The sequence below is a fragment of the Haemaphysalis longicornis genome, unplaced genomic scaffold (genome assembly GCF_048455015.1).
Source record: "Haemaphysalis longicornis isolate Haplotype H1 unplaced genomic scaffold, Haemaphysalis longicornis Haplotype H1 scaffold_101, whole genome shotgun sequence".
In the NCBI taxonomy this organism is placed as follows: domain Eukaryota; kingdom Metazoa; phylum Arthropoda; class Arachnida; order Ixodida; family Ixodidae; genus Haemaphysalis; species Haemaphysalis longicornis.
In genome coordinates, this window is record NW_027526205.1 from 676,026 (window position 1) to 747,821 (window position 71,796).

At 46.8% G+C, this 71,796-nt stretch overlaps 1 long non-coding RNA gene across 1 annotated transcript; it reads left to right on the forward strand.

Annotated features, from left to right (window-relative positions):
• Nucleotides 1–16,460: 16,460 nt before the first annotated feature.
• On the forward strand, nt 16,461–54,483 carry LOC144160510 (uncharacterized). The gene is made up of 5 exons (XR_013320377.1): nt 16,461–16,596; nt 43,065–43,085; nt 43,156–43,287; nt 52,514–52,611; nt 54,334–54,483. It is a non-coding gene; the product is annotated as an uncharacterized LOC144160510 (long non-coding RNA).
• Nucleotides 54,484–71,796: the final 17,313 nt, after the last annotated feature.

Here is a 71,796-nt window from a genome sequence, read left to right on the forward strand (position 1 = left end):
GAATCTACCTCAGTGTGATAGTGTGAGGATGCAGTTTTGTTACAGCTTCGGGTAGATCACGATGCAGTTGTTCAGGAATTGTACCCATGTTTAAAAAACGCGGACAGTTTTCCCCTAATCAGTGCATATGGTGTACCCTGAGGGGATGAGAGATGCTGAAGAGGTCCTCAATACTGATTAATGTTGGGAGGGTTTCCAGAGCCTCTGTCGGAGGGGGATTAGTGAAAGGACCAAGGGTGTCTTTGACTACCTCGCTTCAAGGCGACAGCCAGCATTTCTGTCTATAACGAGCGAATGTAACAGAATACGACGTCTTTGCTTGCTCTGAAACTAAATAATAGATGGGAGTGTCCTGAACGCGGTAAATGTTTCTGCTTGAAAAACCGCACTAGGAGTTAGTTCCTCCCCTTGCCGTCCCCGGTGGAAATGGGTTATGCGCGTGTGGTCGTCACATATCAGGCCCTCACACATTTATTTACAGTTAACGCAGCACACACCATTGCACTACCGCACGCATAAGCGTAGCCAGCAAAAAATACGGTTTTCAAAACGACCCCTATGGAGGTTTACATTGTTTTTACCCGATTTTACTTTCTCTCTTCCTCTTCACTCGCTTCCACAAGCTACGCAGCCACGTGTGTAGGCCGCAGATGCGTATCTCTGGGTGTGTACCAGGCGTGCTGGGCCGTGTTTCAAATTATCTGTACAAAAATACTCGCGTACAACATAACAGGATTTTAAATACGCTAGTCTCTCTTTGGCTCCTGCTTGGACATGGACTGCCTTGCGAAGGATATATCGGATTGGCTTCCCGTTGCCCTCGTGACTTTGTTCCTACGACAGTTAGCTGATATGGCGCCCATTAGTTGTTGTCAATCGCATATGTGTTCGGATGTATTGTTAAAGCGACAGACAACCGATTTTTGTCGAGTATATATTCTCTATCCAAAATGAAAGGGCACCACTTAAAACACCATAACGAGAAACGACTTTGCTGATAACGGCCTAGAATTTTTTAAATCGAAATTTTCAGATCTACGCGCCCTATGTGTCCTTTCAAAAATAATGTTGGCAACCATAACATACAGTAGCGCGGCAACACACTTTTGTCTGTATCCGAAATGAAAAAATGACATTTGAAAACTTCTCCCCAGCGAAAAAAGTGTGAATTGAAGGCTTTCTTATTCCTTTGTGTGTTTTTTGTAATTCAAAAGTCTGTTTTGCACGAAGGCATCATCTGTTGGGATAGACTTTAAGTAGAATCTGGCTTCACGTTGTGGAGGTCGGAAGTTCGATTCTCCCCGGGCGCAGTCTTTTTTTTAAGCTGCCGTTGGCGTATTTGGAAACTGAAATCAGATATTTTGGCAAAACAAACGCCCCTGACTCAGGCCGAATCGTCAAAGCTCCTTCACTGGGTCTGTTTACTGAAAGCTGCTGTTGATTCTGGGCACGGAGGTTCAGTTAGCCATGCTGAGAACAACCCAGCGACGGCGGGTGTCATGTTTTAAAAATTTTCAGAATAATGTTTAAAAATACATATTCAATTTAAAATTATGCAAATACTTGGTTAAAATGTTTTCAATAAGCAAATAAACGTTTCAGCAGTAACAGTAGCTGCTCGGTTTGCAGGTCACGTGACTGGGACACATATTGTAGTGTCAATTTTCGACACTACGAACCACCACCTTCGGATTTCCAAAAGCTTTCTGCCAAATTCAAATCATTTCTGCCAATTTGTTTATACATTGCTTGTGGTTACCGGGCTATATAAAACGCTGGCTTTCATATGAGCTAGAGAACCTACACGCGACAACCATCGATTGTCCGTCCCTTTAAAGGTTTTATTTTGGGAAATCTACAGCTGAGGTCTATGTTCTCTTATTTCTGCTTGCGTAAGGGCAGTTCTGCTTTGACGTGTACGTCATCTATTGGGTTTTGTTCAGAAGCTTCGAAAATTATATCTGGAAACGATGAGACGCATTCAGCACCCACCAGTGCTGAGGCATCCCAGAACCAGCTTCTTTTCAGAGAAAAGCTCAGAATAAACCATTTCTATCGCTAGAAGATATTTTTGCCCATAGTAGGAGCTGTAATTAAGAAGCTGTAGAGTATGGGATGCCATGAGGCGTACTCTCTGCTTAAGACTGCTGTGGTGCTCTTAAGTTAAAAACGCAGCACTCACCCACAGTTTAGCAGGGGCAACAAGGTCGCAGTGTGATACTGACGCTAACGTGAACAAGAAGTGTACCTAATGTTTTACCTTTACTTCTGACTGCTTTTCGGTCACCTGTATAGGTTTCGTTCTCTCTTCCAGGATCATTTGCTTGTATATCAATCCAGACAGATCTTTTACATGTATTGTTTCGGGAGACATGATTAAAGGGAAGTAATTTCCTGAATAGGTCGTGCCACCTTCAAAAGACAGCAATGGCTTTTACAACAATAAAAAATTAGTCCAACGTATTTGCCATGACAAGAGATCTTGTAAACCATAAAAGTCTTTTCGCGTACAGTACACATTTCTAAAATAGCATTCACGTGCATTACGTAATTGCACACACGAAAACATTCCCAAATATCCCTAAACAATGATATGCAGTAAAAGTAGAAAACATAAAACATACGCGCGTGCGCTTTCAAAAATAACAATGTTCTTCTCGTTTCCAAGAAGAAAAACTGAAAAAGAACTGAACAATAATAATTTACCCGCAAGACTCCAGTAAAAAGTAATAGCAATGTTTTTTTGGAGGGGTTTCTTTCATAAATTGTAAGGTAGCATTTTGTCATTCTAAAGGTAAATAAAATTACTCCGATGCTCATATGAGACGTACAGTATTTTTGAAGCTGATAGGTAAGCGCCCCATGTCCTCACTGGAGATTTTGCTACCGCTTTAGGTGATATTTGATTGTGAATTGGCATTGGTACAACTTGTACTAGCGCCAAATTTTCACAGCCGACGTATACTCCTGTTTTTGCTTAGTCCTAGTATTTTTTGTTTTCCACAATAGGGCATGCAAATTTTATTAGAAGTCCCTATTTTCCGCAGAAGCCTTTTCTGTACCGCCAAGGTAGGTTTATATTTCTGAATTGGATATTGGATGTAGTAGAAACTTGTAATTCGAACCCCAAGGGGAAGCCACGTAAGTTGGAATTATTGAAAGTTGAAAATAACGAAAGTGATGAAGCACAGTAATTCGCAGAGAAGACGTCTTGCAAAACGCGTGCCTTGCGACGCAACCTCCTGTGTAGGCAAAGGAGTGCATATCTTCGGTAGTGTGCTCGGCACCAAGCCGCCTGCGCGTTGAGACGTAGTTCGAGATATCCTTGAAGGACCTCCTCGCGGCCCAAATAGCGCGCGTTTCTATAATTTATTTGCATGGAGCTCTGCCGGACGGAACTATACTGTTTCAATTACTGATAATTTTGAAATATTGAAGTTCCAATTAACGAGCTTTTATTAATTAAGTTCCGATTGCAGTTAAGTTCCTATTCCAATTAATCTATATTTCCTGTGGCTGATATGAAATAGGTGAAACAGCAACGATATTGCGCGGCTACATGGTAGTTTTGGTAAGCTAAGCATCAAAATCTCGATGTTTTGTCAGACGTGTTCGTGGTTTCGATAGAGAGCTCTTCCCCAAGGTCATACAGCGAACTCACAGGCAATTTGTCATGAAGAAAATACGGCCAGTCCAGCGGCCCTTGAAGCGAAAAGAGTGACATGTGCGAGCAGCCATACAATGGTTGCTAAATGGAAACAAGGGGGCATTTCATTGCCTTTTTCACCGTTCTATGCCTTTTCCAAACTTCGAACAATGCAACCAGTCAGCACTGACACTCTGATAGGAACACAAGGATGGCTTCGTCAAATGCTGTTATGAATAAAACTAAGACTCCTTTACGCTGGCACACATGGAGGACTGCAGTGATGTATTGGTTTGAATATTTCACAACACATACCTCCCGCTTGGAGAGGCTATGAAGTGGGCGTCATCCTTGGTTCCCCCGCTTTCACGCTAGTACTGACGCAGGTACATTTTCTGTACTCGCATCAAGTAACTGAGCATAAGAAAACCGAGGAATTGGGGCAGAGCCCATTAGTACTTATTCCCAACATGCAACGCGTTTTACGAAACGCCGTCCGAGGAAAATTTACGCACGCTTGTCTGCTGTGGCTGTCGTAGCTTGGCCGGTAACGCGGTAACCGGTACAAGGCAGCGTTCCTTTAATTCAAAATAGATGTGTGTTGATGTTTGTGAAATCAAATAAAAACACGTGTTAACAACAATATTTTTAATCAAGAAAGGGAAAAAGAGCTAGCATCCGAGCCTAGCTTTGTGGGGGTAATCCGCATTCGACAGTAACGAAAAGTGCAAATAGATGGCGCACGTGCAGTGGAACGCGGGAAAATCGAATGCACTTGAACAAAGCTCCAATGTGTTTATTGTGGGAGAAGCCAGGCGTGAGGGCAAGAGCGTGAGATTTGTGCGGCACACCGGGGAGACGCATTTACGTGGCAGGGGCAACAAAAAAAAAACAGATGCGCGGTCAGTTTTTAAAGCGAGGATTTATGTCTCACTGACGAATATATCGCGTCAAAAACGCACTACAGGAAAGCCATTTTGTTACGGTGATTAGGATCTTGAGAGAAGTGAAAGAAAGAAAAAAACGCTTGCTGTGGTTGGAGGTGAGTCCCTCGGGTAATGAAGCCCAAGCCTATCCGATTGCGCCGTTTCCCCATGGTTCGGGCAATTCAGATTTTCAGACTTGGGGCTCGAACGAATAGATGAAGAAAGACCAATTACGTACCCCGACGTGTAACTGCGACGACACTTGACCGCGAAGCAGTCTTCGTGTAAATAAAATGGGAAATAATCAAAATCAAAGCCGCTGCGAGCAGAAGTACAAACTGCCTGTCAGGCAAACCAAAACAAATTGACGACACCAGGTGACAAGCAAGGGGATCTCTCACCAGAAAGCTTCGCGCTCAAGCACCGTCATCTCTAGACAGAACTGCGCATAACTGTTTTAGTGCTTTCCGTTTTACACATTTTATTCATCGTTTACATTGGTAATTGGAGAAGCATTTGGCGCGTTTTTATCAACGTTGCGTTTGGGAGCTCCTCCTTATGCTTCCTGCCTTGAGAGATTAAAGGGATCCTAAATAGGGTTGCGGAAGCTGTAAGGCATGGAGCATTCGCCCATTTCTCGCGCCTCAAAGCGCTGTGGACGACGCTACGAGATCATAAGCTCGAAGAAAAACAATCTAGAGACACTTTTTCGGCACCCTTGCGCTCCGAGGTACGCGCAGCTGACCCACAATCGCCTCCAGTATTTTTTTCAATGCCAAACGCATCGCCACCTTTACAATGGGAGTAACGGGGACGCCTGTATAGCCGCGTATCGTATGGTGGGGCCCCAGTCTTAACCGGGATTCCCGGTCATGTGTCAGATGGTATCTGAATGCGAGAGAGGCTTGTGCCTGGTTTCCGAGGCAACCGATGCTCGAGACAACCGAAGTAGCGGCGCTCTGGCCAGCGATGGAAAACTTGGCGCCGCGGCTGAGAACTTTTATGCCTATGTTGCCGCTCTCAACCACAAGTCGCCCCTAGAGTAATCGGTCACGTGACTAAGGCACTGGGAAGGCTAGCTATCAATGGGGAGAGTAGCAGGAGTAGAAGAAATTGTTTGACTGGCTGCTCGGGGCTGATGCATTTGGTAATGATAAAATACAGGAGGCGATGGCCCGGCTTTTCGATTTTAGCAGCACGCTCACATGCTTTGCCTACTACTAGCTGCGTGGCAGTGCTTTTCTCGTCGGCCGTGCTTGCGATGACACCGGAGTTAAAGCATAGTGGAAACAAGCATTTGAAGGCCAGATAGAGGGCCCAAGCACAGCATGCTCGCTTATGACAATAAATGAAACTTTGCACCTACGCATAGCGGCCGGCTCGACTTTCTTGCATTGCTCCGCTGGCGCTGCGACCATGTTGCCTGCGAGGTCGGGTCGCGAAGAAAAGGCTCAACATCGCCGCAGTTATTCGGTTACCGCTTACTGAAGACGCGCCGAAGACGATGCCCCGCAGAATGTTTGATCACACTATTATCCCCTTTCACACCTTCGTAAACTGATTTTCAAGCATAGTCCTGATGTTGCAGGAAGTTACGAGTTTTAGGTGCTGCGCTGCGTCCCGATTCGTGCTCGGGGTTTCTCCACCGTGCAGGCAGATGCTTACCGCGGTCGCCAGCGTAGCGTTCGTGCCTGCAGCAGAGCTCCGCGCTTTTCGGCGTTATTCATATATTGTAAACGACGCGCTATATCAGCAACCTCAGCTGAGCTTGTATGACGGATGGCGATGATCGACATTCTTCCCTACAAAATTGCGCCGTGATGGAGTGTCGCTCTCGTAGACTCCGTTCACACCACCGAAACCACCAGCGAGTTCCCCCAGAGCTGGAAACGCTGATTGGACACGCAGCCCGCCAATAGCAGTGCTGCAGCCTTTAGAACCAGCTGTGTCATAGATGTTACGCCACAGGAAAGAAGCTACGTCATTGCTCCATTGAATTGCGAGGGGTATTGACATGTAAACAAGGTAAGAAAAGAACACTTATCCATAGCGATAGTGCGCTTGTAATCGTGAACTACTATGGGCCCCTTTAAAAGCGCCCACTACGTATAAATGAAAAAATATTAAAGTGGTATGCCCCTCAATGCAATTTCAACCACGCCTCGAACCTTGCACGTTTTACTTGCGATGGCGGAGCACTGCTGTACACTTCATCGCTTCTAGCTTGCCGCGCAAAACAAAATAACTCAACGTTTTGGGGCACTTACCGGGCTATTACCCATTGTCAACATGCGAAAGCAACGAAGAGCGACGCTATAAAAATCCCCTATAAAAACATTTTTATTCATGAACTTGCAGAAATAAAGGGCAATCGCACATTTTCGATACTTTTGCTTCATTTCCAAGCCAGACTGTGACGCATAGATTGCCTAGCAGGCTACGGTAAACATGATCCAATAGGAAAACCTTACAACGCCCCAAATTAAGGGTAATCGGACATTTTCAATACGTTTGTTTTATTTCAAGGCCTGACCGCGCCGCAGCGATTCATGCACGCTACTGTAAACAGGTTTCTAATATCAACACATTACAACGCTCCCAAAGTAAGCGAAATCACCGGTAAAATATAAAAATAGGACGGGAGGGGAAAACCACAGAAGAGGGAACACGCTGCGCGCTTTTAGTCGACAGAGTCAACAAGTTTCTTTTCGAAACTGGGTCACAGCGTTCTACTCAGGTTCACGCTTTAAAAAAAGAAGCCTCAATACAAACTCCTTTGGTAGTTTTGTAAATAAATACTCTAATTTTTAAGACAAAAGTGTTTTATGGTGCGGTACAGAAAGACCTCACCGAGGTGAACGCCGTCACGGATATGACATCACCAGAACAAGTTCCACTGACGCGGCGGCGCTAGGTTTTCAGCCCACGATCACTCTCGCAGCCACGGAAGGTGTGAAACGCTCTGCCCACTGGGCTCTGAACTTTTTCTTTTATGGCCACTTTTTGCATGCTCACAGCACGAACGTCAATGTGCACTACAAACCGACACACGTACAGCCTAAGTTGTGGCGGGCCTAGTGGAGAACAACAAAAATGGTCGGGCGAGCACCCTCGATGAGCTCGACGCCTGCCACCGACTGTTCTGTCTAAACATACGGAGGATTCTCCAAATCTTGGTCACACTTGCCGTAACGACGGCTACCAATGAGCACTCATGCTCAACTGTGAGACGACTGGAGACATACCAGCGTGCCATGTCTCAAGGAAGGATTGAGGGACTTGCCTTTTTCGACTCGCACGGAGGAGTACCAGTTGAGGTTGAGGAAGTGATTCGCCGTTTCGTGCTATCTTCACGGCGACGCCTTTATTTCTTGTGTGAATTAACCTCGAAATAGGTAAAAACTGTAAACCGATAAATTTTATGCCCACCTTCATTCTTTCGCTCCACATTAAATTTGAATTATTTGTATTTTTTTCATGTTGCAGCTTATTCTTCCCCGAAATATCTGCGTTCATACAATTTAGGTTTTAACCTGTGATGCTGAATGTTGCTTATGTTATGTTGGAGTCAGAGACCTGTTTTATAGTGTCCACGATTACGCTTTTGTGTATACTGCCAATTATCAATCAGTACTGCGCTGTAATTTGTTATGTGCAGCTGCTTGATCTCTCTTGTTCTGTTTACAAAGAGTGTTGTTTGCTATCACGCTCTAATTCAGTATTGTTACTGTTGTATCTTATATTTTGTTATGTCTGCTGAATGAAACTTTTCGAAAAAGTTGTATTATAATGTCCCAAATATTTCTCCATGGTATGCATATGCAATGTAAGCCATGCGATGTATTGTATATTGGGCATCAGTCAAGTCTTTCCAACGTGTAAACCAGGAAAATATCTATATCGTCCTCTAATAAATAAACTGCATTGAATTGAATTATATAGCTCGTATGGACATAATGCCCAAGAAACACTTTACTATTGTGCGCAGTTTTATTTCTTCACATTATTTTTTCATTTATTTATTTCCCCAAATAAATGCTTAGTTTAGTGTTTCATTCTTCGGGATGTGTCCTCCCATCTGTTGCGCAACGCGTTATTTTGCATTTGGCTTTCTCTCTAGTGAAATTATGGTGCCTACTATCGGCTACTATATTGTAATAACTCATGCTTCATTGTACACAAAGTGGCTCGCACTATTCTTTAATACAAAACAAATTCGGTCAATTTTTTTCTACCGTCGTGTCCAATTAAGATGGGTAGTGAATGCTGCCAAACGATAACCAGCCTTCAAGGTTGCTGTCATTGTCGTTCGCAAAAGATGGGCGTCAGGATGCAAAGGGCAGCAACCCAAGATTTTCAGGGGCTGGAGAGGCTAAGGGGGGTGGGGGGTGGGCGGGGACAGTGGAATTGATGAAGATATTGACCCTGTCAATATCAACATCTTTAACAAAAGACTATTATTCCTCTTCTGTCACAAGCAATGCGTTGAAGCTACGCCACTTTTAAGTCTGCTTCCACTATGATAAGAAAATTTCAATTACCCTGCCGGAACACAAAAATAAAGACAGCAACCGCAGGGTTATTTAGAGGGCGGCTACTATACCCTGAGAAGTGTGTCTTTAATATTCGCGTTAACAAGTGTTCGTGGGCTATATTTTTTTCCCTTTTATTAGTGGGTCCCCCCAAAGCGAAATCCTGTGTACCCCACTGAGCAGACGTATACGCGTTTTTAACTTTCGATTCCATGCACCATTTCTATTTCTCACTTGTATAAACGTTCGGCCTGTTTTTTCCCCCTTACATCTCACAGAACACCTCCGTATTCTGCTTCCTTATATATCCTAAAAATAATTTGCCTACTCAAACAAAAAAAATAAACCGGGATGTTTCCTGAATGTAGCGTAATCGACGCCTCGAACCACACGTCGTATTGAAGGTGACAAAACTCTGGTGAACATGCTATCGCCAATCAAAACAGCTCTGTGATGACTGGCACTTACGGCGCTATCAACCGTTGTCAACATCAGGAAGCAGCAAAGCGCTATTCCCTGAGTAATACCAACCGAACCGTTTTTATTGATCAACATGGGTTATAAAATGGTAATCGTACATTTTCAAAGCGTCTGCTTTGTTTTAAGGGAGACAGCGATAAAAAGATTGCCTTGTACTCTATGGCGAAACCGGGTTTTATTAAACAATGATTGCAATGCCCCAAGTGAAGGAAAATTGCAAATAACATATATAAACATATCGCGTTAGGGGCCAACCAATGAAGTTCATTAATGGGGCACGCGGGTGGCCGGATTTCTCGACAGCGATGTTTTTATGCGAACCTTGGCCACCGGATTTTATCCTATTTCGGAACTTCAAACAAAAGAGGCTTCACAACAAACTCCTTCAGTGTTTGTGTCTATAAATACGCTTGTTATTTCTGTGCCCTTTGTTTAGTTGGACTCATACTCGTCAGCGTGTCCTCGGCGACAATCTCCGATCCCTTTTTTGTGAACCTCTTTCCATTACGTTATACCTGAACGAAGACCACATGTTTTTGAGCACAGTGTTTTCTTATGCAGCTTGAATAAAAATATTTCCTGTTTCCGAAGCACGTTTACCGAAGCGTCACCAATCAGATAGTGCAAAAGAGCAATTTGTTCCGAAAGAGAACTGCAAGTGAAGCGCAAAAAATACCCATATGCTCTTGCGTTGTAAAATGCAGCCGTTAAGTCCGCTGACCAATGCAAGTGACGCTCCTGGCTATCTCATTTGTCAGCTTTCCGACTTCCCACGGCTGATTCCTGCTTTTCATGAATTTTTATACAACTGTAGTGGCTGATCTCACGGCTCCGTCCTGGCACCGCACTCTTTTCGTCAAGCTGATTGGTACACATAACAGATACATGTGCTCAATCCGGCTGCTTCATACTGCGGCTAAAGGCATATTTTAAGTGCGAATGCACTTCTTAAGCGAGCCTGAAGCGTCCGCCGCCGTCCGCATAGCAACAGCTGCGGGTGCGCGCGCTCCTCGTCTTCCTTGGCAACGGGGGGAGATGGGCGCGCGCTGCCTGGCCGCTGACATGGCACATACCCACGTGGTGGATTGGCCAGGAATCTCCTCGTCTTTCTTGGCAACGGGGGGAGATGGGCGCGCGCTGCCTGGCCGCTGACATGGCACATACCCACGTGGGGGATTGGCCAAGAATCGGGCGTGAGAAGGGCTAATGCACCCGCTTAAAGGAGTACTGACACGAAATTTCACAGCTGAGATCCGCTCTAGCAATCAAGTACAACGACAACACAAATAGGTGTCTGTGAATAAATGCATCTTTCTTTCTTTGTAGTTGTGTGTGTGTGTGTGATCTCTCTTTCGCGAACATTACCGAACCGCGCAAATTTAACTCCTGCATTCGCACTTTCACATTCTTCCCATCGGGGAAATGCGGGGAATTTTTTTTATGTAAGAAAAGAGGTGAACTCTAAGTTTGGCAAAACATACCTATCTAGGCTAATATGGCTGCCTGTGTAATGGAGGCAAAAAGCGAGAGGGGCTGTGTGCCCAGATTTTGGCGCACTGAAACGGTTCACATTATTCCGGATCCCACCATTACGGCGCAACTTATTGCTCATGTGTAGCTACGCCACGCTAAACTCCACATTCAATCAATCAATCAATCAATCAATCAATCAATCAATCAATCAATCAATCAATCAATCAATCAATCAATCAATCAATCAATCAATCAATCCACAAATCAATCAATCAATCAGTCAATCAATCAAAAATGCACCCCAGATGCCCTAGACATTAGGCTACCATGTGCCTTTGTTTGGCAAGGACCGAACAAAAACAAAATGACAACATGGTTGAATACAGATTCGTTACAGGGGTGCAAGCTCGCTCATTCCGTTCATTGGCATGTCTAGGCGGGTCAAAACGAATCATGCTTGTTTTCTTCACCAGTTTGCACAACAGTACTTTCTTTCAGTGTATCCCTTTTTTCTTCTACAGAAGGAGTTCCTCTTCCGTTGTTCGGCTGGTGGCTAATGCCAAAGTCTGTGCAATTCTTAAACATGGACACCGGTGAGCCGAGTCACCCACCCCAACAGTTCCTGGTCGCCGCGCGCTGATGGCATAACGTTTCCGCTCTTATGTAGACCGTTTATCCCTGTAAACGGTCTACATAACAGCGTACTCGTTATTTTAGGCCCACCTAAACCAGAAAGCGTTGGCGCTGCGGCTGCCATAATGACCTTTAGCGCACGTGAGTTTGCAGTTTCTGCCGTAGAGTACCTTGGTCCGCTGAGAAGCGCATCGTTCGTAAAATATGAAAATAGCCATAATTTATTACTCCCGATGCAGTCACCGCTCATGTAGGTCACCGCCATGTGGAACAGAACGTTCGCAGAAGCGCTTCAATCTAAGAAAACGTGTGAATGCCCTGGCGCGCCGTCACCACTATAGCGTAAATTAATCGCTCACTCCTAACAGTGCCGATTACCTCCATTTACCAGGCGTTTTGTTCCAAGTACAAATGAGATGAGGTATGAAAGCGCCGCGAAAAAAAACCTGTGCATTTAATGGTCACAACTGTGTCTCAGACCCTATTATCTGTGTATGCACCCTCTGCCAGCGCCAAGCAGTTTGCCAAAGGCACCCTCAAGGACCGCATCACCAGTGAAATCGTGATCGATATATTTTGTTCCGCAAGTCTAGTTAGCACTGAATCGTTTTGTGCGTTACATTTTCAGCGTAGACTTCCGCAGCGCTACAACTTAAGCCTGACACAAAATGGAAGTTCGCCGCTTAGCTCTCAGTAGTTTAATCCTACTTATGGTTCCAATCGGTAGCATGCATGAACTAGAAGTAACTAAAATTTGCTGCAGCAAATCTGACACAAATCACAGTATAAAAACACAATGAAAAATTATAACTAAAGGGCGGCCGAAAATTGTCATGTCCAATATGTCACCAAATAAGTTTTGTAATGCATAATATAAAAAAATGATGGTTGATTCCCCTTCGTAGGAGTCGGTAGCACAACAAAGTGAAATGGGCAGCGAAGACCGCAGCGAAATGAGCTTTTGCGGGTCGGTGGCTGTCTTGTGTGTGTGCTCGGTGAGTGACGTCCTGCTGGTGGGTCGCTTTGGAATAGGTGTACTCGGTTCATTTCTGTGACGGACATGACGTCAGTGGTATCTTGGGATATCCCGGCATAAAATGCTTTCGCGTTAAAATACAAAAGCCGAAAACGAACAACGCAAAGTATAACGTACAATCTTCAGTACTAAAGGTTGCTTCCCCGCAGGAACACGCTCTGTGCAGGGGTGCACCCTTTACAGACCACTTGCTTCGTTGTACTTGCGTCTTTTCCGTGACGGATATGACGTCAGTCAAATCTTTTTGCATCCAGGCATAAAACACTTTCGTGTTAAACATACAAAATTTCACGGCTACAGTACTCTTTGCCTGCCCGAAAAAAATTTTCGTGTGCTGATAAAGCTTACTCGTTCGATTTCGGCGTTTATAAACTTCGCAGTACTGCTAAGTAGTACTCGCGATTTGCGCTCGAGTGCATTTTCCGTTAAATGCAACTCATATGATGTTTGTGTCCACTGCATGCGCTACACGACAGTTCCAACATCTGTGTTTACACAGCCGCAAGTCAGCGCGAAGGGAAGAAGCAGCAACTGATAACGCGTTATATGCTGACAGTCATAACAATTATATCCTGATCACTTCAGCCGGCCATTAACGTTGAGCGCTGCAGCTTTTCTATCAGACGCCGAAACATGAAGCGGTCAAGGAGAAACACGCAGCATCCACCTTCGTGTGGGTTCATTTCATTTCACGACACTCCGTCCACAGCCAACCATTTCAGCGTGCACTTCAGGCTTCAGACAATTATAAGTGCATGCAGAATTCGGTCATGTTAAGTAAAGTTAAAGCCGTTAGGCTTTACTGCTGTAAGAAAGTACGTACAAATAAACAACTAAAGCCATCGGGAACTTTATGTTGTGCGAAACGCGTGAAGAGAAAACTAGTTGACGTGCGGTAATCAAAACAGTGCTGAGACGACATTTATGTGCTATTTTTTATGTTGAAGTAATATCCGAAAGTTGGCACACGCTCGCTAGTCGGACGCTAAGAAACCAATTCATAGCAATTCTCGAAAAGGCCTGTCAAATTCGCCCATCAAGCAGCGCCGGGGCTCGGCAATTCCCCTTGGCACCGGCGAAGGCAACGGTGGGAAACGCGCTGTGGGAGGCCAGGCATCGCAAATGACGTCACCCGGCCAACATGGTCGTGCCTAGGGCGCCGTGTTGAAACCTTTTAAAATCGGGTACTGCTTAAGTGCGATGACGTAAACTGCCACTATAAGCCTCATCACCGGAGCCTGCTGTTCGTCGGCGTGGTGCGAAGTGGGCCGTACTGTGGGTATTTCGAAAGGGACGCGAGTCATTTCTGTGATTATATAGTTCTAATCTGGTTATAAATAATGCAGCGACGACGAATGAACGACGTGAGAACATCCAGGCGATGTCACGCATTAGGCACAATCTCCTTTCAAAACGCGCGCCCACGCTGACACCTGAGGCTGTCGCTTCGTCAGATAGATACACTGCATCTGCTATTGCCGTTCTTCTCTGTACCCACGTATATAGTTTGATGTGCCACACTCGGCGCTCGCAATGTGCTATCGCATATTTCCCCAGACACGGACCGCAGCTTCATTGGCTTGAGATATTCGGATGTGGCCAATGATTTCATGTGCTCGACCTAAAAAGTGTTCCTATCAAAGTGAGTGACAGCGCCATCTTTAAAGGATGGTCCAAAAGCATGTTTGTTTCATTATCCCAGAAATAATTTCTCCTTGTTTGCAGGCATAAACTCTATCATGTTCTGCAACAAGTTTATAATACGCAATATAATGGACCAATTCTCCAAAATCGTCTATCGGTTCTCCTAACCACGCTGAAGTATTGCGTGTTAAACGAAAAGAGCTATGCTTATACTTTTTGGAGCAGGAGTTGAATGCTCAAAGACAGAAAAAAAAACGTTTGCTCTTCTTTTGTGCCTTCCTTTCTTCTTCATCACTTGGTTCGTTCACAATGTCGTTTGCGAGAGAGTATGACGTGAGTCGCACGCTCTTTTAAGCAAAAATCTCGCGTACACTCTTATAAACTCAGTTGGGTCACCTTCTCAAAGACCACACGTTATGAACAATGAGTCCAAAGGACGCACAAAATTTAATGAACATGTAGAACTAGTGTATGAATACAACAAAAAATGTACTGGTGATGCAGCAAATCCCAATGCGCGACGTCGTGTTCACGCTGCGTCATATTCCCTTGCACAGTTTTTTCCAAATCGCCGGCTCGACCTGCCTTTAACGAACTCTTAACCGTGTCATGCTGTGGGTTGTAAAATAAGGAATTGGTGGTAGAATGCGGCCTACAAAAATTTCGTGTAATATGTAAAATTATCACGTGTACATGTGTAGCTTCCGCAACACAGAACAAACAATTTGCAATTATTATCTTTCCAAAAACAAGCACCTGACATGCTTTCATTATAATGAGCAACCTGAGTTGAAGCACACAAAGAGAACGTGTGAAAGGCTTCCGTGAAGGAGATTGTGGACTGTGTACTTACGTCGTGGTCATGTAATTTTTTGTTTGGTATAATGCACAATAGCTTACGAGACACAGGAGTTGGTGGCATGTCCGTGGCATTGTGCAAAAAAGCTATTTTTAGATTCCCCTTCAAACTAGTTCGAATTTCTCCGCTGGGAGGGGGACCTTCACTGCAGAATGCTTTCCATTTCAGTAATTTTGCGGACAGCGAGGGCATGGCAGAAGCGTTCTTCTTCCCTTATTGCTTGTAACACTGTTATCCCCTTGCCTTTCACGAGTACACTCCTGGCATCCACCTATTCTACCTAAAATTTCTTTCCTTGTCCTTACCCGCTACACCATCTATCCCCGCGGGATGTTCGTAATTTGTGGGGAACGAGTACGTGGTCTCTGAGCTATCCATGGGTAACGTGAATGACTGGTGACATACGGGTCAGCAGCATGGTACCTTCATTAGTCGCCAACTAAAGGTAAACAGTGACATACTAATTGCCAGTAAGCTAGTGAACCATTCACGAACAGACCCACAAACCACGCGCTTGACTGATTTATGCGAGCCAGCCAGACAGATCAAATGGCACAGGGAAAATAGAATTTTTGTGTTTATCTGTACAGCAAAGACTGTCGCCGTTTATAAAAAAGCGAACCAGAGCACCGTTACAAGAGCAGCGCCTCTGCTGGCGAGTCCGGTGTTGTCACATGACAGAGGCTGCTATAGGCCACGTCTCCACTGGGTTGATGTTGCTGCGGGGATGAGCAGAAAGCTCCGGTCGGCTTTGTCCGATTGGTTGTCTATTTTCCTGGGCCTCCTTGGGTCCGAGGAAGATTCGTGTACTTGACGCATGTGGAAATGAACACGCAAGAGTGGTATCACACAGGCTGAGTTGGTCGTAGGAGACAAACGACCCCTCGTCGCATCTTTCCGTTTATGCTTCCCATCACCATCAAGAAAAACGAACCGTGTCAGTCCTGAAATAATTTCTGGCACATCAAGCGCACAAAGCATGTTTTAGCGTGCGCTCGCATTCTTTAAAAAAAACGCATGCTCCATTTTCTTCAGTGCATTGATAGCAACACGCGACACCAAAAATAGGCAGGAGGGCACGCTTTAGTCCGGTTGACATTGTTTTTCAGCTATGACAAGATTATTAAAAAGAAAAAAAAGTTTTGAAAGCCTGGAAACGATTTGAACCATTGTGCACGACAACCCATCTGCAATTTTGGCATTTGCCGAAGCGGTTAGACAAGGAGGGCTGAATAAAAACAGATCCCACGACAATCATTGCCTCTCTATGAGAAGGGCTTGCGTCGCACTTTACCTGGGCAAGATGAAAAACCTGGTTTTTTTGGCGGCTCTGCTCGTCTTGCTAGTCGTTGTGTATGTTCCCAATGGTAAGCGCTTGGCAGAAGTACCTTATTGTGTATGCTCAATAGATAAACGTACCATTATAGGCCCGCCACTTGTGTTGCTTTGAGCTTGCCTGATAATATTTGCCATTTATATCTTTTTACCCTGCGAATTTCTGTTGGGGGAAATGGGCAGAAATCAACAATAATAATATTGTAATTAGGCAGAATAGCAAGGTTATAGGCTCCAATCAACATTTCGCACCTACTCGTACTAATAACTTGGCAGCCGATGCAGCGAGCGAGCAGTACGGGAGCTTATTGTTCTGATTGATCCACAGGTTGACAATATGTCATTTGTTTCCTTTGGTTCCACGCTGCCTTTGCTGCCACAGTGTTATTAAATTGCTGTCTGCATTGCTGCATTCTGTATCACTGCGTTAACCTTGAATGCGGCTGCGAGATCGAAAACCTTATACTGGAATTGCGGAAGGAGATAAGGAAAATAAAAAGCACGGTGAAATTTTTAAACAAGAAGTAGGATAAGGTCAAGAAGAAACGTCTTGATATAAAAACGGAAATTGTTGCTCTGAAAGCCTTCCAAGAAAAAAATGGCACAAGAAGCCGAATGCTTGAGACGCAAGGTACGCGAATGCAGCATGCGTCTTACCGTTGAAGAACGATATTCTGGGTTGAAAATTTTGAATTCAAACGAATTGCACATGAGACATATGAAAACCTTGTGGACGTGCTTGCCAAAATCGGGGCTGATCATGAGGAAACCATCACTGTTGACGATATAAGGGTTTGTCACGGAGTCCTAAATTGGAAAACTCTTCTAACGCAAATGAGGGTGATGCTTTGGAAGAGAACATTGTAACAGTTTGCAATAACCCGATCAAAAGGATTCCGTTATGTCGAAACCACGGAAAATAGGGTTGGTTGAGAACATAGAGCGACCCGACACAGCAAACTACCGTTCCGAAACCGTGGTTGTGACTTTTTTCTTCTTCGTTACTGACCCGTGAATACCGCGTTAGCAACGCCCTACCCACATCATCTTTCTCGCGCGACGCATGCCCTTTCGAGGATTTAACAGGGTTCTCAAGAGATGAACAGGGGTACGCGGTAAAGCGACCTATGTCAATGAACATCTTTGCCCACAACTCAAAAACTGCTCGGCATGACTATTCACGGAAGCGGGAACTGAAGTGACGCTACGCATGGACAGTCTGTGTTAAAGTGAATGTCTGGCACATAAGAGTTGGCCGATTCGGTATTTATTTATTTATTTGGTTACCCCCCGGGCCCAAAGGGTGTTACAGGGGTGTGTGGGTCACATCTTGTGTAACAGAAAAAGAAAAGCAGCTGCACAAACAGAAGCTGAAAACAACGACGTAAAGATAAGCAATCACCACAATAAATTGCTTGCAGCAGATCGAAAAGCCGTGTCATCTGTTATCGCAGCTACAGACGAAAGAAGGCGGTTCCAACTAACGCAAGAGCTGGTGATAAACGAATCGTGGAAATGCTTTCTATGGCAGAAACTGACCTTAACTTCGTACAGATGATCAAAGCGTGCCGGAATGCAAGAAGGAGAAGATAGTGGCTGTTGTTTTAGAGTAGCATTTTTGTGGTACATTTTGTAAAAAACACAACCAAAATAATTTCCTCTGATGGTCGAGCAGCGGTAAAGAAAGGCCTAATTTTATGGCCGTAACGCTTTATCTGGGGTGGTAATTAGAAAGAATGAAGCGCGACGCACAATTTTGGACTTTCTCTGTTTTTGCAATGAGTGATTCGTGACCGGGATCCCAAAGAGAAGCCGCATACTCTAATGGTGAACGAATGAGTCGTTTGTAAAGAAGAAACTTTAGGAAATCATGAGCCTTATAAAAATTTCCCCGAAGGTAGCCCAACATACGGTTATCATTATTGACTACATAATAAATGTAACGTTTCCCCGACCGGTGAGATGATAAGTGTACACCAGGGTGTTTATAAGATTGGACTGTTTCGAGAGTGACGTCGTTAAGAATGTAGTTAGGTGCTGCAGAGTTAGTCAAGAAATGCGCATGCATGGGCATTTAATAATATCAAGATTCGTTTTCTACAACATACATCATACCTCAACTTGCTTAATATCGGATTGTAAAGTGTTAATATCGGATGTACTAGTTATTTCCCGATAAATTACACAGTCTTCAGCAAAAAGGCAGACTAATGAACGGATGTTAGCTGGCAAGTAATTGATGTAGAGCAACAAAAGTAAGGACCCCAACACAGAACCTCCGGGAACACCTGAACGAACGGCAGATAAACAAGAATCAAAGTTATTTACAGTAACAAATTGTGAACGGTTAGTTAGGAAGCAGCGTAGCCATGCAGGCATGTTAGTATCCAAATAAACATTGTTAAGTATAAACAATAGTTCATGTGACGTAGTGTCGAAAGCCTTTGCAAAATCAAGAAGCATGCAGTCCGTAATCTACCCGCGATCTAGAACTAAGTCATGAGTAAAACAAAAAGCTGCGTTTCACATGGGAATGATTTTGTGAACCCGTCCTGTTAGTCACTCAAAAATGAATTGTCTTCCAACAAGTTTGCAACGCACGATTAGAGGACGTGTTTCATGAGTTTGCATGAAACGGAACTTAATGATAATGGGCGAAAATTGTGCGGGGAATGTTTAACCCCAGACTTGTGCAAGGAAACCGCCCTCCCAATCTTCCAATCATCCGCAATTAAGCAAGTTTCAAGTGATTGCGTGAACAATTTTGTCAAAAATATAGAAAAATACAATTTTATGTTGATAAAAAATTTGGAATTGATGTTGTCTACTCCACATGACGACGTAACTTTTTTGTTTTTCAATTAAACCTAAAATGTCGGAGTTGTCGAATATAACTGGCTTCATAGAAAGTACCTCAAAAGGTTGAAATGCCGGATAAACGGTGACAGTAGTAACTCCATCTAGGATTTTAAGAGTAATCGTTAAGTTATCCTTATTTTGGTTACTGGTATTACAGATTTCCTTGAAATTATTTAGTAACATACATGGTAGCATTGTATTAAAAATAATTTTGAGCCTCGTTCAGTGCAACTTTGTACTGGGCGGCGGCTAACGATTGTGATTCAAAATTCGATAATCTTGCGGATCGGAATAAACGTTTCTTTTTGTTGCGCAATCTTTCAATGATCGGTTATACCATGGCGCCTGCCTTCCAGTTGTGCTCGCTTTAATTGCCACGAAGTCACCTAATAGAGCGGCGACCTTTCTTTTAAACAAATTCCAATTCTCATTAACCGATATGTCATCAAAGCCGAGTAAAAAGCTTTCGAGAAATGAAGCAAGCTCACAATTTATTCCGTCAAAATCTGCCATTTGGTAGTCCCCGATTTGCTTTCCGTTGTTCGCGCGACGAAAAACAGGCAAATTTTCTGTAAAGTGCAGAATTAAATGGTCGCTACAACCAGGTAGGGAAGAGGAGAAATAATTTCAGACACAGAAGTAAGTACAAGGTCTGAAAGACTCGTCGCTGTCATAGTAACTCTTGTAGGCTGAGTAACGAGTTGGGAAAAATTAAAATAACCGCACAGGCTCAAAAAATTGACACATTCATTCGAGTAGAGAGTAGGTTGAGGAGGCACCATGGACCGCACAATGCTTGGGTAATTAAAATCGTCTATTCGAATTATGGGAACATTAGGGAAACGTACAATGATCTTGTTGACGGCATCATGATGCCCATCGAAGAAAGAGGGACAAGTCGGAGGGGGTCGATAAAAAACGCCTACAAAACGTTTCTTGAAGGAAATGTAGACCTCCACCCAAACGATTTCTAAGTCTCAGGTAATAGAAATTGGAGATGAGAAAAAGGCTATCGGCGCAAGCAGTTTCGCACCCCCTCCGCACCTTTCTCCCCTATCACGACGATAAACGAATAAAGCTTTTTCGGAATTTGAAAAGTTCACTCTTCACCACTGTTGCTGATAACCACGTTTCACTTGAGGCAATCACGTCTGCATCGCTGTAATCAAGGACACTGCAAATATCATTGCGCATCGGCCATTATCTTTGAATATTTGTGGAAAGAAAAGAAAGATAAACTTCCTGCGACAGCGCAAGACAGCCCCCCCCCCCCCCCCCCCTTCCGCCCTTCTCGCTGACCGTTATTCTACTGCGTGTGTTGATTAGCAGGCAGCGGGGCTTTCTGCATCTGAAGCGTTAAAATGGGCAAAGGTGCCTGGTAGCTTAACCACTGTGTCACTAGCGTGATTGTAGCTGTAGCATTTTTTATTCACTTAAAGTATTTCATATCTCAGCTTGTATGGCGAATTTTGTGCTATACTAAATTGTACCAGCTTTTTCCTTGCTTGCCGCGTTGGGAGGGAATATTCTTCGCTAATGCTGACACCACTATCTGCAAGCTTCGAAGTGGAATCATTGTAAAGAAGAAAATTTGGCTACTACCGGGCTACTTTTGTTTGGTGTAAAGTTACCAACCCTGTGCGGCCGTTTAATTTCGTCATGGCCTATAGAGTTTAAAACTGCCAGCGATGACGTTAATTGGCGTATTCTCAGCCTCTTCCCATTTTTGTGAATGTTTATCAGGCAAGCCGTAAAATAAAAGATTGTTCCGCCGCATTCTGTCTTCTAGTTCGGCCTAACCCGCTAGTAAACTCTCACTTTTGCTTGCGAGACAGTGCAACACCTGGTTTAGGTTTGATAGCTCAGTTTGCATAGCACTGGCGGCCGATATTTTCGCTTCGACAGCTGTCAGTCGTTTTAAAGCAAAGCTTTTTACCTCTACCCCTAAGGGTTCTTACACGACCGTTGGTGTAAACAGAAAACTCCCGCGAAGAAATAAAAGAATTCACTAGCACCGCCGGGAATCGAATGTGGAACTAAAGGAGTAACAAAGCGATAAGCCCGTGGTCTTACCGGGTAGCTGAGACAGGTGGTGCACTCACCAAGCACATGTACGAGTTTCCCCCTGCATTCTCGCTGAATGCCACGTGATAGCTTCACGCGACCTCTCGCGCCACTGTGCACACCGCCCACGGTACGTCTAGCGGCCCTATGCGCGCCTTGCACATGTGCTAGGAGTTACAAAAATTAAAGGAAGCTCACGTCAACGCATAGAATCTCACTTCTAGAACGCCAGTGGGCTAACGCCTGTGGTCTCCAGTGTTCAAGCGAAACATCACAGCTCCTTGTTGTCCGCACTCAGGCCAAGCGACACACCAATGAACACTTTAAATACTACTTGATGGCCAGGCCATCACTCCATGCCCCAGCATCAAGATCCTGGGCCTACATTTCCAGCCTAACACCAAGAGTGACGTATCCTTCCAGCACCTTAAACACAGCATCAATCAAATCATACACATGGTCAGGCGAGTTGCCATCAAGAGACGAGGCCGCAAGGAATCTGATACCGTTCGACTAATTCAAGCCTTTGTCCTCTCGAGAATCACTTCATCAACGTCCTGTCTTCTTCTCGGCAAGGAAGACGTAAATATGCTATATATATATAGATTACAAAAAGATTGAGCAGACCATTGGTCCTCCCATAAGCGCGTCCACAGAGAGAATGCTTAACTTTATATAATGATTAGAAAAAGGATTGAGCAGACCATTGGCCTTCCCATGAGTGCGTCCACAGAGAGAATGCTTGACACAGGGATTTACAACACGCCGGAAGAGCTGCTAGAGGGCCATCTTTCTAAAAAGAAGCTCCGATTAAGCAGAACTGCGGCGGGTCGCCTCATGCTTCACCAGATTGCCTGGGCAGCACAGAATGTCACTCCGCTTGATGCACTCCCGGACTCTTTGAAACAAGAACTAAAGATACTCCCTTTGTTTAGAACTATGAATCCCTCACATGACGAGGGTCGCCGGCAAACACAAGCTCAAGCGCTCAACACTACCCTCGGTGGGGATCATGCAGTTACACAGACGCCTCCCAACACCGAGGGCAGCAGTACGCCATCATCGTGGCTACCTCCAGCACCAACCTCCTTGCGTGAGCCTCGCTCAAGACCCAAGACATGACGGCAGCACAAGGGGCAGCCATCGCCTTGGCTCTAACTCAACCAGGGGTTCGGAAGGTAGTCACAGATTCCCAACAAGCCTACCGTAATTAGCAGTCGGGTTGTGTGTCCCGACCGGCACTGCGTGTGCTAAAAAACCGCTCCCCAAACGGTTCCATTCAGCTCATCTGGACACCCGCTCACACTTGGAGGTCAACGTGGAGGGCAACTAACACGCCCACAAACACGTCTCCGCCTTTACCCCCCGTTCTGTGGAGCTGCACGGCGATAATCACCCGCTTGTCTTGTCAGGTCCTTCAGAGAGACAGCCAACCTTCGTCATACGCTGGCCTTTCCAGAGAACATTAAAGTACCCTACGGCTTATAAATTCCGGCTCCTTACCACACTTGACGCGTCTTCACTAAATGCAGCCGAATCGCTACGACCCTGAATGTAAATTTTGCTCAGACATAGGAACACTCCACCACATAATCGGGGTGTGCGACTTTAGCCCTGAGCACTCTCCTCTCTTTCCGTCAATTACCCATCAAAAGAGCAGTGGGAGTGGCTGCTGTCCAGCCCCTCTCTGGCTACCCAGCTTCAGCTGGTGGACAGAGCACAGGCGGCGAGGACTGAATATGGGCTCCACTGAAGAAGGAAACATTCCTCTGGACCGCACTTTGGGTCGTTAGAAATCTGAATACAAATATTTCCTCCACCTACTTTCTTCTCCTGCTCCTCTACCTCCTCCTCCTTCTCCGTCTCTGCCGCCATCTTGTCGCCTTCATCCGCAGCGGCAGAGACAGGAAAGTAAGATCCTCTAACACCGGGTTTGAGCTTCCTTTAATTTTATAAAAAAAAGTTTCCCCTCATGTGCTACACCAATACAACTCAACCAACAACCGTTCATACATCATGCATTGATTTAACCTTACAAGCATATTTTTTTGAAGTAATAAATGTCTGGTTAAGTGCATTTCCCTTCTTTCTGGTTTCATTATTTGTAGAGCCACGTGAGTGAATGTAAGCGGCGTGTACGGGATTTCGGCTGCACGTTAAAGATCCCCAGGTGGTCAAAATTAATCCGATGCCCTCCACTACGGCGCGCCTCATCGCCTGCGTTGCGTCGGCGCGTTAAAACCTACAATAAATCAATCAAATCAATTTAAGTGACGCAACATGGGCTATCGTTGTGGGTGCCGTTTACAGCTTTGCCTTCCAACCACATTCAGAGGGTGGATTGGCGTGAATTTTTTTCATATTTGTAATGCTCCTTTCCATTGATTCCTGGATTTCTCGAACTTCTTTTGCCGAGAGGATTAAATCTGTCTGATCTTTCTCCACTTTAAGTGTGCGTGTATTCAAGTCGTTCAGCATCGATAGGTTCTTGAATGGTATCAGTCAAGGACGCCTGCGCACGTTGAGGGGGACCTGGCTTTAACTCTAGATTCCAAGAAATCAAGAGCAGTTGTTTACAAGCGGCAAAGCATTCGCACACCATTGGCAACAGCACTCCCGCGCGTGGGAACGGCAATAAACACACATTGTTGGATCGTTAAGCGTACAGCGAGGAAAAAGATCCAACCTGGGTGTACAAGCGCGCATCTATTAGCAGCCGCAACGTAAAGCTGCTCCCACGCCCACTGAAGAGGTCCCGGCACCACCACGCGCATCACACGGGGAAGTCCGCTGATGTCCGAGTCGATTCCGTCGTCTTGTAAAATTCAGCGACGCTCTATGATAGCTGTCGCCGCCGAGAAAAGCAGTAGGGGCACCCTACGAAAACGCTGATAGATCGCAGTGACCGGCGGCCGATCAAAATTCGCAGAACTGGATCAACATGGCAACCTTGGTTTACAAGCGCGCATCTGTTAGCAGCCGCACCGTAAAGCTGCTCCCAGGCTCACTCAAAAGGGGGGGGGGGAGGGGGGGGGCGCATACCACAAGGAATGGGGGAAAGTTCGTGGCGGCTGTGTTGGGGGGAGGGTGGAGCAACATTATGAGCCAAATTCCAGAAAATCCAAAAGATATAATAAAAAATTCCCCCGCATTTCCCCGAGGGGGAGAATGTGAAAGTGCGAATGCACGGTTGTCGGCCCGCTTGCGGCGCTTGCGCTCGGCCCCCGCAGCCCACCGCCTCGCCGCCTTCTCTTCCATCTCTTCCATCGGGTTTGTAGTATCATGTGTACACCACGCAGTTATCAAGCCGCTATAACGCCGCTGAGTCGCCAACGCACGCCGCTGACGACGTAGTTTGAATGCGTTAAAGATATAAGGCGCGTCTAACACTGATATCACCGTGATATAACACTGATATCCGTGGCTTGGTCGGTAGAGCGTCGCGCTGCGGCCGCAAAGTCCTCGGATCGAAACCTGGCGCCGGATGCTGTTTCTTTTTCAAATATAGAGGAGCACTGCGGACGCCAACGCCGCCGGCGGTGAATGGTTTGGGGTCGCTTATAAAGTGCATTCGCACTTAAAAACTCATTTCTGTTCTTGGGTGTAGCAATTAAGCTTAAAAATATTTATTTCCGCTCATACAACGCAACAAGTAACCAGTGCGTTCCATAACGGCAGCATTATAATAAATAGAAGGATGGGTAGGGGATTTTTAAACAATTATCTTCCACCGAGAGGATAACGTTGTGCGGTGAGATCGCGAAAAATGGGTATTTGGTTCTCGCAAACCCGTTCTCACCTTCACTATCCGTAAGTATTAGTGGCACGCATCTCGATGCGCGCCTCGCGCATCCACAGTGGTTATCTATGAGAACGCTTTATGACTCACTATTTTTATTTTTTTCATGATACAAAATGCTCGCCGTGCACAGACAGATGGTTTTTTAATATATTCGAACGACGCCCGTTTGATACGCGGAATCACGTTTAGTGAACGCTCGATCAGGACAACACGTAGACGTGGTGAATACGATGGCCGTTTGCAGAGCGCGTCTGATATTGGGATGTGTTCCCTCAGCGAAAGCTGGGAAATGTCCCAGGCATTTATTGAAGCCTGTGTTCCTTGCATATTGATTCCAATGTTCAGCTTGTGGGCATTATCTTATCCTTACCCTTAATACTTTCCATTAAGGAATAGAATAGAATAATAGAGAATAACGCGCCGTCGTTATTCTCACTGCTCTCGCGCAGCACCGAACTGCCCTGCCGAGAGACTCGGCCCACGACGGGTTCGAGAGCGAGCCACGACTCTCGCCGCGAGTGTACGTTGTCAGTCACTTCACCGGGAAGCGATACATATCATAGTACAGGGGTTTATTACGCGGACAACCACGATACAAACACTACACTGTACTACGCACCTAGCCCCTGGGGCATATACAGCCGTCAGCGTGTGCCCAGCCCGTAGTCAGGCAGCAGTTAGCGTCCGCCGGCGTTGGCCGGCCGCAACGCTCGCTGACGTAGGGGAAGGGGGCTCTCTGTGGCCGCTACACATTTCAAGCCGCTGGACTCGATCGGCCGGCATCGGCGCTCGTCCGCTGACCTCAGACGGCGCAAGCCGTCACATCGCGGACGCGGGGGCAACCCACCAAGAAGTGGAATATGCCCGCGGAGACTCGCCGGGCATCCTAGATAAACGCACTGACGCAAATCGAGGCATGCGCTAATCGACACGGTGGGTGCCGTGACCCACGGAAGTGGGAAACAACGGTCAATGCAAGAAACGGCCAGAAGTGGCCGAAGGGCATTTACGTACCGTGCGATCTCTGCGCGTCCCAAGGGCGGTCTCGCCGGGGAGTCTCCTGCGCGCATCCCCCGTCGCCTCGTAGGGAGAGGAGGGAAGCGCGCGAGGATCGCCCTCGCCCCACCAAGGAGGAGGACGTCGCTAGCGCCTCCTCGCCCCGATATGAGGGCTTGGCCCCCACAAGCTTCACCGTAGGAGTTGCCGAATTGATTTCACAACTGGCGGACACAGCTTCGTTTTTGAAATCTTGCTCGTCCCGTCGACGCCTTTAGGTGATGTAATTAAATTAAACAAAATACGGTGTGGTCTTCAAATGTGTTTTCTCACGCTGACTGCAGGAAGGCCAAGTAAGGGGTGAAGATGCCACGAGTATTCTTGTGGACTGTCGGAGTGTTTGAACTGCCTGTATTTCACGCGCAATAATCCGTAGGACAGTGAGTTCCGTGAGAAGCTGTTTTAATGTCTCCTCGTTCTCTTAATGTAGGTCTGTAAAGACTGCTTCTGCTTTAATCCTGTGCTTGTTTATTGCTTCCGTTTGAAGACGGCATGTGCTTCTGCACATCTGAAGGGTCCAACTTTTAATTTGAAAATGTTCATTGTGTAACAAAGTGCGCAAAAAACTAAAATGGTGCAGCTACGTTTTATTAGCACTGCATTCTTCATATGTAGTACATCGTCTACTTTTAGTTCGGCTGAATTAGCTCGGCAAATACCACCAGACTCAATTAAAATGGTTATGTCTCTCCCGCTGTGAACTCGATCGGCCCCGCTCATTAGGCAGGCTTAAAACTAGAAACGCATCTTTCTATGAAGCTAACATGAATGTACTTTAACAAATAAAGGGTGTGAATAAGTTCACGCAGTATTTATTTTATAAGCATCTATATCTCAGAATAACGGGCGGACTTCATGGGTCGCTATGAAGCGCGCAGACAAGGATGTTCAGCCAGAAAAAATTAAAACAAAAACACAAACATACCAAGAAATCGGTAATGAATCAGCTTTGATTAATCTTTTGCCCAAAAAGTGCGTGCCCCCAAGTTTTGAACCCGTAAGACAGCAGCCATACCATTGGGTCCGGTGTGGTTTACCTGCGGAGATGACTTACGGGAGAAGCAATGTGGAGACAGTCCTGCGATACTAGAGGCTGCTTAGATGCAGTAATTATGGCAGAGGAGAGAGAGAGAGCTAGAACAAACATTTATAAATGAACGTAAGTGCTGAAGGTAGGGCACTCGCCCGTGGAGGTAATCCCTATTGCTGGGTACCATGGTGTAAGAATATTTAGGTGTGGACACTCGCCGGCCGCCGCGGCGGAGAACGCGGCCAGATCGTGTTCACCCTTAGTACGTACATGCGCAGACCGCAGCGGCGCGGGGCCGCTGCGAATGAGGGGCCGGCTATCGTTTGCGGAGTAGCGGGCGCAGCTGCGGTGGATGCGCTGCGTGCTTGACTTTCCGTGTCATTCACGCTGCGTTTAGGTGTTTTCTGCTGCCAGAGTGAGTAGACATTATGATTCAGCTTCCACGTTGTATTCGTCACCGATCACTGCCGCACCAGCAGCAGTGAGCGTTGTGGAACTTACGCGGTACAGCAAGGCGACGCAGTGCGCGGATATTGCGGCCCATGTGCTTTTCGATGGCAAATCTCTGCGAACGGCACTTGTAATGCGTTGTGTTTTCTCCAGCAAGAAAGGCGACTTGTAGTTAAAAATGTGTTACACATAACGGAGATTTTGCCTTTCATGGAACATGAATAATTTTTTATCCCTATGCTGAATGTATACATAGGTAATCAGGGGCTTAGACAGAGCAGTGCTATGTACACAGCGAGTCGTTATATTAAAATGTAAAAACAGGGATAACAAGTTCAGAAGTTGGTTTGTTCAGAAGTATGGTTCTTATACGTATCCGTATTTTTGTGCAGATATTACGTCGACGAAACAAATAACACAGACATTACTGAAGCAGAAAAACGAAAATTGTTTCGCCGCAAGATCTATTTCTTTTTATTTTTTTACTTGTGGCGTATAGAAACCCCCGAAAATAATTTCTGGATACGCCACTGTGGGAAATAATAGACACCGCAATGCAAGGCTTCAAATTAAAACCAAATTGGAATATACAAATCGTACAGAACACGGGCACCAATTGCATGCTTTCGCCGATGCCGCAGTCAGTGTTACACTGATGTTGTTCGATTGAGCTCCCTAATCAGTAAAATCTCACGATATCAAAAGTCTGGATGTCACAAGTTCTCCGCAAGAAATAATTGAGGCTTCCGCAGATTTTGACAAAAAAAAAACGTGCATAGATAAAAGAAAGGAAACAGAAACATGAGCTCTTGTATTTTCCTTTATCGCCATTGTCTACGTGCAGTTTTTTTTTGTAAAATAGTGTGAAAGAACCAGTTAGCCCAAGTTCCAAATTAATTAGAAATAACTGAGGCTAATGATGCCGGTATCTTCCGTGTGTTTTCAAAGAAGCATTTACACATGCACACCACACGCCGTCTGCCATGGCAGCGATGCGGTTAAGTTTATACAGCCATCGCGGGCCCAGTTTTTACCCGCTGCACATTTTGGTTTAACATACTACTTTTATAAAGCTGTATAATTTGCCCTAACCCTACTAAGTTCGGTGGAGAATTTTGTGGTCCACGAAGTCGCCTTACCACGCCGACTGCAATTATTCCCAACTGATATCCGCCAATCCCAGTTTAGAGTCGCGTCAGTATTTTATATCTGGGCGTGCACGCCTGTGTTTGCGTGAGATAGACAACCGCTCAGCACCGTCGGTATCATCATGAAAGCCGAGCTTGATGGAGAAACGCCTGGTAAATTTTCACTGACCATTTTCGCGTCGAGTAGGCAGCACTGCAGTGCCTTAGCCATTAAAATGTCGCATATGTATTGTCGTGGTTTAGCTTCGTTCCGGGCCCTCGCGCATACAACGGCGCAGGCGTCACGCTACACAGGAAAACAGCGCGGGTTGTGTGCCTAGCTATGGAGGTAGTATTTCTGATACAGGCGAAATACGAAAGTGTCACTGACGTCTCTGGTCACGTTAAAGAACCACAGTTGGACGAATTTTACCATATTCTCTACACGGCGGGCATTACCACCCCACACCTTGGGCGATTTAGACTGCTCAAGCAACATTTCTTGCTACGCGTAGGCTCTTCGGCCCAAAAGGGCGAACGTGTGCGTTTAGCACAACCTTTTATTTTAAAAGGCGGCAAAGTAATTACGCTCTCGGGAGTCGTGCGGATGAGCAAAAAAAAATTATTCGCAATAGAAGAGTTTCGACAACGAGCTCGGAAAGGTCGCACGACCGCGTTCTCGCTGCTGTTCCGCGCACTGCTGCAGTTCCGCGCACTGCTGCAGTTCCGCGCACTGCTGCAGCTTCTGTGAGTAAAAATGAAAGTAGGCCAAAAATATTTGTTGTCGACTGTATTTTCAATCTCTCTGTGCCTATCAGTAATTAAAAAAATTCACGTACGCGCCGCTTCACCGAACGATCTCCCAGCCCCTGCATTACGGCTGCCGTAGCTCGGCTAGCAGACAGATGATGATGATGATGATGATGATGATTATTAGTGGCTTTCCCTTTAAATCGGGGCGACGGCCGTCAGCAACCGACTTGCCTGTTTTATTACGTTTACTTGCCCAACTCCCAGCTAACCTATAGATTTGCTTCCTCCCTCCCATCTCTCCCTCTTTTCTGTTTTAAACTCATCGCACCCACCCCCCCTTTTGTCTCCCCTCGCTGTTCTAAATTCTCGTCCGCATGATTACTCCGCCTGCGTACTTATCCCTTCCCTACTTTTCCTCCACCACCACTCCAGTCGCCTCTTCGTCACCTCTATGGCCTTGAAGTTGAGGTTCCCCCTCGCCCCAAATCCCAAAGCCTCCGCCAGCGTCGTTTCCCCCTCACCCCGCGGTGGCCGTATCTCTGTGCAGCTCATGACAATATGGTCTATAGTTTCCCGATCACTGCCGTAGCATGCACACGTTTCATCCTGCTGCCTGTAGCTACCCGTATATGCCCGGGTTCTCAGGTACCCTGCCCGTGCCTCGTAAAGCAACGCACTGCCTCTCGTATTGCCATAGAATCCCTCCTTCTTAATTTCCCGTTTCTCTGCCCTACAAGTCTCCAGGGTTTTTTTCGCTTCCATTCTCTGTGCCCACTTTGTCGTCTCTGCTGCCTTTACCTGCTTTTTAACTGTTGTGTAAACTCCGCTTTCCCCTACCGACTTTCCGTACCGCTTGGTCAGCTGTCTGGTCCTCCGTCTCCACCGCGTGTCCACGCTCCTCAAATACAGGTACTTAAACCCCCTCGCGGCCCATTTTTCGTCCTCCATGTCACGAAGTCGCTCCTCAAACTTTATCTTTCTCTGCGCCTCCCTCGCATCGAAAGACGACCAGCCCATATCCCCTTGTACCGCTTCATTTGTAGTTTTACTGTGGGCCCCTAGGGCCAATCTGCCTACCGCCCTCTGATTTACTTCCAGGCCCGCTTGGGTCTCTGGCTTCATGCACAGAACCGAATTAGCGAAAGTTAATCCTGGTACCATGACCCCTTTCCAGACTCCCCTTATCACCTCGTATTTGCTGTATCCCCAGAGGGCTCTATGCTTCATTATAGCCGCGTTCCGTTTTCTTTCGCCTTAAGGTGAGCCTCATGCGCCTGCGTGTAATCTTCGCTGTTGTTCAGCCATACTCCTAAATATTTATACTCTTTCACCAATGGTATTTCTACATGCTGCACTGATACTGTTTTGTGTTCCTCGCCGTCATTAAGGATCATGATCCCCGATTTTTCTCTGCTAAAGGATAGCCCTAGGTGCGTCGCTTCTTCGCCGCATATATCCATCAAGCCCTGCATACTTATCCAGTTGTCCGCAATCAACAATATTGCCACGAACCATGCATTGGGTTTGTTTATTTGCGTTTTGCTTTTACCGCCCGGCTGCGCCGGTCTGTGTTATCTCCGTGCCAAGGGAAGCGCGTGTTCCATTCTTTCTTTCTGTGCCGCATGTGTTATCTGTTCAGATAGGGAGAGCATTCCGATCTAACGTGAACATCCCGGAATAATCTTCTTGCATCTACAACGTTCTCGATGCGAATCGACGGTTCCAGAACCACGCGCGCCGAAAGATAAAAAGCCTGCAGAGCAGACGCCGGGGCATTCGATTCTGCGACGCTCGCTGACGCAAGTCACTTTGTTGACCGCTGCTTCGCCGCCTCTGTATTCTTTTGAGTTGTTAGGGGAGCACAAGTTCGCTCCAATAAACTTGTTTCTCCTGCAAGACAACTGCGTCGTCCTTGTCTCCGTGACATCTGGTGGAGGTGCGGGGTACGCACCCTTCATGCCCACTGCAGCCTCGGGAAGCCGCCAAGCCAGTCCAACAAGAGCCAGCCTCCGCCTGCAACATTTACCACCCGAGTTCGGTTTGATGCCAAGAAGGGCCAAAGAGAAGGAACGCTGCAACCAACACCATGGTACAAGAAACAACGTCGCCAATCATGCTGCAGCAGCCCCGGGAACCGCCATCGTTCCGGGGAGCCCCCGCTGAAGATCCAGAGGAATGGTTGGAGAAGCTGGAGCGCGTGCGGATCTTCAACAGGTGGGACGATGAAGAAACATTCCGGCATGTTTTCTTTTACTTGGAGGATGCAGCCCGAACTTGGTTTGAAAACCACGAGAGTGCCTTGACCGACTGGACGCAATTCAAAAGCGAGTTCCTTAAGACCTTCACGACCGTGGTGAGAAAAGAACGAGCTGCGATTTTACTGGAAACTCGAACGCAACACCCGAACGAAGGAGTCGTAATCTTCGTCGAGGAAATGAAGCGACTTTTCCGCCGTGCGGACCCTGGAATGACGGAAGAAAAGAAACTACGGTTTCTGATGCGAGGTGTGAAGCAAGAGCTCTTCGCGTGCCTTGTTCGCAACCCCCCCAAGACCGTGTCCGAATTCGCGTCTGAGGCCGCCGCGATGGAGAAGACGCTCGAAATCCGAACGAGGCAGTACGACCGCCCGATCAATGCGCTGGTTTCGGAGACGCTTGGTGCCAGCGCTATCAACTCCGACTCACTACGCGACACTATCCGCGAAATAGTGAGGGAGGAGCTGCGGAAACTGCTCCCGACGCCGCCGCAACCACAAGTCGCTTCTCTTACCGACGTCATTAGAGAAGAAGTGCAGCAAGCGCTGGGAACTTCAACGACGCCAGTAGCACCTCGCGAGCCGCAAGCCATGACCTACGCGGCTGCTGTACATCGCCCTCGCCCACCTGCACCCTATCGTCACGAGGCTCCGTACCGTCGTCCCCTCTCGCCGGCCCGACCACCTGCGGCGCAACCCCCTGCCCCAAGGAAGACCGACGTGTGGCGAACGTCCGACAATCGTCCGCTGTGCTACCACTGCGGAGAGGCCGACCACGTCTACCGTCGCTGCCCCTACAGGAGGCTCGGTTTGCGAGGGTTCTCCGTCGACGCACCCCGCCCCCGAACTGGCCAGCGCCCATCGGAGATCGAAGAGTACCTGTCCAGCACCAGCCGTCGACCAGCCCGTTTCAACCGTTCGCCGTCACCCTACCCATACCAGTCGCCGAACCGCCGTAGCAATGCTGAGTTCTCACGTGGAAGGTCCCCCAGCCCACGCGGGGGAAACTAAAAGCAGCAACTTCTGGAGGTAAAGTTGCACGATCGCGGAAAAATGAAAACCCTCCAACGACGCAACGACTCGCGGAAGACAGTGACTCACAACATGCCCTCATCCCGACGACCCGACACAGACCTGACGAGACTCCCGTACACGACGACAGCTATACGCCGCGACGCGCACCCGACTGGACCCAGACGTCCGTTGAGAAGACGACGACAACGACGATGCACAGTGCCCGACCGTCAACACGTACAAGCAGAGATACGACGCCCCGACGAACCCGGAACTCGAGGAAGACTGCATCTGACGTCAAGGTGTCCATCGACGGCTTTGACGTAGTCGCCCTCGTAGACACGGGAGCTGACTATTCGGTAATGAGCGGACCATTTGCGTCTAAACTGAAGAAAGTTATGACCAGATGGGACGGTCCGCACATACGCACAGCAGGAGGCCACCTCGTGACGCCAAGTGGAACGTGCACATCGCGCGTCACCATAGACGGCACAACGTACCCTGCGGCGTTCGTCATTCTGCCTAACTGCTCCCGCGACGTAATTCTTGGAATGGACTTTTTGATGGACAACGGTGCAATAATCGATCTGCAGACCAAGTCAATAACTTTTTCCCCCAATCACTCCATGACGCCGGAACCGAACCCCGAACGACGTGCTGCTGTAAGGATTGCCGATGATCATGTCACCCTGCCACCCCGCGCAAGCTTGATGGTCGCAGTCTACTGTGAAGATGCTGCTCCTGACGTCGACGCTATCGTAGACACCGATCAAAGGGTGCTTCTCAACCGTGGTGTGTCGGTCGCAAGAGGCATTGCGCGCTTCAAGGAACACCAATCCCACATTTTGGTTACGAATTTCACCGAGGAGTACCAGCATTTAAACAAGGGCGCGGCAATTGCATTCCTCGAAGAAGCGCAAGAAGCAAGTGACGTGATCGCGGTCGCCGACTTTGAACGCACACCCGTAGAAACCTTCAAGCTCCCGCAGCCTTTCGACGTGAATCCGGCGCTACCGCAAGAACAACGGAACAAGTTATTGGCTTTGCTGCGTCGCTATAGCGAATGTTTTTCGTCGAGCGCAAAACTACGTCAGACCCCTCTAGCGAAGCACCGAATAATAACCGAAGATGGAGCCCGACCCACCCGACAGTCACCGTACCGCGTCTCTTCACACGAGCGGGAAGCCATCCGGACTCAGGTCGACGACATGCTCAGCGACGACATTATACAGCCCTCGAAAAGCCCCTGGGCTGCGCCCGTCGTACTCGTAAAGAAAAAAGACGGCACATTAAGGTTTTGTGTTGACTACCGGCGACTGAACAAAATCACGAAAAAGGACGTGTACCCCCTCCCCCGAATCGACGACGCCCTCGACCACCTCTGCCACGCGAAGTACTTCTCATCGATGGACCTGAAGACCGGCTACTGGCAAATTGAAGTGGACGAGAGAGACCGAGAGAAGACTGCATTTATAACCCCAGACGGCCTATACGAGTTCAAGGTGATGCCGTTTGGGCTGTGCACAGCACCAGCGACGTTTCAAAGAGTCATGGACACTGTGCTAGCTGGCCTTAAGTGGCACACCTGCCTCGTATACCTCGACGACGTAGTGGTATTCGCCCGGACTTTCGACGAACACCTTGCAAGATTGGAGTCTGTACTCGAGGCCATTCGTACGTCGGGGTTGACGCTGAAGCCTGAAAAGTGCCGTTTCGCATACGAGGAACTCAAGTTCTTGGGCCACGTCGTCAACGCCGCGGGAGTCCTACCTGACCCGGCAAAAACTTCAGCTATCGCGAACTTCCCTAGGCCGAAAGACAAGAAGGGCGTGCGAAGATTTCTGGGGCTGTGCGCATACTACCGGCGCTTCGTCGCAAACTTCGCACGCATTGCAGAGCCACTCACGCGCTTGACGAAAGACAGCACCCCTTTCAGCTGGGAAAACGACCAAGAAAAAGCATTCTCCGAGCTGCAAAAACGCCTGCAAAGCCCGCCCGTGCTCGCTCATTTCGACGAAAATGCCGAAACGGAAATGCACACGGACGCCAGTGATATAGGCTTGGGTGCCGTCCTTGTCCACAAGCAAAGCGGCTGCGAAAGGGTAATCGCCTATGCCAGCCGTGGTCTGTCGAAGGAAGAGAAAAACTATTCTGCTTCTGAGAAAGAGTGCCTGGCTATTATATGGGCGATTTCAAAATTTCGCCCATACGTGTATGGAAGGCCATTCAAGGTTATAACAGACCACCATGCGCTGTGTTGGCTCGCCAATTTGAAGGACCCCTCTGGCCGTCTTGGGCGCTGGAGCTTGCGCCTGCAGGAGTTCGACGTTACAGTCGTTTATAAATCCGGCAGGAAACACTCCGACGCCGACTGCCTGTCCCGCGCCCCCGTCGACCCACCACCACAAGACTCTGATGAAGACAGCGCGTTCTTCGGGATCGTGACGGAGAGCGACCTAGCCGCCCAGCAGCGTGCCGACCCCGACTTACGCGTCATAATCAAGTACCTCGAGGGATGCAACGTTGCCGTTCCTAGGACCTTCAAACGCAGCTTACCAGCATTCAGCCTGCGAAACTCCGTCCTCGTGAAGAAGAATTTCAGCCCCGGAACAAGAGCGAATTACCTTCTCGTCATCCCCGCGGACCTTCGTGACGAAATTTTGGAAGCGTGCCACGACGACCCGTCTTCCGGACATCTCGGCACAGCCCGCACTATTGGAAAAATCAAGGCGAGGTACTACTGGCCCGGCCTTACCACTGACGTCACCCACTACGTCCGGAGCTGCCGTGACTGCCAGCGACGAAAAACACCGCCGACAAGACCCACCGGACTTCTGCAACCGATCGCCGTCCCATCGAGACCATTTCAACAGATTGGAATGGACCTTTTAGGCCCGTTCCCTACGTCACGATCACAGAACAAGTGGATTGTCGTAGCGACAGACTACATGACGCGCTACGCAGAGACCGCCGCTCTTCCGAGGGGGACTGCACAAGAAGTGGCAAAGTTCTTTATAAGCCAAGTTGTGCTGCGACATGGAGCCCCGGAAGTCCTAATCACCGACCGCGGAACGGCATTTACTGCGGAGCTGATGCAAGGAGTATTACGCTACAGCAACACGGATCACCGAAGAACGACGGCGTACCACCCCCAAACGAACGGACTAACAGAACGTCTGAACAAGACAATCGCAGATATGCTGTCAATGTACGTTGACGTTGAACATAAGACTTGGGACGAAGTGCTCCCGTATGTCACGTTTGCGTACAACACGGCTATCCAGGAGACGACGCAGCTGACGCCGTTCGAGCTTGTCTACGGTAGAAGGCCAACTACGATGCTCGACGCCATGCTTCCGCATGTAGAAGACGACGACCTCAACGCCGACGTCCAAGGATACCTTCAACGTGCGGAGGAGGCCCGCCAGCTCGCTCGAGTTCGTATAAGGGACCAGCAGCTGGTGGATGCCGGCCGCTACAACCTCCGACGCCGAGACGCCGAGTACCAACCAGGGGATCGGGTGTGGGTTTGGACTCCCATCCGACGACGCGGACTGAGCGAGAAACTTCTGCGACGGTATTTCGGACCCTACCAGATTCTGCGACGTGTTGGCCAACTTACCTACGAAGTGATCCCCGATGGTGACTCCGGCACATCACGACGACGTACGCGGCCCGAAGTCGTCCACGTGGTTCGCTTAAAACCTTTCTACGAACGATGACGAACTTTTATTTTCATTTTCGGACTGTCGCTTATGTTAGCATCGGGTCGATGCACTCATAGAGGGGGGGTAATGCCACGAACCATGCATTGGGTTTGTTTATTTGCGTTTTGCTTTTACCGCCCGGCTGCGCCGGTCTGTGTTATCTCCGTGCCAAGGGAAGCGCGTGTTCCATTCTTTCTTTCTGTGCCGCATGTGTTATCTGTTCAGATAGGGAGAGCATTCCGATCTAACGTGAACATCCCGGAATAATCTTCTTGCATCTACAACGTTCTCGATGCGAATCGACGGTTCCAGAACCACGCGCGCCGAAAGATAAAAAGCCTGCAGAGCAGACGCCGGGGCATTCGATTCTGCGACGCTCGCTGACGCAAGTCACTTTGTTGACCGCTGCTTCGCCGCCTCTGTATTCTTTTGAGTTGTTAGGGGAGCACAAGTTCGCTCCAATAAACTTGTTTCTCCTGCAAGACAACTGCGTCGTCCTTGTCTCCGTGACAATATGTCGTCTGCATACATTAGTCACGGAACCCGTTGTTCCACCACCTGCCCGTTTTTCATGTAGGATAAGCCGAACCCCATCGTGCTGACTTCTAGCTTCCTTTCTAACCCCGTCATGTAGATCATGAACAGCAGCGGAGACAGAGGACATCCTTGTTTCAAACCTTTGTAGGTATGTTACCCCCTCCCACACTATTTGCACTTGGTTCTCCCGGTATAGCTCCCTGAGTAAGCTAATGAATTCTGCCCCAACTCTCTCGTCCTCCCCGATACTCCAAAGCCGCTCCCTGTCTACACTATCATACGCCGCTTTAATGTCCAGAAAGGCTAACCACAAAGGTCGGTTTTGCATCTTCGCCACCTCTATGCATTGGCTTACCACGAATAAGTTGTCGTCTAGTCTTCTGTCCTTTCGAAACCCATTTTGAAGCTCCCCTAATATCCTATTTTCTTCCACCCACTGCTCTAGTTCGAACTTCACTGCCTGCATTGCTAACCTGTACAGCACTTTCGTGACGGTTACTGGCCTATACGAGCTTGGGTTTGTCCTGACTCCTTTGCCCTTGTACACTAAGTTCATCCTGCTCATTTGCCACGCGGCCGGTATTGCCTTTTCTTCTATCTTTGTTCTGATGGCTTGCAGTAGTTTTCCCTTGCTTTTTGGTCCTAACTGGTTAATCAACTCCATCGGTATCCCATCCGTGCCTGCCGCGGTATTCATGGGGACCTTTTCCTCTGCTCTTTTCCATTTCAGCTTGTCCCCATCTATCTCCAGACATTTCGGCCTACCCGCAGCGACATCTCTGTGTCGCTGCGGGGCCTCTTCATCCACCTTACCGAACTTCTCCGTGATGATTTTGTGCAGGTATGTTAATGCTTCCTCTCTCTTGAGCATCTGCCCCTGCTCGTTTTCTATAGTACCGCCTTGTGTGGGACTCGTACACTTCCCTAATGCCTGCACATGGTTCCAAAACTTTTTCGGCGCGTCTCTACCCCTTCCTCGTATTTGCGCTACCCATCGATCGCTGTCCCCCTTTATTTTCACCTGCACTAATTGCTGCACTTCCTGTTTCATTTGCTTATACTGCTCCCATTTTAGGTCCACCTCCTCCTGATGTCTCCCCATCCTCTTGGCCTGCCTGTGCTCTCTAGACGCCTGTTTACGCCTCTCTATCGCCGCCTTTATTTCTTTGTTCCACCAGCTTTTTGGTGTTTTTTTTCCTCTCCATCGATTGGCCACCTCTGCCTTGACTATTTTTTCCTGCATAGTCTTGATGAGCCTGTCATATTCCCACTCTTCTCCAGGATTTCTTTCTATGTCAGCCTCTATGCTTTTGGCTATATCCGCAATTTGTTTGCTGTTTAACTTTGTGCACTGCCTCGGTCGGCCCGTTTTTTCGCCCCCCCGTTTTCCAAAACTCAGGTTTATGCGCTTGTGATCACTGCCCAGACTGTGGCCCCCTTCCTCATCTATGGTCATTCCATCCAACCATTCATAAAATCACTCTGAAATAAGGCAGTAGTCAATACTCGACTGTCTCCTACCACACTCCCACGTTATTTGACCCTCGCATTTTTGTTCCCTATTTACTATGATCAGCTTCTGGTACTCACACATATCTAGCATTAGATTTCCGTTGAAGTCGGTGTACCCGTCTAGATCTTCAATGTGGGCGTTCATGTCCCCTACCAATAGTACCTCCCCGGAAGGTTTCAAATCTTCGATGTCCTTTTTTAGACACGCCACTAGTTTTTCGTTTTGTTCTTTGCTATCCTTACCCGTCCACAGGTAAGACACCCCTAAAGCCGTCTCCCTCCCTACCCTCCACTATCCCTTTCATCCACTCATTTTCTTTACAGACTTCTTTCACTCTCTTCCAATTAGCCCCTGCCGTACCAGCATACCTACTCCACCGCCTTTTCTCAATCCAGCCGTCCTGTTACAACCTTCCCATACATACTCTCCGATTACCGGTTCCCTCCAAGTCCCGTAGGTGCGTCTCGGTCACAGCGTATACCTGGATATCTTCCTCTTCTAGCTGCTTAGTAATCTCCATCCACTTCTCTCTTTTCCTGCCACCCTGCATGTTTATGTACGCGATATTCAGTTTCCCCCCTCTCTTCTTTACACGCCGTCGTCGTCCCTTTCGTTTGCCTGCACCGATCTGCACCGACCCCGCTATCTCCTTTTGCTCCTTGCATTTGTCTACGCCATCTTCGCAAAGGCCTGTGGACCCCCTAAAAGGAAAGAGTTCACGCCGCGTGTCATCTTCCGATGGCTGCTCCCACCTGCCCGTTGAAATGCACTCCGTCACGCTGGAACGCCCTTTTCCGGACCATCAATCGGACATCCCTGTTGATGTCTAGGACAACGAAACTCAGCTCCTTGCCAAGCTCCTGTATGTCTCGGTTTACCGCTACAACTTCCCTTTCCACATGCACCCCTCTCCCAATTATCTCTGGTACTGTGCTCACGACGACCTGCACATGTGGGCACAGCACCCGAAGTTCCTTCACCTTCTCTGCTCTGTATCAGAAAGAACTTGTGTACTTGAACATGTAATTTCGAGTTATCTTGGCATAGCAGATGCGCCTGTAGTTTGTTTGTTTTTCTTTTTCTTTTTCACGCGTGTGACGTCATTGTATTCTTCCTTTATATTTCCGCAAGCAATAAAATATTGCTCAGTTGATAGTAACAGCGCTATTGTCTGTGTCTTCTTCTTCGCTGTCCTCGTTTAAAGCGCTGTTTCCCAGTGTAAATATGAACCAACTAGCCCAAACCCAAACTTTAGTTCCTTCACCCCCTTTTCTAGCTGCTTGCGCACTCCCGCGCCCCTTCCCTGCAGAACTTCATTGGTTCCTCCTGCGATAATCACTAGGTTCTGCCCCTGCATATTTTCCCACATTTTATCCTTTGCCTTTTCTAACACTACCTTGACCGTCTGCCCCGGGAACACGCCAACCGGCACTCTCTCGTCCTCCTTCACCCGGCCTCTAATCTCCATTTCTGAGTACCGCATGTTGGAGTCCCCCGCCACGATCACCATGCGCCTTTCTTCCTTTTCCGGGCTGCCCCCCGGCGCGGCCACCTGCTCCCGCGCCGGCTGAGTCAGCGCCAGTCCTCCGGGATCGTCTTCCGGCGTGGCGTCTTTGTCCTCCTCCTTTTCCTTCTCGGGGTCATGCACTGCCGACACATCTGCCTCGTGACCTGCTTCATCGTTTGTTGGGATGTCACCCTTCGTCGCCAGTTTGACCTCCATTTGCGCCAACCTCGCTTCGAGTGCCTTCCTCTGCTCTTTTTCATCCTTCAACTCCTCCTGAGCTCGCCTACCTGAACTCTGAGCTGCTCCTTTTCTTCCTCGAGCCGGTCGAGACGCGACGCTAGCACACACACTCTGCACATGAAGTCCTGCCCTTCCGCGTCCTCGACCGACTCGAATCTCGTCTCCTCGAGCGGGTATTCGTGCTCGCACCCCGTGCACATCACACCCGGCTTCTTCCTCTGAGGCATGGCGCAGTACCCCAACCCGGATCGTAGATATGCTTTCATGGCGTTCACATCATAATCAAGTCCATTTTACGTAATCATGCTCATGCGGTATACAGTCAAATCTCGGTACAACGAACACCACATTAACAAACTTTTCAGATTAACGAGCATTTTAAATCCCACGCCGACTCCTTATAGCTGTAATTTAAAATTATTTCAGTGCTACGTAATTCAAAATAGCAAACTTTTCAAGATAACGATCGTTTTATTTAGTTCCGTGCCATGTTAACGACGCCTCTTTACTATGAACTCATATTTTCAAGGCCGGAGATTCTTAGATTTCCGTTGAACAATCGCGGCAACCGGAGCCGTATGCTTGGAGACGACACAGCAAAGCGCAGCGCAGAAGAGGACGTCTTGCAACTTGCTCCACGGAATGCACGAGCCGATGCGAGACAGAGAAACAAATAAGGTGACGAGAAGAGAAACAAATGAAGCATGGGTGGCCTCCTCTGTTCAGAAGCCGCGGCCGCGCTATTCGCGCCCCACCTCGAGTTTTTCTACGTTCGATGCTGCTCGGGTTGCTGGCTGGATCTTCACGGACATCAGCCGAGCACACCACAGAGGACAATCTTCAGAGCATGAGCGTTCAGGGTGAATATTGCAGCGAGGACGGCATGAACGACGATGCCTCTGAGGGTGCCGCGGCAGCAATCGGAGACTGCGACCAGCACGTGACGACTGCGGATGTGCTGGACACCGTACTAAAATCGCACATTTCCGGGGAAAACTGCGCGGCCACGGAGTCAGTCCACGGGGATCGGAGTGGATCGGAGCGGATCGGAGCTGAGCTTGCTATCGGAGCGGAGCGGACCGTGAAAAACGGTCAGCTAAAACTCTCCAGTATGTACCAACTGTCCCGTCAGCAAACCCTTCTACATAAATACTTGTCCGGAAGATGGAAAGTGAGAGCTCTTTGAATGAGAAAACATTTTTTGAAATCTACGAAGACGGCTACCGGAAAAAGCAAGTTACACGAAGTTTACGAGGGCTGCTATGACACTGACGAATTTTTATTTTAGTATTCGGTAAACCTGGCTCTTGTTTCATTAAGCTTGAAGCACGGGGTAGGCGCTTACGTAGGATTACCACTCGATATATAAAGAGTATGCCCATATGATTTTTGGGCAGGACTAGTGTACAACCCTGCGAGAAACAGTGGATTGGCATCTCAACTTAAATATTTCATAAAATCTTGCATGATGACTTGAAGATAAAAAAAATCAAAGTTTTGTCGGCCTACGCACGTGTACGTCAAGACGAGCTGTAAAGTTTTTTGTCACTTAATAGCTACAGTGACAACGGATCTTTTTAGTTGATATGCACTGGTTTGGTTGGTATATTTGCAAATGCGGTCGCATTCTTGGATAAAGGCCAATTGTTGCACGTACGCCACTGGGTGGTCGGTTAGACAGAGTCTCTGTGGAACGGCACGCCAAATGCCACCAACTTGAGCCTTTCGCTCATCAGAATACCAGCCTCACTGCACTGAAGTGCAGTGAGGCTGGTATTCTGTGCATTTCCCCAAGGGAAAATTTCAACGTAATGTGGACCAATCCATAGCGATGAACGGAAGGTATGTTTCAGTTGTCAGTGTAATCATGCATTATCTTTTTCTAAAATACCCCTGAAGAGAATGTTATGAGCGGGTTTTACATGTTTTTGGTGGTGATACTCGCAGCAGTTCCTCCAATAGCATCGTGAAATTAATAATACAAAAAATATCTGCGCCTGTAATTTTTATATTAAGCTCACACAATAACAATATCCAATAGCAACTCTGTATGTAGTGCGCTCTAACGTCAGTCACCATAACGTTTCTATTAGTGCGGCAACCCGAGCACCACTGATTTTGATTTCCATAGAAGAAAACTGCAAATAATTTAGTCTCCGGAATCCCTCGACAGCAGTGAGGGTACGTGGTTCTTTCTCGACCAGGAACCCATTAAATAGATCCAACCTACCGATAAGATGGTGAATTGGATAAGCAATCCGTCTACGGACTCTTGTTTCTCTAGTTAGGCAAAGAACCCATGGAAGCTTTTTTTTAGAATTTCCTTTAAATGTAGAAGACCCTTGCAATATAAGCAAGAGTATATCTGAAGCCGAATCGTTACCCTACACAGCCGATGCATGACCACCCTTCCGTACTGATATCTGCTCAGTTTCCGTTTCAAGTACCTGTTGTAATGGTTCCTCTCCACAGAACCACTTAACGGCTGCATAATTGTTATTTTTATGTTTAATATTGCACACCATGCAGGCATTGTGCTGTAATTTGTCTTCACATAGACTGAAGCACATTTTTTCTATCCTCACAGGTGCAGATGGAGAAATACGAAGTGAGTACACAGCTGCCAATGGTTATAAAGCTGCCTTATTTTTTTATATTAAAAAACTTTTTCCCTATAGTTGGCAGTGCAGATATTTCTGGATGTCCATTCGCCCGGAAAAAGTTTGGAGGCTCTCTGAATAGACTTCAAGGTCTCACTGTCGGTGACAGTAGCGAAAGTAGGGGACGAAGAAGACGGCCCCAATCACGACGTGAGAACAATTCTTTCCCCTTATGTACATATTCACATATAAATTTTGTATTTAACTCAACATTCAGTGGAGAAGCTAATTTAACATTCATTATCGTACAGAGGGTTCAATTTTGTTCTTTTTTACGTCGGAGTACTAGAGAAACCAATGTTTAGCAATGTTAGCAAAGACATTCGTGTCTTCTTGCTACTAGGCCCTTAGTCAAAGCCACTTCCTGCAGTATTCTCCAGTATGTTGCGTTGTTTTGTACCTAGTGCAAGGAAGGTTTGCTTGTCAGACTCATACGAAGGTACACATAGAAGATTCAGCATAAAAGTAGGTGCTGAAATAACTTTAAACTATTTAAACTCACGCTATGTTAAAAGATGTCTAGGGACCCAAAATACGCTACTCCTTCGTACGTCACTGGCCAGATGATGATAAAAACAGCTCCGTGACGCACTAAAATGCCCCTCTAGAGACCCGGGTTCAAGTTCTACATGAACCCAAATCTTCTTATTATGTGCTCTTTACAGCAGCGGACATTTCTTCGGTATCACAACTTTGAAACGCTACCTAAATACCTATGCTATCAGGAGTAACTGTATTGCTGGGAAGTAGTCACTTGACGAACGTACAGCACATAGAGATAAAATGCTCCAGTTATTTATCCCAGTGGCTGTTTGTAACGTTTTTCAAGTCAAGCTTCTAGACACCAAACGCTACACATTCCAGCAATTTGGCTCTCTCCGGGCGCTTTGCTGTCGTAATAATTAACCTTCTCGGTCGCACTGGCATGCGCGAAAACACAAACGTCTGCCCTGTTTATTTTTATTGTTGATGCCTCCAACATATCGACTGGGGACGTTTGCAGTAATATTTAAAATGGGATGACATTGAAGACAGCATACCGGAAGGTTACAACGCAAACGCCAAAGAATGACGGTGCAGCTGAATGTACAACTAGGCTTATTAGTATATGTACATGACGAAAACATAAAAAGCGCAACATTGAAAAACTCAGGAAAGACAGAAAAAAGGAGTGGTCATCGTGTTGTTTTGTCTGTCCTACGTTTTTCGTTGTTGTGCTGATTAAGATTTCGTCAAGACAAAGAATGTTTACTGCTACGCATTCTTCTCTATTCTCAAAGTTGTTTTCTATAGCATACCGATTGTAGAAACTTGAAAACTTATTACCTGCTGCCCAAGTTCACATTATTAACTTCGAAAAAACAGCGCAGACGACTGGACTAAGCAAGAGACACATTACAGCGCTGCTGTTCTCTGTTTCTGGGTTAATCCCGCCGTCTGAGCTGTTTTCTTGAAGTTAAATGTGCCAACACGCCCTTCAGTACGCTGTCTCTATTGCGCATGCAGTAACGGAGAAATTTTTACACCCGCCACGCAAACGAATCAGACAGCCAACTTTCAGTAAGTTCAGTGGCGCAGGGTAATATAGTTTTTTGGGGGCAAACAAAAATTCACAGAAAGTTATAGTCGTGTTACAACAATGAGTGCACGTAGCTAAAAGCGTTCCTTTTATATTGCGAATTGAAATGACAGAATGTGTGCAAAAATATTCCAAACTTCGGTAGACTGGCATGTAGAAATGCAGGACGCCTTACCTTTAGCATTCTAAGGAAGACTCCCTTTTGTCTCGAGGCAAAAGCTTATCTTTTAGTGGGTGTACACGCGTCTGGTTAAAAAATGGTTTTCACGCTAGTTTTTCGCTCATAGGCGATAACTAGTCTGTAATTGGTTTCTTGAAAGCTATGGTTTCCAACATTACCTGAAAAAAAACTGGACTTTTGGAGGGTAGAGTCGTTATTTAGAAAGTTGAATTAGAGTTAGGAAGAAAAAAAGAGACGGCAGCTGCAGTTTTTTATGTACAATGCCATTTACTCTACCGTTGTTTTCCTAGAGACTATTAGTGTGAATGAATTGCTCGCTCCTAACCCCAGCGGAGCCTGGTTCACCTTAATAGAGTGCCCTTAAACTTTCTGGGCCGGTCGGTAGGCAGAATAGCGGCTTCCTGTAGTCTTAAATGTACTCTGAAGAAACGACCCTATCTGCTGCTTCCGGTAGTCGCCTTTGTTCTTTTACTTGACGCATGGGAGCGCGCTCGTCCACGTGCATTCATTCTCTCCTGTCGTTGAGTTGCTTCTATTCTTCAATACATGTTTTGCCGATGCATAGTCATCGTAGTACTTCTTTCAGTGACGCCTATAAAGCGCTCGAAAAATAATAGCTTGATTCCAAAAGAACCTGGCAGTGACGGCCGGTTTTAAAGGGGCGATAAATAGGCTTCCGAAGGTCGCTTTGTCAATCGCGCAATAGTACCCCTTCACGACAACGTATAAAAAATATTACAGATCTGCGTAACGCAGGGGCCGCACGAACACGCAAAAAAGATGCTTTCTTTTTTTTCTTGTTTACGTAGTGCTTCCTCGCTGCCATGCGGCCGGCCTGTCTCGCGCGGCAAAATTCTCTGACGCAGCCTCTGTGACGCACGAAGCACTGAACAGTACGGCGCCGTTTTAAATACTGTAGCCAATCAGCGTTCCCGGCTCTCCTGGAAACGCGGGTGCGGTTCCGGTGAGTGCTGCTGCGGCACCGGCGGCACGGCGCATCTTAGTAGAGACGATTGCACTTGTCGCTAGCCGTCAGATGAGCTTAGTCGAGTTTGTACATATAGCGCGTCGCTTACAAGGTACGAATAACGCTGAAAAACACGGACAATCCTCTGCAGGCGGAAACGCCGCTACACGCGCGACCGCGGCAAACACCTGCCTGCATGGTCGACAAGGAGCCCACTCAGCGGTGCACGCACGATACGGCATACACCGCAGCAGCTGGAACTTGTCACAGCTCGGCAGAGTCGCATCACTTTATAAATGTCTGAGAGGGGGTGATAGCGCAGTGAAAGCTTGCAGGTGGGATTGTTGTCGGTGCGGCTTCATAAAGTGGCGACTGTGTAACTGCGGTGATGGTAAGCCAATTCTGAGCGACTGGGTCTCGGATGGACCTGTTCGCCGCGACACCGCCGCATACGGAAACGCTAGCGTGTCGCCAGTCGTCGGTGTAAATCAAAAATTGCTGTCTTGAGTGAGCATGTTTTGCTTGGGATCCCCTGCCTGACATTCAAACGCTCGTTTGCCCTCTTCTAAAACCTACGTCCCGACGCCCCCACAGCCGACGCGAGGAGCAAGGCCGCCGGGAAGTTCGAGCCCGCCGGCCAGCCCTGCTCAGCAGTTGTAGGAGCCTGAGCGTCGGTTGCTAAAAAAGCGTGACCTGCCACCGAGTGGCGCCAATGGTGGCGTGAATCCCGAAGCTTCCCCTGTTTCTCTAGGCCGTCTTGCGCCTGGTCGGGGACGTCACAGCGTCCACAGTGCTTTGGAGGCGCGATGACAGGTTAAGAGGCCCAGGCTTTAATGCTGGTCCTTTTGAAGGAATCATAACTAGGCTAATTCTAAACGCTTTGAAACCATTTTTTTGTGGCGAACGCTCTTTGGATAGTACTCCAGCGATTGCGCACACAAAATCGTAACCTTTGGAACCCTGTTTGGGGCCTCTTTAAGTACCGACCGACACCTCCATCATCATTAGCCTACTTAGGTCCACTGCAGGGCGAAGGCCTGTCCCCCTTATGTCCAAACACACCAGTCCTGCGATGCTCAAGTCTATTCCTTGCTCTCAAATTTTCTTTTTTTGTCTCCCCATTTAGTTATTGGCCTGCTCCTTTTACATCCGTCTCTCGGTATCTACTTTGGTGCCCATGTGGATCACAGGTTTTCCTTTGGGCTCACTGCATGACCTGCCTGATTACATTTCTTTCTCTTTATATGAGGTATGATATTATCAGTCGGGGGCATCTTAGCCTTCAACCCAGCGTCCCGGCTAATTGTGGTCGTAGCGCCATATGCTCCCTTGGCAAGCCTGCGCGGGCAAAAGTCAGTTTTAATTGCCATAGCAACGTCGCCGCCATCTTGAGCTTGGAGGCGTACTAATTGTCATGACAACACCGCGAGGAGTCGCAAAATGGGTGGGGGGGGGGGAGCGGAGTTCTGATGCTTTCCTCCTCCCGCTTTTTCCCGCCGCTCTGCTGCCGGACGCGCGCCCTTTGCGCCGCCCGATAGGCCTCGCCTAGACCGGCGCGCAGCCATGCATGCCTACGTACGCTGCTCGGACAGTAAGACAGCAGCCGAAATCGCACTTCAACGCTTTATTCATGTTACGAAAATACGACTGAGCATAAACGCAACGTGCCGTGATAAGCACTGGTGTACGACACGGCATAGCTTAAGTTGACATCGAACACGGTAGACGTAGTTGTACAGCTCTTTGCACGACACCAGCGCAATCGTTCAGATTAAAGTCACGCTTTACGAACGAGTGTCTCACCTTTTGCTAACACGAAGCAAAATCACTTCTTGCTGCGCTTCGTCCCTGTGCAACGGGCATGTAACCGTTCTTCTGTGGTCTTCAGAACGCTGACACAATTTCTACTACGCCACGACGCGCACGCGGGCCCCGCGGCTTCTCTAGCGCACCGCCGCCTCTGTTGCTCCGGTAGCTGCGGCGACGTTATCCCGTCGTCGCGCATGCGCGCCTGAAGCACGGTGTAAAACTATTCTTACACCGTGGCCTGAAGTCGCGCCGGGAAGAGACAGAGTGGGAAAAACAGTGAGAGGAGGAGGAGTGTTTTGCTCGCCCAGCACCGCTGCCACTTGGAGCGGGTAAATCAAAGAGGAAGTAGCAAAACGTTACCTCGGATTGATATAATCTATTCGAGTTTGCTCCCTGACCCAGGAAGCTCGTTTTCTATTCCAAGTGCTGCTCCTAACACGATTCGTTCCATGGCCCATTCAGCCGACCTAAATTAGCTTTCTAGTTGTTTAGTAAGATGGCAAGTTTCAGCTCCGCATGGCATCATCGGCAGAATGCATTGATTGTACAATTTGCTTTTGAGGGACAGACGTAGCTTACTTTTCATTATTTGGGAGTGCTTGCCGAAAGCGCTAAAGCCCACACCTATTCTGCGCCAAATTTCCATCTCATGATTGCGGTCAGCTCTGATACCCTGCCCGATATAGATATACAATTCAACTTGTTCTAGGGCCTCGTTGCACAGCCTGAATGGGGTGCTTTCAGCATGCTTATTCATCATCACTTCAGATCTATTCGTATTTATCCTTAGTTCCACGGCTTTGCACTCTTATTGTAGTTCCTGAATAATTTTTGCAGTGTTCCGCAGACTCACTTAGCAAGACTACATGGCCTGCAAATCTCAAATAATATAAGTATTCCACATTCATCCGTAATCCTATCTTTTCCCAGTTAAGCTTCCTAAACACTCGCTCTACCCCCCCACCCCCCTCCTCTATACATGCTGTCAATAGTTTTGGCGTTTGGCGAGATGGCATCCCCCTGCCTAACGCCCTTTCGGATCGGGAAGTGGTCGCTTTCATTGTGACAAATTATACTGCCCTTCAGAGTACCACTCTGAAGAAACGAAGTCCTCTTCCTGAAACGTCAGTAAACTTTTATTTTTATTTTTAATGTCTTTCTCGTTTGTCTCTGTCTCTACTTACCGTATATATATATATATATATATTTAATTAATATCACCACGAAAAACATAACATTTACTACGACGTTTCGGCTGGGTCCAGCCTTTTTCAAGGGAAGTACAAAGTTAGAATACAGGGTATATAAAGGCTCGTAGAGAGCGCTGCGAGCACGTGGACACATGAGTTCAAAAAGGTACAAAAAGAAAGTACAGCAAGAAACAAGTGGAAAGTGAAGAAACGTAGTGCAGGATTGGGCGAGCAGGTAATCCATCTCAATGTACAACGCGGCGAAAAGCAAAAGCGAGGCACTCAGGAGGTGTGTTTCCTTCAGCCATCGCCCACCTACGCACAGCAATATTAGGAAAAGTAAACAAATAAAGAAGGGGTGCTGGGCATCTCACTCCAAAGGAGCGGAAACAACCTGCCGCAAAAGGCGGAAGCGTGGAATCGACAATTAGTCCTACAGACACAGGGGAACGCAAAACGCCAGCTATGTCTCACGCAGAAGGCGACGTTAAAGTTCAAGAGCCCAGGCGGGCGAGTTAGCGAGGGGACGCGTCCTCAAAGGAAAAGCCCGCCGCTCCCCGAAGAGACCAGATAATAGCCACAAATGGCTTGTCCACAGCCCGCGTTCGCCGCACAAAGCGAACAATGACGACCCCTGGATGGGCGCCCATGCCGAGAGAAGGATGCGGGAGCCACCCAAGAAGGGAAGAGCACAAGTTGTACGATTGCCTTGAGAAATGGCATACAAGGCAGGAAATAAACAAAGAAACAGCACACAGAAAAAAAGCAGTTGGAGGAGCCGCCGGCTCATGGCATGAAATGGATAGATATATATAGATATATCGAATTTGTAGCTTACATTTCATTTTCGTGCAAGTACCCAGGGCGTGCACATTATAGAAAAAAGAAAAAAGAAACCAAAAAGTGACGCACATACGAGAGCAAATTTTTTGTAATCTAGGAAACAAATGACACTTCGTAGCCACTCATCAATGGCATTATGAATTCGCACACGGTATTTTTTAAATAAACTGTCAAATGAAAGAATAAACAAAGAATATGCGTACAAATCGCACCACATGGGGAACCATATCAGTAAACAACAAATAGCTTACAAAGTGACATTTCGGGCATAAAAACAGTGAAACATGCGGAAAAATTAACTTATCGACAACGCTAAACCGAATAGTGCTTGGAACGTGTTATGATGTGATACAGTAAGAGTTCGTGCATAAGAAGCATTAAAGCATACGGAAAAGTAACCTGTTGACAACGATGAACCATCCAGCGCTTGAGAAGTGGTAAGATGCGATACGTGCCGCTACAAGGTCTAGGTTTGAAGGCACGACCGCCTTGCTGGAGACTCATTGATACCCCTTGTGAGAGTGTTGTATTTGTGGATCAGATATGATTCGCAGGCTTCCCTGTTATAATGGGTTTTAAATCCTGATTGGTGCAGCGTGGCCGTAAATTGGTCGAACGGGTGGTTCAAAGAAGTGATGCGTTTTGAAAGGGGTGGATAAGGTTTTGTTTTTGCATCGGATATGTGATTATTGAGGCGAGTTCTAAAAGAATTTTCAGTCTGTCCAATATATTGCGCACCACAAGCACCACATTCTAGGAGGTAAACTATATTTGCAGCGTCATAATTGAAGTTGCCCCTTATCTGCATGGAAAAGTCAGATTCCCGGCTCTGAGTGCTTGTTGTTGGTGTCATCCTCAGACACAGTTTGCACCGGGGTTTTCCACATGGTGTGGAACCTGTGAAACTCGTTTCTTTTGATTGAGGTGATGTTACAATGTCTCTGATATTTCTTGCTCGGCGATACACCACGCGTGGTGGGTCTGGGATAACGTGCTTCATTCTTTCACTCTGGAGCAATATGTTGTGGTGTCTCCTTACAATTTCATTGACGTTTGATCCAGATGCCGAATATGTCGAAATCAGATTGGTTTGGGACCTCGAAGGGGAGGTTTTATTGCCACTAATTAGTCTACAACGTTCCTGTTCTGATGCCTTCCTGATTGAATCTTTAATGAGTGGTAGTGGGTATTTTTCTCGCGCGAGGTCAATGCGGAGCTGATCACACTTTGAAGCGGAGTCATTTTTTTAGAGCAAATTCTGCGGAAGCGTATCGCTTCGCTGTATGGATCGGCCATTTTGCAGTGTCTTACATGGCTGCTGTGAAAGTTCAAGTATTGGTGTCGGTGGGTGAGTTTTCTGTACACCGAAGTAGCCAGTCTGTGTCCATTAGTTGTTATCTGCACGTCAAAAAAAAATTATTGTAGCAGTTGAATACTTATGTGAGAATGAGATATCACTGTGAGCATTGTTAAAGTCAAATATGAATTTATTCAGGGTTTCCTCACCATGAGACCAAACCAAAAATCTGTCGTCGATGTACCGCTTGTAAAACAGTGGATTTAAAGTGAAGTTCTCTAGGAACACTGTGTCAAGGATTCCCATGGATATGTTGGCATAATTTTGGCCCTATTTTGTCCCCATAGATGTGCCACCTTCTTGGACGTAGTGCTGGTTATTGAATTCAAAATTGTTTAATTCAAGTATTAAAGTTAATAGTTTGGCCAAAGTGTTGCTGTCAACAGGTTTGTCCCCTTCTGAATTTTCGTAGGTTCTTATGACGGATTCGATTCCACCGGCGTGAGGTATGTTTGTATGGAAAGCATACCCGAGATATTTTGACGTAGCCAACTCACACACATCACGTAATGGCGGTGCTTAGCGCGTGCTGAAGAAAAACGTTTCCACCTTGGCATTGGTGTCGTGAACGCGTTTTAATACACAATTATTGCGTTTGCTGGCTGTTGGGCTTTTACAAACCTGCCAGTCATTACGCTTTCCTTACGTGTCTCATCGGATTAGGCGTTGGGCTGATGCGCTCTGACTCTGTGGTAGGTGTGGGCAGTGATGGCCGTTTCTCTAATGACGGAATAAAAAAAAAGTTCCCGTGTGTCATGATTTCGACGCAAAGTAGAGATCCTAAGGTGGCCAAAATATTCCGTAGTCATTCAATACGGCGTTTCTCATAACCCAGATGTATCTTTGGATCACAAAATGACCAAAATAAAAACATCATGTATATGCTTTTCTTGGAGAAAATGTGCTGGGCGTGGTGCGGTGTAAAACTTGTTTTTAAATCCACATCCTGATATTATTGAATAAGTATGTTCACAAAAAAATAGGATGTGTTTTTAGGTTTTTGTTATCACTAAAACTTCACCGTCGACAAGAGAACCCGCACGCTACAAAACAGTTTTCTTCGAGTGTGAAGACAGTACAACTATACCGCTCACGTCTTATATGCACCATCATCTTCGCGCTTTCCCCAGATGTTGGATATGATATCGAGAAAAAATGCTTTTATCGGCTCTCTAAGTTGACTGATTATGAGGTTTAACGCACCGACGCTACACAGGCGATGAGGCCCGTCTTAGTGGAGGGCTCCGGATCAATTTTGACCAGCTTAGGATCTTTAACGTGCGCCACAATTTCGAAAACACGGGCGTTTTTGCTTCTCGCCTCCAACAAAAAAGCTGCCGCCGCGGCCGGGAATCGAACGAGCGTCCTCGTGCTTAGAAGCACAACGCCTTAGTCAGTGAGCCACCGCGGTGGTTATGGGTTCCTAATTTAACCACGGGCATATGTGCAGGGCGTTCACGGCAAGACAGTGACGAGGACGACGATGATTGATTTTGTGAAAACTTTCACAGAAAGTCCTGTGGAGTTTTCTCAGCATCCTGCTCTAAGGTAAGTGACCTAATTACTTCAAGTCTGAATCACGGCTTTTACAGCTTTTTAGGTTAGAAATACTACATACTATACACAATTGGACGTTCTGTGAATCAATGTAGAATGAATTGCTGATAGTCTGTATAAAAATGGATTTTTATGCTGTTTACATACATTAATTTGGCCCATGATTCTTGCTATCCGTGGTTTTCTATGGACCGGTGAGTTGATCCCTGTGTGGGAATTTTCTGTGGCTGTTTGAGGAACACTCTTCAAGATTGTTTCAAGATGGGCGAGGGAAGAGCTACATGGACGCACTGCTTATCCTGTTAGCAAAAACTGTGTGCTGTCCGTTTCAGGCATTGTAACGAGGCAAGGTAGAACAGGCCGAACGGAGCAACGAACGCCAGTAGGAACCGATGAAGACTTAGGCGGATGTAGAAATATGTGGGGTGTTATGTAGGATGCGCTGAAGATAATTCGTGAGTGACACCGATACCCCACACGACATGTGAATGAGCTGATAAGTAAAAAAAGTGATGTTTTGAATATGCGCTCAGTACCCAGGATATTCATAAAAATGTGCACAGCAGTTTATCTGCATGCGCGGTGTGTGCGTGTGGGTGCATGTGTGTGTGTGGGGGGGGGAGGCGGGGGGAGAGGAGGGGTGCTGTTTTCTTCGGTGCGATAGTTGCATTTCAAGGCATATGATCTTTTTTGTGGATCCATAGGGTGAAAGCCTAGGTGGGGTCCTCTAAAGGAACCGCCTTCGTTTCAATACCACGTGGTATTTTCTTGCCCATGCGTGTTTTGCTTCGGGAGTCTTGTAAATTTCAATTTCCAAATGAAAACATCGAGGCCCGCTTATCGTGAGGAGCAAAACTAACACAGAGATAGACGTAATAGAGCGCAATTTATAATTCCATCCTATTATGGCTAAGTTGTTGGCGATTCTTGCAAAAAAGATTAACGAGAACTTGGTCAGAACAGTCAGCTTTTGGGCACTATTTCTTGATGGAATTGGTTCTGCTGGGTTTCTAAGCCCTTATTCGTTACTTTGTGCGGTCCTATTTTGTGGCGCTGCAGTTAATTTTACCTCGTGTTAACAGTCCTTGTTTCAATGTTTTTCCCTGTCGCAGGCATTACCAACCAAACCTTACTAGCTGCCGAAACGCTTTTTCACCCCCAGTCGTCCTTTGTAACCCGCAGTAAAAGGCACCTACATTTGTTTTGGTCGGCTGGTTACCATTGCTGGAAACCGAAATTTCAAGTTTGTGTTTCCCGTCAGGATATAAAGTAAATCAATTACACGAAGAAAGCCGTGGCTTCGCTAAAATTTTTGTTTCTAGCATAAGACCTGAAAACAGGTACGATACTTTCAAAAACATAGGTACAAACAGACACATCTCGGTAACTACAAAATCAGAAATGTAATAATGTATGCAATCGGGCGGCTTTTAGAGATTGAACAATTCTAGCTTGCTTCGAGCAATTCCTTGTTTATTGTGTAACAAAAGAGCAGTAAAAAGTAAATAAGCCTTTGCTGCAAGACCTAGCACGCGAAAAAACAGGAGCGAATAGACACACGAGAAGAGCTTTTCCTGAGTTCGTCTTCCACCATGTTCACTTCTGCTCTGAGTAATGTATTCTAACCGTAGCCAACCAGCCCACATTAAATAAGGGCTTGTGTACAACATTATTGAAGCCCTGGTTTTCTTTTTTTATTCTCTTTTATTCCAGCTGTCTTTGACCAACTGCTTCAATTGTCTTTCTTTCGACCTGGTATAGCGCCTACAACCTTATTCATTGGAGTGCGGTTAAACCCTTTGAAAACGCAAGCCGAAGACATTAATAAATAATTTTTCTTTAATTAAAGAGCTCAGAAACTGTTTTGTGATTTTTTGGCTGTTGCTGTGCGTAAGCCCTTTTTTGGCCATCTACTCATCATGTTTCATAGTAATAATTACAGAAGCGCCCAGTAAAGCAAATACAGATTCCTGCTAACATTTATGCGATAGCGGTGGTATTTGCGCGATGATGATATTTGACAATATGGTATTTACATAACTGGAAGGTGGTTTCCCAGCAAAGTTCTTATCATTTGTAAAATAAAGTTTTACTAAGAATAAAGCTTAGCTGTACGTACAATCACGGGTTATATTCTTTGAGACATGTAGTAAAATTATATTGATTCCTCTGTCATAGGAATTGGTAAAACACGAAAGTGAAATGTGCAGCAAAATCTGCAGCTGACCGTGATGTGCAGGTCGGCGCCTGTCTTGTTGGTGCGTTCGGCGTGCGATGTCCCGCTGGCGGGTCGCTTCGGCAAAGATAATTTCCGTGACGGATGTGACGTCAGTAAAATCTCGGTGTATCCCAGCATAAAACACTCTCGAGTTAAAATATGAAACCCGAAAGCGAACAACCCTAAGCGAACAACCCATTGAAAGCGAACAACCCTAAGTATAACGGACTCTTTAGTACTAAAGGTTGCTTCCCCGCAAGAAGACCCTGTGCAGGGGTCTTTACAGGCCACTTGCTTCGTTGTACTGGCGTCACTTCTGTGACGGATATGAGGTCACTACAATGTTTGTGTACCCGAATAACACACTTGCGTGTTTAAAAAAGCAGTCACACCAAGCGATAGGCGGAAAACGACAACTTGACGTGCACTCAGAGACAGCTGGTTGAGCTGACTCTTTGTAAGTTCCCCTTGGGGGACAGCAATGTAATAAATAATATTATTTATTTTTATGTCGAGAGCTATTATAGCCTGTTGGAATTTAAAATACTACATAAAATTCTTATATTTGCGGCAAAGCGAAGCTGTGGCAGAAACTGAGAAACAAATTAATGTTCACGATAAATCCACATCAGGACAGAATGTGTATCAAAAACACTACGAGAAAACTTGCGAGCCATTTCTGGGTTCCTGGACAGCTAAGGCATGCAGTGCTCTCTTATTGAAGAAACACCCACCGGCTGCTGAGCTCTCTTTAGTGACTGTCCGTATAAAAGAGATCAACTACGCGGGCAAATTGAAAATCACGCACAAAAAATTTATAGGGCACAAGGCGCACGCCAAGCTAAGCGAAACAAGAAGTAACCGATGAAAGTATACACAAGACCAATGGTCCCACAACCATCGACTTTCTTACCAGTCTGTAATACAGAACCTCCTAACGCTGTCCTTAAGCCCTCACGCCATCAGTTCATCTGACTGCAAGTCAATTGACATACCACACTCTAAAAATTGTTCCGATTTCATCGAATGGTCAGGATCGAATCAAAGAGTTCTTTCGTCGTTCAATCCGTGCGCGCCGGTGAGCGCTCTTGGTGAGACCAGCGGTGCAGAGCCTCTGGAGCCTTTTGGGACACATGTCCAGTAAATAGCTATTTTCCATGGACCGCCAGTGCGCTACCCTGGAGCCACCAAACTCCACCTGACGGTGTTGTGCTTTCAATTAAGGCCCTCCAATCGTCAGAATCACGTCAGGAACACCCTGCGTTCGCTCTCGCTCAAGCTGTGATTTCACAGTTCTATTTAACTCTCTTTCGTGTGGTGTTTCGGTGTATCATCACGAAGTTTAGATTGTAGAATTAAAAATGTGTACGAGCCTTAGTTTGAAACAAAGAAAGATTATATGAAAAAAATAGCTGCGTGTCTGCTCCGTTGCTTTGCAATGTCGACAAAAGCAGATAGTCTTTCTTGTTATTTGCCATATAAATGCCTCCCTTCGCTTTTCCGCTCACCTCTCATGTTGTTCCTCTTGCGTCGCGCTCCTCCAAGGTAAACGCACTAATGGTTAGCTCAGGTCTATTTAAATTTACCGGGTTCCACTGCTACAGGCCGGGTCCCTCGATGCCAGTACTGCAGTACGGTGGAGACGGGCGTGAATCGAGGCTCCTCACTTCAACGTTTATAGGACCACGTTGCTCTAGTCTACGTGCGTTCCAAACAGACCGTGAAACCTATCTAGGGGAACCTTTTGTAACCGTTGGCGCTTCATTCTTTAAAATGCCGCCAGAAGCTATAGTGGCGCGGGCGACAGCAAGCGACAGTGTTATTATTTTTCTGCAGTAAATGTAGCATTTCATTTTGCGAAAATCGAGCATCTATGAGTTTTTTTATAAAGGAACACTAAATATCCCACGTGTATTAATTTTTAAGCTTATATTTTTGTAATGTCTTGTTCTTGTTCAACAATGATGACAAGTATGAAAAAATTCCCCGCATTTCCCCGAGGGGAAGAATGTGAAAGTGTGAATGCACGAGTTGAATTTGCGCGGTTCGGTAATGTTCGCGAAAGAGAGATCACACACACACACACACACAACTACAAAGAAAGAAAGATGCATTTATTCACAGACACCTATTTGTGTTGTCATTGTACTTGATTGCTAGAGCGGATCTCAGCTTTGAAATTTCGTGTCAGTACTCCTTTAAGCAGGTGCATTAGCCCTTCTCACGCCCGATTCTTGGCCAATCCCACACGTGGGTATGTGCCATGTCAGCAGCCAGGCAGCGCGCGCCCATCTCCCCCCGTTGCCAAGGAAGGCGAGGAGATTCCTGGCCAATCCCCCACGTGGGTATGTGCCATGTCAGCGGCCAGGCTGCGCGCGCCCATCTCCACGTGCGCGGACATCGCCGGTGGACGCAGGTTCAGGGTCGCTTAAGAAGTGCATTAGCACTTAATATATAAACCGGACTTTGACGTTTAGATTTGGCTATGAGTGTATAAGAGAATTGCGCAGATTTTGTTTCGCTTTGACATGGCGGTGGAATCGAGTCACAGACAGACAGACAGGCAGACAAACAGACATACAGACAGACCAAAATTTCTGGGCTTAAGTAGCCCAAGAACGACTATCGTCTTTAAAACACTCAGTTGACCTGAGAGTATAAGATTCCATAGTGTGTAAGCACCACCATCTACCGGCACCCCTGCAATCCCCCCCTCCCCGCCAAATACATCCAGCGGTGTTGAATAAGGCATTAATGTTTAATGAGGATAGAACACAAAACTTCACACACTGGCGTTTATCGCTGCATAAATGTCTTTTACATAGATACCTATGCCATCAACCTCATAATCCTTTTTGGACGCATAATTTCAACCTGCCAATTGTTATAGAACGGCACGCGTTGCCCAGTTCTCGGTGCACTTGTCTGCAATCATGAAGACATCAACTTGATTCGAAGCAACAATGTGAGATATTTTGTTTGATCTCCTTGACTATAAAACAATTGAGTAGGCTTGCGGCGTTACTCAAGCTGGAACGCGCTGCCTGTTTATACCAACTGTTTTGATGCCATTTTATCCACACAGCGTTGGCATGGGGTTTGCGGGGTTCCTTTGCTACAAATGCGAACTCTCATTTTAATACAAATTTTGACTGTCTGTTGGAAAAGGAGAAAAAAATTACACCATCTTCTCGTGGGGAACCCTGATGAGGATGCGAAGCATCATGGGGGTTCCGTATGGTTCCATTGTGTTGCCGTTATGTTGAGTGATCTGGTGTTTAGTAGCGCCAGAGGGAATTCCGCGTCCGGGTCCACACCGTGGCAAAGGCACGCAAGTACTGTTGTGTTACGATGAGTAGGCGGTGGTTCTCGATGCGCCAAAAGTCGTTCATCATGCTCTTGTCGATGTACTCGTCTCTGTGGTGGAATCGGTAGTCTCCGTCAGCGCTGGTGAGGTAAAGGTTGTTGACGTCGGTGCACCGGCTGAGAGCAACATACACGCCCTCCTCTTCGTAGCTTTGTCTTCTTCTCCTTCTTCTTCTTCAGCGGTTCCCCTACGGGAAGATGACGACGGTGGTTGAACGCGAAGCTATCTCGTGATGGATTCTTTGGTTGGCCAATCCCTAGGGGCATCCTGCCACAATCATCATCAGAGGCGCTGCGGACGGGGCACGGACGCGGGACATCCCCTCGAGCAAGAGATGCTTCGCATCTATAAACTGTATTCAAACCCAACGTTAAGCGTCGAGAATCTCCCGGGCCAGGCTCACTAACGGCAGCTGGTTCATGAGCTGGTCCAAGGCTAGCCAAGTCCGCCACGTTGAAGGAGGAGGGTGGGGAAAACGTGGGGATTGAATTGCAATAGGGCCGCAGAAAATGTAGTGTTCTAAATTAGAGTATGGTTCGGGACAATTGGGACACGCTGGTGAGTGTCGGGTACAGGTGAGGAAGCAACTAGTAGGTGTAAGGATGGTATGTAACTGTATGTGTCTAAGAATGCGTAGTTGCGTGGTGGTTAGAGGTTTTTCTAGAACAGGAAGTGTACGAAGAGTTTCTGTGATGTTCTTGTAGTGAAGCTTTATTTCTTGTTTCTAGTGGAGAGTAGTGTAGTTATTCGGTTGGCCCTGTTCAAGTACATCATGATTACCAGATTTTGGAAGTGGTGAGCGGCACGTCGCGAAACGTAATTCGTAATTTTTAGTATTACGCACGTTTTTGCTGGACATAGCTACCTGGACTAAACAATAAAAAAACTTTGCGCTTGGTAGAAAGTTACAATGTGGTTATAACCCAAAAATTACATTGCACAGATTTTTTTTTTAAATTCGAGCACCGTATAGTGCTTTAAGCCATAAAAACATATCAATCCATTAACTTAACTAAATAACCGAGTGGAAAGAAAATGCGCACGACACACACTGGTACCAATCCGGCGACATGTCCCTCTTGGAATTTTGTTATTTCAAGGTAACTGCAACGGCAGCTCCATGCGCAAAACACATGTAGGGCGGATAAAAACACCGTAATAAAACTTTTTTTTTCGCTTTTAAGGCGAAATTCTAAAGTATGCATGTTTCACGCCTGTGTGTTGTGATGTGCAAAAAATCGTGAATTAAAATCGAAGGCGCGAGCGTAGGGTTGCGCGAGCGTAGGATAGCGCGAGCGTAGGATAGCGCGCGGGCAAAAAAAACAGCAGTGCTGAAGGAAGCTCGTAAAAGTGGTCTGAGAAACGGCCACATAGCGCAGCAGCGGAGGAGAGTAGTCCGCTGCTGCAACTCCATATCAGCCACTTTGAAGAGATGAAAGTACCGAGGGGCCTGACTGGTGATTCCTGGCAATGGTTAGCGAGTGGAACGACGCTTCGAGGCTGCTTTCTAGGTGCTGGTCGAGTGCTAACGGTGGGGGTGCGGCCGCAAGGTTCAATACCCCCTTCAGCAGCATGCCAACAGTCCAGCTAGGCCTTCGCTTTCGTATTTTTACAAAGGTATTAACATTCCACGTATTTTGTACGACCTCGCAACCTCGCATGGGTTCAACATTTCTAGCGAAAACTGTAGATCTTCGTCTAGCGTGAAGTACTTTCATTTTCAGAACTCTCCTCCACAGTGTTCCTCGAAATGGCGCTTTCGCATAAATATCAAATAATTTCTTGCCGTCGATGTGGCACCCGCAGAAAAACACTATGGTATCCGCTTCTGAATTGAAGACACGCAGGTAATGGTCGCAAAAGCTCTGAAGCATAGGAGAAAGACGCATGTGTGCGTACATTAATGGGGTACGTTGTTCCAAGGCGAAAGCCAAGCTTTCATCACGCTTCTTTATTACTGCGTCGTGCTTTCGTTTCTTCCTCGTTTTTATTCTGCTTTTGACGCAAAATACTCAGAAAATCAGAATGGTCTTTTTCGCGCTACAGCTTCCCCGCAATCAGACCTCTACTTTGCGTGTTCTAGCTGTACACACATGCCCTCACGTGCACCAGTAACGGCGCACGCATTAGGACACTTCTTGTTCGTCTTGTTCGTATCAACGGCACTTGCACAGCTATAACGTATGGATAAGCTGAGAAAACCAGAGCTTTAAAAGACACCTACAACAATATCCCATGCGACGTCACCTGAATTCACATACGTGGCTCTACAAATAGCGAAACCAGAGATTCGGCCAGCCGTTACCTGGAATTCGCGGGAGCGGCTCCCGAACGCAGCAGCGTCTGCCACGGCTGGGCCAGAGCGGAGGACACCGCTACTGTAGCCCAGCCGGGGGTCGGCAGAAATAAAATGGAGAGGAGCGTCTTTCGAAGAGTGAGACAGCGGAACCTAGCCATCTTGATCCGCTATCTCGGGGCTACACCACCGCGCGACCCTAGCGCAAACAGCTAAACAATCCGGCATGTTAGCTTAGTGATTCCTATTTATACCCATTTAAACTAGTTAGTTTAGCTAGTTTGAGAATTACGAGAAAGCTGAGGGAATTCTTGTAATCACTATTTGTCAGAACTAGTTGCTCCTTTCGCCTTTTGCAATACCTCTTAAAACACAACCGAATTGGTATTCACCAATTTTGAAAAAGGGGTCCCATTCGTGGCAAGCGGTGCGCAAAATGTAGCGCTTCCCTAGCGGCCAGGTTTCTGTACGTGGTCTGTACATTTCGTTTTCACGCCCCGAAAACCAATCCTTAGCGCATCTTTAACGTGCGACCACTTAATTCTGTCGGGCCGGGTAACCCAGGAGGTGCTGTCGAAAAAGTTAATCAAGCCGTGCGAAGAAACCGCGCACTGGACGTGAAGCTGCGCCAAAACAGGCCCAAAACAACCATCGCTAAAGGAGACGACAAAGCCGACGGAATGGTTCCAATAGTTGCGCCTGCCGGAGCGCAGGGAACGCTGGGTAATAGCGCGCGTAAGCCGCGCCATCTACACTGTGCTCCGTGAATGAAAACCACCCTTCCGGGCTTCAGCTGCATTAGGAGTTTCTTGTGCAGCACACCGCGAAGGAACCGTTGGCTGGTAGAAGTAAAAAGCTTTGCTTTAAAAATTTGTGGCCATGTCACTGAAATAAGAGCTAGTGCTGCTAACAAAATCTCCATGCAAAGGGGTGCTTTTTGAACAAAGGAAAGAACTCGCGGGAAAAAAACATGTTTGTAATATTGCAGAAGAAATAATCCCGTGATGCTCGCTTTTTTGCCTTCGCAGCTGTATCCCAAAAGAGTTCTCAAGCGGCTCAATGCATCACATCAGTTGTTGTCGCCACAGGTACATATTCCGCCTTTTTGCGAAGCAGGTGCAGCATTCTTCTTGTTTCTGCCGTTATAGGCACTTCCAGAGGCTCCTGGTCGCCCGCATGATTAGCTGAGTCGTTCCCACCTATTTTAACGACGTAAGCGACAGACAGCATTCTACTAACGGGGACATCGGTCTTTCACAACGCGAACTCCGCGTAAATTTTCGGTTCACGGCCGCGTTCGGCACGTAGTGGAGCCATAAGCGTAGGAACAGGGACATTATCAGCTGATTGCAAATTTCACTTGCGGGAGATCTGACGTCTAGTCGAACGATGTAAACTTTTTACGCGACGTGTCAGTTGTAACAACTCCCTCGTCATCCATGGCAACCGGACATTTTTTTTCTTAGTTTTTATCGGAATAAAGCGGGTGATACAAGAATGCACAAGATTTTCAAAGAAAGAAACCAAATCGCTAACGTCGCTAGATTCGCTAAGCTGTTCAAAATTTTCAAATCAATCCTCTAGAACCATCAATAAACTGACGTCATACACAATATTCGGTGTGGGTACACAACATGAGAGTGAGATGAAAACGGCCTTGTGATCGGAAATTCCTTCAGTGACAAGGCAGTTAAACGTGCTTTCTAAGAATGTTGGGCTAGCAAAGACTAAATGGAGAACTGCAGACTCTCTTGTAAATGCTCGAACAACTTGGGTTAGGCCGAAAAACCGAGAAAATTTCAGCAGCTCTGTGTCTGTTAGAGAGGGCGGATCGCTTAAAGACAGGGTCGACCATCGAATTCCAGGCGCGTTAAAGTCTCCCATAATGATTAGATCTCCGCTACTCTAGTTATTCTCACTAATAAAATTTGTCAAAGTTATCAAAGAATCCGCTGACGATCCCTGAGGTCGGTAAAAACTCCTATTATGATAGTGATGTGCTCAAAGTAAAATTTGCACCACATTGACTCTATTTCGATTGGCCCTTGAATTGTACGAAACTTCAAGTCTGAACGAAACAACCGTGCCACCCCGCCTCCTCGCCCACTATTCGTGTTCGACCGAAGTAAGGTAAACCCAGGGGGAGTGATTTCACTATCATGAATTCCCTCATGCAACCAGGTCTCAGTGACGCCCACAACGTGCGCTCCATGTGCTGAAATTATTGATAAGAAATCAGGAAACTTGTTTACTGTACTTCTAGCATTGATGTTCAAGAGGTGTAAGTTAGCGTTCTTCTGTTGTGGTAGTCATCGAGGACCGGGAGGAGGGAGTGTAGTTGTAATCCCTTTTGTGCGGCTGTTGGACCGAATGAGACAGAAGCATTGTCACGGTCGTGACAAATATTGTCTATGAAGACGTGATCGTAGATAATGCGGACGTTTGTACCAGCGTCTCCAAATGACTTTGTTGCTTCCCACAATTTTTTACGTATTATGCGTGCGCGAGCTGTAAAATCCTCAGTAAAGCGAACATTTGGGTCCTGGATGTTCTTGGCACTTTTCATAATCGCAACTTTGTCGTTGAAATCCAGGAGTTTAATGATAGTAGGAAGAGGACGGCCTTCGCTACCTCTCCCTAAGCGATGGCATCTTTCGATTCCTTGCCCACTACAAGTAGTGGGCAACTTCACGGATCCATCGAGCATCGGAATGCGTCACTCAAATCATTGACAGGAGTGCATATCGGTGCACTATATCTTCAGAAGCAATTAGAAACTGCCGTAAAAGAGGTCAAGGTGGAGGCTTAGAAAAATTACACCATCTTCCCGAGGGCAACCCTGAGGTGATGCGAAGCATCCCAGGGTTCCAAGCCAAGCCAAGCCAAGCCAAGCCAATCCAATCTAAGCCAAGCCAATCCAATCCAATCCAATGCCTCTCGCGAGAGTGTGTTCCTTATCGGAGAGGAGAGGGGGTGAGCGGCGGAGAGCGCAGCTGGCGCGGTGAGAACAGGGGGGGAGGGGTGGACGCCGACAACGCCGACAACAACGCCGGATGGATGCAGGGACAAGGTGAGTGAATGAGATGCGTCGCATCTAAAATACTGGATGACAAAAGCCTCGAAGACCATGCGAAACTATGTGAGACCATTAAGTTCTTCAGAGCTCAGTACGATAGCATGCGTAAGAAGCAGGATGAGCTCATTGCAGAAAATAAAGTGCTAAGGGCCCACAACGAGTCTCCTGAAACCCGTTTGGCTACTTGACCAATGTTCTTAGAAATTAAAGGTGTGCTGATGACTAAACGAGGACTGTACTGCCATTCTGAAGTGCATGGGCGATGTAATCGGATGTACTGTGACACGTGCTGACGTAGACACAGTCCATCGTGTTCCCACGAAATCAGCAGAGAACAACATCCTTGCGCATTTTGGCCGTCGTGACAAAAAAATGGCCTCATCCGCAAAGCCCTCAAGGCCCGACTTCGCACTAGGAACATCGTCTTTTCGGAATCTTCCGACAACGCTGTTTGCAGGAATGACCACCTGACTGCAGAAACTAAGGAACTATTTTGTAGAGCGCTCGCTCTCAAGAAAGAGCACCAGTGGAAATTTCTGTGGACAGAGAACTGTCGCATTCTGGCGAGCAAGTCTGAAGATTGCATGATCTCCCCAATAAATACGGCTCTGACTTTTTGATGTTCACTAAAGGACGCGTTAGCCCCACTGCACCGGCTACTCAGTTTTTGTCTTTCCTGTTTTTTTATGTCGTTGATGACTGTTTGCTACCTCAAACATTCGCTTACGTTACAGAAACATTCGCCAATTTATTTCATTGCTCGCAGACTGCGTAAGAACTATGACGCGATTACTACTTCTCTTTCTCTACTGCAGCACCAGCTTTCGTTTATCTACCTTTCAGAAACGGGGCTTTGCGACGTAGATCGTAACATGTATTCTTTTCCACAGTATCAGGAAAAGTATTGTCACTGATCATCTGACGCGCATGTGGGGCTGCAATCTTTGTTTCTAGTAGTGTTTGGTACACGCGCAGGTTTGATCTTTTATTCACCGTGCCACTTGGGAATCTCCGTGTATCCAATGTGGCAAGTCATTCCTAAACAGTGAAAAAAAAAATAATTGGCAGTGTGTATCGCTCTCATTCATATCCTGTTTTGGAATTTCTGTAAATCTCGAGAACTTCACCAGTTATCTTTTGAGAATAAGCAGGTTGTGCTAGTATTGAACGTCAACATAAACTTATATCTTATTAGATATGGAATCTAACGTCTACGCGGCTTACACGTACTGCTTCAGTGGCTTCGGCTATGTATCGCGTATTACTGCTGCAACAAGATGTGGACACCAGGGTTCACAATGTCTTTTAGATCATGTCTTATGCAATTTCTCCCCCTCCCTCGAGGCTGGTGTAGTTGACACACAAATTACAGATCGCTTCCCCGTTTACGTGAGCATTTTATTCTAGACGCACCAGTGTGGACAGCAGTTTTTATTCATTTGCACTGGATCATGAAAAATTTCCCGATGCTATAGCTACAACTGACTGGTCACTCATTAATTCTGAAAATCTTGATAATTCTGACCTCGATGCAAAGGCTATGCTACGAAAAGTTTCCGCGTTATTTTTAAATGCCATAACATTTAGTGCAATTGTGAAATGCAAAAAAATTGTATAAATTTCCCCCACAATCTATGAATGAAAGATGCCTTATTGACAAGTGTTCGTAAAAAGGATAACTGTTACAAATTGAAAAAGAGACAGCCTTTTAATATTTTACTCGGCCGCCGGTACAGGAAATATTGCAAGAATTTGAAAATTTTGCTCCGAGAAGCAAAAAAAAAAAAACTCGCCCGCATCTTCCCACGGGGGGAACTCGAGTAAATGCGTCGCAGAGTGGTGGGGGTATCGCGTGAATGTTGCGTAATTGGCTATGGTTTGTGAATGCTTAATTGTTATTTCGTTTTTATTATTCTTATTTATTGAATGAAGGAGAAGCGAAGGCAAGGAGTGTAAAGTTAAAGTCTGTATTTATTGCTTGGTGCCGTCAAGCAAAGCGTCAAGTCAAGCGAAAGCCAAGCAAAGACGCCCTTGACTGAATTCCGAACGCGCGCTCCGCCGCTTATATACACACCGCCCGCGTTCGAGGGAGAGGAGTACGGGGGAGAGACGCGCATGCGCACACTTCCGTACACAAGCTCGCGAACTTTCCACGCACCAACCACGCCGTTATCACGTGTACACGCCCTGCCGCCGTTACTGTTGAGCGCGATGCAGCGCACGGGTAGCTACGACACATGCGCGCACAGACGCGCTCCCCCCCCCCCCCCTCCGCACCGCCGCAGCTGTTGTTGAGAGCGGCGGAGCGCACGGGGTACACGCGCTCCTCCCGCACCGCCGCACCTGTTGTTCAGAGCGAGGAGGGTACGGGGGAGAGACGCGCACCTGCGCCTGGACGCCACGCGCATGCGCAGTGAGCGTGTGGACGGCGCCGACGACATCGACGAGTGACACCGTGAGCCTAAGAAATGCTCCGCATTTCAAAGCGCTATTTCGAAAACGAATTGGCTAAACATGAGGGGAATCCGAAAATCAAAGAAATCTGCTGAACAACTTTTTAAAAGAGTCATCTACACACTAACCTATATAAGAAATAATTATAATGGCATTCGTTTGCAACAGCTAACTTCTATTGCAAATGCTTTCAGCAATTTTTTTTTCTGGCATCCCTACTTCACAATCGGTCGTTTCAGAATGTTCTTTCTCCCAGGTCACTTCTTCACTTTTTTCTTTTTCCGTTCATTCCTGACAAAGTGCGCTCAGTTCACTTAAATCTAAAAACAAATGTTCGGGTCTAGACAATATTTCAGCGTATCACTTAAGACTCGCTGCTCGTAATATTTCTGGGATACTTTAGTCATATCAATAACCTTATGTTTCAGCAAGGCGTATTTTCTCAATTTTAAAAACTCTAAAATTGCCCTGGTGTTAAAAAGGGGCGACAAAAGAACAGTTTCCAATTATCGGCCCATTTGCATTCTTTCTTCTCTTAGAGAAGTTATTGAAAAATTGTTCGTTGATCGTCTGAGCAATTACCTAAGAAATTTTAATTTACTTCATCCCTGACAATTTGCTTTTCGTTCAGGCAGTGCGAGAAGCCTAGCTCTAATATTCCTAATAGATTACTTAAAAAATCAATTTACTGGGAAGTTTGTTCGATCTGTCTTCCTAGATTTCACCAAGGCCTTTGACGCGATTAGTCATTCACCCTGTTTATTAAATTGAAGGTTTATGGGATAACTGGAGCTCCATTAACCTTTCTGAAAAATTATCTGCACAATAGAGAATGCTTGGAGTACTTAGCAGGTGCGTCTTCTGAAACCAAACTAAATAATCAAGGTGTGCCACATTGATACGTTTTGGGCCCTTTAATATTTATCATTTACAATTATGATCTTGTCAATGTAATAAACTCAACTCACTTCGTGTTATACACAGATAACACTACTATATCTTCCACGGATGACTGTCTAACTGCCCTTACTTTACATTTGAATAACAATCTTCTAGATATAATAAATGGTGCTACCGAGCCAACTTATTAACCCAGCTAAAACCCCGTTTATAATTTTAACGTCTGCCCAAAGGTGAATGCCCTTCTATCAACCCTTAAACTAGGTCCTCACTCTATATCCGCCTCTGATACTGTTATTTTTTTGGTGTACATATTGGCGGCCATTTGAAGTTTAATCTCCACACTGATCACCTCAGAAAGAAAACTGCCTTCGGAATTCGGGCTATAATAAAATCTCGTCAAGTTTAAATGTACTTATGTCTCTGTATTTCGCCTTCATTCTCATATCATGTACGGTATTGCTGCATTCGGAAACACGTATGACTGTCATCGATCACCCAATCAGAACATACAAAATCAAGCTATCCGCATTGTCACTAATAGCTCACCTTACTGCAGTGCAAGCTATCTACTCCATGACAATAAATCCTATCTGTTCATAAGTAATTTTTATAGCAAAGCCGTTATTTTGTTCTAATGCCGAAATGCACAGCTACAGTTTGACTTTATTGATCCAGTTCTTTTATGAAACAGCAATGTGGCCGGACTTGAAACCAAGCTTCTCTTTTTGCTACCTGCCTCGCGGACAAATTGTATCAAAATGACCTCTTCCACTGCGGCCATTTCTTCAATGAATAACATGCCTCTTTCTGTAAATCGATGTCTCCTTTGTCATTATTCAAAAAGTCGGTAAAACGTTTTCTGTTAACTTATTAGCTGCCTGTTTAAGGGCTTTTCGGGGGGCTTTGGGTTTTTGGTTATATAATTTACATAACTGTATTTTGATTGACCATGTTCGCCATTTACTAGATGGATTTTTTTCTTTCTCTTTCTTCTGTTCGTTTCGTTTTCTTCTTTCCTTCTTTGCGTTGCTTTTCTTTGCCGAATGTGTCACTTAGATTATAATGATTACTCACCCCAATTTATTTTATAATGGAATGCCATTCACTTGTATTACATGTTGCTTGTTTGCTTTATCTAATTTATTGTTTCTAGTTATTGATCGAGGGTCCTGTTAAAATCTTAGCTTTCGGTTCTTCTCTGTATCTTAATATTACTGTACCACTTTTTTGGAATAGCTAATAAACTGAAAACTGAACCTGAACACATTTGAATTGCGTGTTTAAGTGGTCGAAGCAGCATGCATGAATCAAAATATCGTACTTCGTTGCTTCGCCTTTACCTCCTCGAAAAAACCATCTTATTGAGAAATAAAACTACCATTATTATTAACATAATTACTTGGCACTTGTCTCATTTCTGACTCAAACAAATCAGCTTTCAGTGAAAGCGTAAATGCACACGTAAAGAATAACCTAGTTATACGCTAGTGAAATGTATTGAGCATTTGCTTGTTTTTAATTGAGAACCGTATGCACTCAAAAGGAGCCGATCTGCCAGCAATGTCTCACGTTACATGACGTGACCTGCGGACGGCGACTTAAAATTGGCAGCAGTCACGCCCTGGTACATAGTGAATTGTATCCTTTAAGATAGATGGCGGCGGCTTTAGTCGTATTGTCGGCAGTGTGCGGGCTGCAGTACAGGCGCACCAGGGTAGATAAGATAGTTCATGGAAGCGTCGAAGTGACAAAGCAGACGAAACCAAGGTGTGCGATATTGAAGCTTTGTAAGTTACTCCCACATGACTGACGCTCGGCACAAAATGCCAGAATTGAATTGGTTGCATAGCCCCCATTGCTTTTTTCTTTATATTTCGTTTTTTAGTTAATCAAAATGAACCTATTGAAAAAACCTATTAAAAGCACACAATATGCACTAAATGTACAGAGTTATTGCCATAAAAGTTAGCTACGTTTAGTTTAGGTACCTCAATTCGTGTCTTATTCGCGAAAAATTGTTAACCGTATCTTCAACTACTCATCTGACTACAACAGCATGGCATCACGGCGGCACACGTGTTTAGAAAGCTTTGAGGGTCGGCATTACGCGCCGGGGGTTTCTTGCGCTGCTAGGTTGGCCAACCGGCGCCTGAAAAACTAGAGCCCCCTCGGGCCACTTGAGACGTTTTTTGGAAGTTCTTCGCGCCTGGCGTGCTGCTAAGTATTTTATTTCACTGTAGTGCTGTCTTGGCTACGGCGCAATGGCTAGCAGCTCTAGGCAACTAGTGGTGTATTGCAGCTTCAGAGATATTCGCAATATTCAGGCGTTTTTAAACGAAAAGCGTGACACGTGGTCGCCAGCTCTTCGCCGCACACCACGTTTACGGCGTCCAGGAGGAGCTTGCGAGAGCGGCCTGAACGCCCGATGTTCTTGGCAAGTGTGTTGCGCAAATGAAAGGTGCGGACAACGACGTTCGGTTGGAGGTGAATACACTAAATGGGGATAAGTTAGGTTCTAAATACTTTCACGCATGGTGCATTTTATTAAGATTTCAGCAAACCCAATGGAGATTGTCGGGGCAAGCTGCACGCGTAAAGCTTAATTCCGCGACTGGTGTAAGCATGCTGTTGCGGTTACTATTAGGGGCGAAGCACCTTAGGACCTCGCTTTGTGCGGGGCTTGGCGTCCGTGCACACAGTGTTGCGCACGCGCGAGGAGCATTGGATTGGATTGGACTGGATTTGGATTGGTTTGGATTGAAATGACTTGGATTGGATTAAATTGAATTGTATGGGATTGGATTGGATTGGATTGTACTTGTATATACTGTACACACGCGTTGTCACTCATTTACATGAACGAGGGGAGAATGCAACGGTGATTTACGGTAAGAACAACAACCACTGGTTCACCCACTCATGATTAACTTCATGGAGATGCGTGAAATTTTTCAACGAGCACGACATCGTTTCGTGCACTGGCGCGCCTAACGAATGGTGAGATCCTTCATCCCGACCTACGCATGACACAAAGAAACCAGTCTAGACGATTTTAGATGCGAAGCATCTCTTGCTCGTGGGGATGTCCCGCGTCCGTGCCCCATCCGTAGCGCCTCTGATGATGATTGTGGCAGGATGCCCCTAGCGATTGGCCAACCAAAGAAACCATCACGAGATCGCTTCGCGTTCAACCACCGTCATCATCTTCCCGTAGGGGAACCGCTGAAGAAGAAGAAGGACAAGAAGACAAAGCTGTGAAGGGGAGGGCGTGTACGTTGCTCTCAGCCGGTTCACCGACGTCAACAACCTTTACCTCACCAACGCTGACGGAGACTACCGATCCTACCACAGAGACGACAATAACGACAAGAACATGATGGACGAGTTTTTGGCGCCTCGAGACAGCTGCCCGGCCGAAAAAGGGGCCAGATTTCTCCCTGCCATTAAAACCTTTGTTTTAGGGGCGAAGCACCTTACGGCCGAGGCTTGTCCGTCCGGCGTCCGTCATTCGTGCTCACGGCCCAGCAACGTCTGAATCAAAACATCTGTGAACAACAGGTTCACAGAAGGTTAATAAGAACAAAATAAAAGGTTCGCAGAACGTTAGAGAGAGGAGGGTGGAGAGAGAAGCACAGCACGGTGTAAATCAAAAAATCTGCTAACAAAAGGTTCAGAAAAGGTTAACGAGTAGAAAATAAAAGGTTCACAAAAGGTTATACAGAGAGAGGGAGGTAGACAGTGCTCCTAGAGAGCCATGCTGCGCATTCGCGAGGAGCATTGCATTGCATTGGAGTGAATTAGATCTGGATTAGATTCAAATTGATTGGATCGTATTAAATAAAATTGTATTAGATTGGATTGAATTGGAAATCATTTTAGCAGCAGCGTAGCCGACCAGTGTAGTCCTTGTGTGAATTGTTCCATTCAACTTGTAATTCCTTTCCCATGTTTCGCATTTTGTGTTGAGGCATCTTTTTTTGAGTCATTTCTCTTGTGTTCCTAGGAGGAGATCTTTGTAGCTGCAGATTTGGGGCACTATGGGAACTACCTTTGTTAACCCACCCCTCTCGTTAATTCATTGTCTACTAGTTTGATCCCACCATAATAGCATAGCTAGTCCATGTTTTGTCCTGTGGGGATCCTGACGCCCTAGCCATTGCGCGATCACTGGGTTTGTGTCATTACGCGGCGCTCTTCCCCTCTCTCCTCCAAAATTCCGGCTCGTCTTGGCGCCACTGCGTAGAGCCGAGCCGTCTCTCAAACTCTTGCGTGAGGTGAAGCCTGCAGAGACCGTTGCGGCGATAAAACACTGTCACGCAGCGGGCGCTCCGCCCTGGTAGCGGAGCTAACCTCACCTCATTGGTCCGTTTGAACGATGCCCGAACCCGACTCTCGCCGGGGAGGCGAACGCGCGCCCTGCGCGAGGGTCCGTTCGGGGAGATGCTGCCAGGACGCCGAAGGCGTTGGCCGAAGGTATGTGACGCTTTCTTTACCAGCCGGCGGCAACTCTGTTGCGCCGGCGAAAGCCCACCAGCCCTTCCGGCTGCGGCCCGTGCCTAAGGCTGCTCCTGTCGCCCCTACGCTTGCATATAGTAAGGCCGTACCTACCACTCGACGATCACGCCGTGCAGTACGCGCCTGTGAGCGAATGGGTCCCGTCTCCCTCGCTGCTGCGAGCCGATCTGGCCAGCACGGCGATGCGTGCGCGCACAACATGCGCGCACCCCGGAATTTGCCCTGACAAAAGAGCCCACTGGCTCTGCGCCGACGAAACGTGCGCACTTGCGCGTGGCGCCCCATCGCCCCTTTCACCTAACGGGAAGTACGTACGTGTACTGTAAATTGTGTAATTGGGACTGTAA